A 72089-nucleotide genomic window follows, 5' to 3' on the forward strand; every position below is an offset into this window, starting at 1 on the left:
TTTCATTCATTAATTTATAATTTCTAACCTGACTGTCGCCAAGGGCCCTTAACACTGTCGAATTTAGAAGTTTAAACACTAAAGGAAACTCCCGATTTAAACAAGCAAACAGACTCCTCGCTGTCAACTTCTGGTTTCTAGAATAGTCTATTTCAACAAACACAGTCGTCGGCTTCCATTCCAACATGTGCATGAATTCCAGTTTTATTATTTCTAAAACCAATAGAACAAATAAATAAGAGAAACTTTTGTATAGACGTACTCAAAGAGGTGCAAATTACGGAATGATTGAGATTTTCAAAGACGGTGGGCTATATCACGTCTGTTGCTTGAAAATAGACTGGCCCAAGCAAATATGGCGAAGGTGCTGCTTAAGAAAATGCCCGTTTAATTAGAAGCGCAAGTTAACAGAGTTTGTTTTGGACCCTCTGGTGACAATCAGGTTAGAACTTATAAATCAATGGAAAAAAATGACTAAATTTTATGAACTTTTTTCTTCTTTTATTAATTCTGTTTTTAAATCAACATGGGTTACAAACAAACGGGATGGGAAAATACTACATAGTAAATGCAGTTTTGTTTGTTTGTTTTTAAATCGACATCGTTGGTCTAAATACTGCGCTCTGAATCGCAGTACTATAATGTATAATGATGTTTGTTAACATCATGTCAATCTGATTAAAATCGGATCTCCCCTTGAGATATAATCTTGATGAGACTGACATTCAATTCGAAATGTTGACCGAAATAACGGACAACTTATTTTGTTATGTGACCATTTATTTCATTGACTGGCCAGATACAGTTGTCTCGATAGAGATTTTATTTATAGAAAATATGTGGTCCTTATTGAATAGGACAACTGAAACCATATATATATATATATATATATATATATATATATATATATATATATATATATATTTATCCAGACAAATTAATCGGCACATCAGCATAGCTACATGTTCATAAGCAGTTCGTTTACACAGGCACTTAGGGACAGAAAGTGAACTCATTTGAATTGAACGGTACAAGTTCTTTCCCTTTACTGCTCACTCGGAAAGCAATGGGTGGGTGACCTGCGCACCGAAGAATGTGGCCTGGTTTTCACTGTTAATTTACATCACAGAGTGTGGCTTTAAAAATCTTTTATTCGGCCAGCGCTTTGCAGCCAGTTGCCCATGCTTGCTATAAGCTGTACAAGGTTTAAGAAAAAACTTTACAGCCAATAGAAGCGTCGCAAGCAAGGTTATCGTATTTATTCCTCCAGCGTAATCCCTTAACAGGCATTCCCCAGCGGGAAAACTAAAACAACAAACAAATAAATAACAACAACAAAACCGACTAAAGACCAGTCTGAGAACTGCACATCTGTTGACTGTAAGTGTGTCGACTAGATGTAAACTGTAAACTTTCGAATTACGAACTAGTTTATTCCAGTCAGTTTCAATGATCATTGAACCCGGTGAATTCCCTTGAGGTGTCAGTGAGTCAGTTATGTCTACGTAGTACACATAACTTACAGTGTTGCTGTAAGGTCAACAAATAGGACAGTTCGCTAGAGCACGGTACTCCTACTCAGGCGTGCGCCGACACACGTAAATATATATATGCGTGTATAATCAAACCTTGTGTATTACGCTATTTACAACTTATGGAATATACAACAAAAAATGGAAGATATGTGGGATAATCTGGTAGCGTTGCCCACTTCGTGGCATCAACCGGACATCCGTGTTAGAATGCAGAACAACGGGTCTGGTCGTAAATGAGTAAATGATAACAAAGCCGATACCGGTAGAGTTCCATAAAGTAGGACACCTGGATTTCGACCGTGTTTAACCTAGCGACAACCTTACCTGTACGTCAGTGTATATTGAAATCTGTCTGACTAATACTTAGACCTACAAACCTCTGATAATACTCATTATGTCATGTACATACTTTACCACAATGAGGAAGGAGTACGGTCTAACAGTTTAGTGTTGTTCATGAACGAAATGTGAGATATACTTAAATAATATCTTGCTGATTTTGTTAACTCGAAAAGAACAAAAGTTAGCTTTTGAAATGGAGGAGGATAGTGAGATGACCTTACCCAAGTCGTGTGGACCTTCAGTCCCATCGGATTGCGAAAAAAGTGCGGATCGTTCCACGGGACTACCCCCCATGCTACCTCCATGTCGGGTATGTGGGGACAAGGCATCGGGGTTGCACTATGGAGCCAATACGTGTGAAGCATGCAAGGTACTAATGTAATCTATCTATCTATCTATCTATCTATCTGTCTGCCAGTCTGTCTAATTTCCTCGGCATGAAATAGTCAATAATGTGTTAAAAGTACGGTTTAAACCAACTAAATAAAACTATCTCTCCATTTGCTTCTCAGGTTTTTCCTTTAGTCAGTTTCGTTGTTATGTACACCCCAAGTTCTCACATTGCATATACTAGTTACCTCCTTCATTTCATCGCTTCATGGATTAACAGTGAAATCATGCATATATGACATACAAATAACGAAGCAGATAATATTCTCTCCACATTCTCTAGTTTTCTTTGAAATAACGTTTGCCATAAATTTACTTTATCTGTTCATCTGTGTGCGTGTTTGTGTGTGAGGCAAACTTATTGACAACACACAGCTATCTGTTCATCTGTGCGCGTGTTTGTGTGTGAGTCAAACTTATTGACAACACACAGCTATCTGTTCATCTGTGTCAGGCAAACTTTTTGACAACACACAGCATGTACGGCTGTGTATTTTCATTTCTATACTTATGATTTTAATTGTTTGTTTGTTTTGTGGATACCTTTGAAGTAGGGGTCAAAAGGTCCCAAACATCCTTAAGGTACTTTAAAACTTGTTTTCTACTGCACTCTAATTGTGCCTATGACAAACATGATGTGTGTGTGTGTGTGTGTGTGTGTGTGTATATATATATATATATATATATATATATATATATACACACACACACACACGAGTCCAATGCTCGGCTAGCGTGGGTACGTGCGAAAGCCTGCGATATATATATATATATATATATATATATATATATATATATATATATATATATATATTCTTTCCAATGTATAACATACGCATGAAGTTTTCTGCGTAAGATGAACGTTAAATGGATAGAGCTATCACTGGTACGTATCTCTCTCTCTCTCTCTCTCTCTCTCTCTGTTCCTGTCGCCATTTATTTTGTTTGGCAAAGACATTTTTCATGTATTGATATTTTTTGTTGTTGCTAATTGAATATATAATTCCAGTATCCCCAGACATGTAATCCCTCAGTAGTGGATTAATTTAGACTTTTACAAAACTAGTAATAAATTTAAAAAATCATGGTATTCATTTCAGATCTACTTGTTTCTTTTGTTCCAGAAACTGTGTTAACGTTCTGTATGATTTATTTGCTCCAAACAATTTTGTAAATATATTTATCATAAAAATATTTTATGTCCGGTTTATACAGATACGTCAGGTCTCCTAAATATTTCAAAATGGACATAGTTTCAAGCTCGACAGTAATGATGTGCATGTAACAGAAATTTCGCACAAAGAAAGAAAGTAAAGAACATGTATGTGGAGTCCGATTGGTGGAGTCCGATCTGACATTTAAAAAACAAATGTGAGACTCAACACATTCATCTTTTTCCGTTACCAAAACCGATGCTAATACAAATCATTTTCGTTGGCGAAATCAGTTATCTCATATTAAGGCCCGCGGTATCATTTAATGTGTATTCGTTTTGAAAGTACGTTAATCCTTTACTGAATTATTTCTTTCTTTAACTTCCCATTTCATATACTTCGTACAAAATTCGTTCTGATAAAAAGTATCTTTTAACAACAGATTCGTGTACCAATTTTCGATAGCGTGTCAATGAATAATGACGGTTTATATTCCTAATTGTATTATCATCCCTATTAGTTTATATATTGTTAATTGACATGGCTTTCACGATCATAATTTTCTTCACGCACGAGCTGGGGGGTGGGGGTGGGATATTCTCATAAGCACCTCTTTGGGAGGGGGCCCAAAAGTTTATTTTCTGAAATGACATGACTGCGGCATTATGCCCCAGTGCCAGACATCACTATAAACTGCCACAATGCATACATCTTAGCGATATGACTGTTAAAGCTAAGTTAAAAATCCAAATCTCTCTCTCTCTCTCTCTGTCTCTCTCTTTTCTCTTAGCAAAACTTGCATATTTAGTATGAATTGATGCCTATAATTACGTAAAGCTATGTCGCAAAACATCTATATTTAGTATGAATTGATGCCTATAATTACATAAAGCTATGTAGCAAAACATGCATATTTAGTATGAATTGATGCCTATAATTACGTAAAGCTATGTCGTAAAACATGCATATTTAGTATGAATTGATGCCTATAATTACGTGAAGCTATGTCGCAAAACATGCATATTTAGTATGAATTGATGCCTATATTCACGTAAAGCTATGTAGCAAAAACATGCTTATTTAGTATGAATTGATGCCTATAATTACTTAAAGCTATGTCGCAAAACATGCATATTTAGTATGAATTGATGCCTATAATTACGTAAAGCTATGTAGCAAAACATGTATATTTAGTATGAATTGATGCCTATAATTACGTTAAGCTATGTCGCAAAACATGCATATTTAGTATGAATTGATGCCTATAATTACGTAAAGCTATGTCGCAAAACATGCATATTTAGTATGAATTGATGCCTATAATTACGTAAAGCTCTGTCGCAAAACATGCATATTTAGTATGAATTGATGCCTATAATTACGTAAAGCTATGCAGCAAAACATGTATATTTAGTATGAATTGAGAAAGCAAGTTATGTTATTTGACCTCATTCTAAATTAGAAGTTTTAATAATAATTTGTGTTAATCTTTTTTTCAACACTGAACATTTGTTTACATATTTACGTTCACGATATATTTTTTGTTGTAGGCGATAAGCATTAAATGCTTAGGTGTAAATAAATAAACCGATTTTGAATGAAAATTATTATCATATCCTTATAAACAGTGTAATCATCATGTACATCAGTGGACTATTATCGAATACAGTAAGAGGACTAGTATGCAATTCGGTAAGGGGCCATCCATTTAGTACGTACGCACAAATCTATCAAAGCTTGACCTCTCCTCCCCCCATACACGTTCGTACTTTTTTTTTACAACTCCCACCTGCGTACGTACGCTTGACGCCCCCCCCCCCTTCATAGAACAGCCTTTATTTAACCCATGCAGAAACGATAAAGGATTAATATATAAAAGTGTTTAATAAAACAGTCCACCGACGTTGAATGCCTGGCTGCATCAAAGAAATAAGCTGCGTAACTTTAAAAAGTTTGTCTAGTGTCCGCTAAAATTCAAACGCCGACTGCAGTCGAACAGGTTACGTATAAAACAAATTATTATCGAATTTCTGAAGAGTCCGTTTTAAAAGTCAATATAGTCTGGAAGGATGAATAGCGGTTTTGAGTCTTTTACGTATTTTAATGCTATTCGGGAAATATGGATTGCGTCTAACTTTTGGGAACGGATTTAATATTTATTCTTTAATATTTTCCTTTCCTACCAAGTTGGAATGCAGGATTAAGTTTTATTACAAAAATGTTTGTGTAACCTCCCTCCCCCATCTGCATCTGTCCGCTTGGGTTATTTTATTCTCATATCTCCCACGCATTAGAAAAATGTCAACCCGGCTATTAAGCAATATTACTCACAGCCTTCATCCTTGTGTGCGAGAGAATTTTTATTTGAAATTCCAAGTAGTTGGATTATCACAGAAACGTAAACTTGTTTCGTTTGCAGACAGGTTGTTTGCACTTTAAAATCCTCAAGGTGGATATAATCAAAAAATTAACCGATTTAGTCAGTGCACCAGTGTGGATGCAAAATATGACTCATTTTTGTGCCAAATTAAATAGGACAGTCCAAAGGTAGGACTGAGTTTCATGCTGCATTCTTAACATGGCATTTTCAGTGTTGGAACTGAACTATCCGATTCCATTTGAGCAATATTAAACATAAAGTTTAGAGGGTCATTTTAGAGACCGGTGCGTGAATGTATTCATTTCTGCAGCAAATATTCACATTTGTAGCACTGTCGTTGTTGAGTCAGCGATATTTTTTTCTTTAAGTTTCTTGTCCACGACAAACCGACCCCACTTTCATTTGTAAAAAAAAAGTAGACTGTCTCCATGGATTTATGTTTAATTTTGTTTGGGTTAGGGGGTCAACAGACATCCATGCAACTGACCACCATTACTTCTAGTATATTTAGTACCACAATATAGCACGGTACATACAGAGAAACGTACCACGGTATACCACAGTCATATTAGAAACCAACAATTTCATTTCTTTGTATGGACTTGTTTTTTTTTTTATATCCGTCTAATATAGCTGGAAGATATCTTTCTCTGATTTATAGCAAAATGACACCGTATTAGATCCATTATATTACTTGAGAAAAAAAAGTATCTTGAGATAAACGAATAAAAAATATCTCAGCTCGGAAGAAAATCTCATCTCCCTAAATATACGTATTCACTATGGTAGATTACCTTGCGGTGTTTATGTTAATTGTTATGGAAGTTGTCTAAAGTGGGATAGTGAAGCTTTCACTATACCTGTCACCTTGTAAAAAATGTTGTATTGACATACAGAGATCGTTAATACATTTAGTAAGTGTTGACACTGAAGCATGCAGTTTAATCTTGACACTACTGTTATAATAGGCTGGGAAACTTCGAGTGGGAAGGCAAAAAACACATGGGGAAGACTTTGAGCATAAAACAAAGTGACTCGGGAAGCGAGGGAATATTTAGTGGAATAGAGGCATTACGTAAAATTCAAACAGGAAACAAACTGCTGTAGTTAAAATGATTATCTGTCTTCTAAAGGAATAAATATCCATAACACATTAACATACACAAGTAAATAACTAAAGAATGGAAGTTTTACTTATTTTTTTAAGCGGAAACTTGTACAAATGTTCGTTTTTGGCCTGATTACATGTCTGATCTTCATATTCGGGCGCCATATTGACATACATGACACGTGTCAAATATGTATTTAAAGGTTCAGAAATATAATTATATTTGTAATATTCAAACAAGTTTACTTTTGGAAATTTTTATATTATGAAACATTAAAACATGTTATTAATATCATTGATGGAACTTAGACTTCTTTCAATTCTGTTGTTACAAAATCTCTCTCTCTCTCTCTCTCTCTCTGCACCAAGTCATAGTTTTTGTCACATGAGAATACGCTTTCATTTTTGCTTCATTTACACCATTGGCTATATTATGTTACCAGATCTTATTTTAACAGATTTTCTTTTATGTGTAACCTAATTTAATTTTTATGACCCTTGAAAACGGCAATTATTTTGTCTGTTATATTTAAAGGAAAGTATGAATGCGTACCGCATTGTTCAGTCATCAAATCATGGAATATAAAACATTATCCAATTTTCTTTACGGTGAATGCGTACCGCTGTGTTGAATCATTACATCACGGATTATAAATATTACCGTCTTCGTTTTCTTCTTAGATTGCATGTGAAGTCTTTCACAGAACTGTGTACATTTGTTTACTGTACTTCTGTGTCGTCAGCACTAAATTTAGTCTACGCTGTAACCAACCGTATGTACTCACTTATAACAGGCTACAAACGGCAAACTGCAAAGATCCAGTTCTGCCGTCGCTTAATACGCCGGCAGATCTGGTTATGTGCAGTTTGTTAGGAGCACGCAGTAGAACAAAGAGGACAGATCATGATCTGCAGGCGCGTTATGCTACGTGAAGTCTGGATCTTTGGTGTTTGCATTTTGACTACACGTATTAACGAGTGCAGAGGGCACTTTCACTTTTGTTATTCTTTCGCAATAACTTCATGTTAAGCGAGTCATATTCTATATATTGTATAATATAAATGTCTCGCTCACCTAAATCACACATTTTAAAAAAAAACACCACCTTATAGTAATACTATCTTTTTGCATGCGAGTATAACAACGATGGGAACCATAAGGGGTCTTACACCTCGAGACGGTGTTTATGATTATCTTGTGTCATTTGTATAAACGCTTTTTGTGTGTGTGATCACTATCGTCTTCCCTATGTCACGTGTGAAACGGCTCTTTTGTGTTTGGGCAGAATATTTCATTACGTACGTCCACGTGTCTGTACATCGACCATCTGTCAGTTCTTCCATGTAAGTTGGACTTTGTTTTGACCCGTAGTCTCTCAGTCATATATACCGGGCCAAGATATCTGTATTTTTTGGTACGATGTTTCACGAGGGCGAGTCGAAGACAACGTACGTAGGTTTCAGATTATGATAGAAGGGATGAGGGTGGAGCGGTAAGACGTGACCTTCACCCGTTGATTAATATATTGACTTGCTTTGTTCTCAAACACGAGATGATGATGTTTTCGGATTCAGGACGCACTCCCAGCATAGTTGGATGGTTGGAGGTCAGTAGGTCACGTACATGTATATTAAAGTGCCAAAAATATTTGCTTCCATCATATTTTTATTTTTGTAATGCCTTTTATTGTTATATGTTTCTGCATGTGCACCATCCTTTCCTGGGTATCGTCTGCAACCATGGAGGTTGTTTGAATAAAAAATAAAGTGCTTGTGGATTTTGTTTCCTTGTGTTATTAGGAAGTGGTGGCGGTGCGAATTTATTGAGCGTTTGTACAGTGGCATTATCCACAATGATTCATCTGAGAGAAATGGTGTGGAAAATGATTTGAACGCCGTAGCACTCTGTCCATCGCAAATTAATGTGATCTGCAAAGAACTTGTACTATATTATCTTCGGACTGTTTCAAGTTAGTACTCCATGATAATGGCACAGTGGTAATTTTTAAGTACTCACTGATAACAGCTTAATGCAGAGGTGGGCAAACTACGGCCCGCGGGCCGCATGCGGCCCGCCAAGGGTTTTTATGCGGCCTAGGAACAAGTCATCATTCGCACTGACTCTGTTTATCAAATACATGTGCTTCTTTTGAAGTTTAAATTTAAGTTTTCAAATATTAACAACTGAAAATTAATTAGATGTTATTTAGAAAAACCTTTTGTTTTTGCTATTTCAAATATTAATTATTTTACTTAATGAACTATGCGGCACGCGACAAGGTGTAAATTTGTGTAAGATGCACTTGCACTGGAAAGTTTGCCCACCTCTGGCTTAGTGGTAATTTTTCAGTACTCCATGATAATGGCTCAGTGGTAATTTTTCAGGACTCCGTGATAATGGATCAGTGGTAATTTTTCAGGACTCCATGATAATGGCACAGTGGACACTTTTCAGTACTCCATGATAATGGCACAGTGGTAAATTTAAGTACTCCATGATCATGGCTTAATGGTAATTTTTCAGTACTTCATGATAATGGCTCAGTGGTGTTTTTTTTAATACTCCATGATAATGGCTCATTGGTAATTTTTCAGTACTCCATGATAATGGCTCAGTGGTGATTTTTCAGTACTCCATGATAATGGCTTAGTGGTAATTTTTCAGTACTCAACGATAATGGCTCAATGGTAATTGTTCAGTACTCCATGCTAATGGTTCATTGGTGATTTTTCAGTACTCCGTGATAATGGTTCATTTGTGATTTTTCACTACTCCTTGATAATGGCACAGTGGTAATTTTTAAGCACTCCATGATAATGGCTTAGTGCTAATTTTTCAGTACTCAATGATAATGGCTCAATGATAATTGTTCAGTACTCCATGATAATGGTTCATTGGTGATTTTTCAGTACTCCATGATAATGGCTGAATGGTAATTTTTAAGTACTCCATGATAATGGCTTAGTGCTAATTTTCAGTAATCAATGATAATGGCTCAATGATAATTGTTCAGTACTGTATGATAATGGTTCATTGGTAATTTTCAGTACTCCGTGATAATGGCACAGTGGTAATTTTTAAGTACTCCATGATAATGGCATAGTGCTAATTTTTCAGTACTCCGTGATAATGGTTCATTGGTAAATGTTCAGTACTCCGTGATAATGGTTCATTGGTGATCTTTCAGTACTCCATGATAATGGCTGAGTGGTATTTTTAAGTACTCAATGATAATGGCTGAGTGGCAATTTTTCAGTACTCCATGATAATGGTTGAGTGGTAATTTTTCAGTACTCCATGATAATGGCTGAGTGGTGATTTTTCAGTACTCCATGATAATGGCTGAGTGGTGATTTTTCAGTACTCCATGATAATAGCACAGTGGTAATTTTTAAGTACTTCATGATAATGGCTTAGTGGTAAGTTTAAGTACTCCATGATAATGGTTCATTGGTGATTGTTCAGTACTCCATGATAATGGCTAATTGGTGATTGTTCAGTACTCCGTGATAATGGTTAATTGGTGATTTTTCAGTACTCCATGATAATGGTTAATTGGTGATTTTTCAGTACTCCATGATAATGGCTTAGTGGTACTATTTCAGTACTCAATGATAATGGCTCAATGATAATTGTTCAGTACTCCATGATAATGGTTCATTTGTGATTTTCAGTACTCCATGATAATGGCTGAGTGGTAACGTTTTAAGTACTCCATGATAATGGCTTAGTGCTAATTTTTCAGTAGTCAATGATAATTGTTCAGTACTCCATGATAATGGCTTAGTGCTAATTTTTCAGTACTCCGTGATAATGGTTCATTGGTAATTGTTCAGTACTCCATGATAATGGTTCATTGGTGATTTTTCAGTACTCCATGATAATGGCTGAGTGGTAATTTTTAAGTACTCAATGATAATGGCTGAGTGGTAATTTTTCAGTACTCCATGATAATGGCTGAGTGGTGATTTTTGAGTACTCCATGATAATGGCACAGTGGTAATTGCTAAGTACTCCTTGATAATTGTTCATTGGTGATTGTTCAGTACTCCATGATAATGGTTAATTGGTGATTGTTCAGTACTCCGTGATAATGGTTTATTGGTCATTTTTCAGTACTCCATGATAATGGTTAATTGGTGATTTTTCAGTACTCCGTGATAATGGTTCATTGGTGATTTTTCAGTACTCCATGATAATGGTTCATTGGTGACTTTTCAGTACTTCATGCTAATGGTTCATTGGTGATTTTTCAGTACTTCATGCTAATGGTTCATTGGTGATTTTTCAGTACTCCATGATAATGGTTCATTGGTGATTTTTCAGTACTCCATGATAATGGCATAGTGGTACTTTTTCAGTACTCCGTTATAATGGCTCAGTGGTAATTGTTCAGTACTCCATGATAATAGCTTAGTGGTATTTTTTCAGTACTCCATGATAATGGCATAGTGGTACTTTTTAGTACTCAATGATAATGGCTCAGTGGTAATTGTTCAGTACTCCATGATAATGGTACAGTGGTAATTTTTCAGTACTCCGTGATAATGGCTGAGTGGTAATTTTTAAGAAATTTTTTATCACTCTGAAGTGTAAACTTAGAATGTAAAACAACACCACGGCATGACAGTTGAGCTTGAATCTCTCTCTCTCTCTCCATAAAACTGGACTGTATATTCATTCCATCTGGTCTGCATGGTTTCATGTATGTATTGGAAGGGGAAAAGTTGGTAAACTTGTATCCAGTATTCTGATCTTGTACGCTAGTTCTATTAAATTCTATTATTGATTTGTATAATGATACTGTTATTGATTTATATATTATTACTGTGTTTTCTTTATTTGTCTGTATGTATTAACACCACTGACAGCAATAAATTATGTTAATCGGAGGAATTAAAAACTTGCAGCCTCAAAATTCGGATTTAAGGTCTACGTCTTGGACATTTAGTTTGCATTTCTTCGTCTAGGAGCCCCCCTCCCCCCCCCATAAATAAACGTGAATGAACCGGAACTTTTCATGGAGTAAGTTTTTAAAAAGAAAATGTATGAAGTTAAATGTTTAAAATTATGCTCTGGAAACGCTTAAAATGTAGACATCCTTGCCCCCACGATATTTTGGGATCCGTTATTTAGTCGTGTTTAGTATGAGGAGTAACAAATTATCACACTGGATAAGCATTAACAAATTATCACACTAGATAAGCATTAACAATTTATACACAGGTATATAAAGTGCTCTTGGCCTTTATTTGTTATTTTCTTTTTCTTAAATGTAGAAAAATAGGATTATTGCATTACATTAACTTTCTGTTTTGTTTAACAAGCCTTGCAGACATAGACATATTCGAATCTTAAAGCTAAAATAATAAATAGCACTTTCAGATGTACATAATTAGAGGAGATGACTCCTGTCCTGTCTTTTTCATGGCACTTGGCGTTCTGTTGCAGTCTGTCTCTAGTGGCTTCTAAATCTAAATCTAGGGTAGCATGATAGGACTGACGTTGACTGGTCAATCAGTCTGACGAAAATCAGGTCTCCACTGTCCTACGTGAAAATCTTATAGCGACCGCTTAAGGACTCACGGTTACTAATTCAGTTCCCATAGTAAACCAATGCAAACACCATGATATTAAAACTTCAATAACTTAAAATTTTTAACTGCTCGTGATCAAACCTATATTTATCAGTATAGATGAAACCTGGATGTCAGCTTCTGTGTTGAGGAAAGGGTATATGCCACATCATTTTCTGGACCTGCATGTGTTTGAAATATGTGCTTTCAATTACGCACCAGAGAGTCAGGTGCTAATTTTAGTAATGAGTGTTCCAAACTCAAGACTGTTAAGGGACCGAAATTCCTTCAATAAAACAATATCTCTATAAAAAAGTTCACTTACAACTAGGATAAGCTCTCTAAAGATTCTTTTTCCTACACCATAACTTACATTATTTACCAATCCTGGTCAGCCTAACCCATATATAATCTATTTTATGTTCACCATTTCCAGGCTGGTTCCCATTTTTCATACCATTAGTACCGTGTGTACTTAGGAGTCATGCTTTGGTTAGCCATGCTATTACCATAATAGCCAATTGTATCCGTCAGTCGGACCAAGTATTATATATTCGCTCATAAATGGTTTAGGTTTTGGTCTGAGCGTCATTCAGTCTTCATACAGTTAACTTCATTCAACCCATTGGTCGAACTTTAGACCAATAGATTCCGCTGATCAAATTACACACCCACTCCCTCCCTCCTCTCTCTCTCTCTCTCTGCGACATATATATATATATATATATATATGAAAAAATTATACGAGTGGTATTTATATCATTGATATATACTGTACATATATTTTAGTTATATTACATACAAATACATATATTTGCCCTTTGAACGTAGTTAATATTTACTACATGCAGCTGTTTATTGACCAAGTGTATATGTGTGTGATTTGGATTTTCAGCGTAGCTTTAAAAAAATTTCAGTCCTATCGCTATGATGTCTGCAGTGTGACAGTTAATAGTGATGTCTAGCACTGGGGCATCATGACGCAGACATGTAGCATGATGTCCCACCTAGTCACATTATTCTGACACCAGACCGACCAGTCCTAACACTAACCTCTTAATGATATAAGCGAGGAAGATGTTAGTACCATTTTTGTAAGTCTTTGGTATGACTCGGCCGGGGATCGAACCCACCACCCCCGTATCCAAGGCGGATGCTCAAACCACTAGGCCACCGGAGTGGTGTATTGACCAAGTGAATAAACTCCTCATATCCCTGAGTGTGTCCGCAACAAAATGTAGTTCTATGCCTTTTGTGGCTATTCACAATCACCTTTGCATATTGATAAGTTTATTGTTTTCTTTTAGTTTCTATTTTTCTTCACATCGATTAAATCAATATAATACACACTTATAATTTAAACATGAAAGATGGTTTTAATAATAAAAGTAGCGCACTACGAACACTTTGTTAGCAGCGCACTACAAACACTTTGTTAGATACGACATTCATTGGAACGCAAAGCCATTCCACATACTGGCTCGTGGAAATGAATGTGGAATAGAAACTAAGCGAAATGACGAACCAACAAGAGGTAATTAAAATAGTTTAACATATTTACAGTTGATCTAAGTCATTATTCTGCTTTAGTAACAGTACCACCGACCATAAACTCTCTCTCTCTCTCTCTCTCTCTCTCTCTCTCTCTCTCATCCTTTGGTTGGTTTGACTTAACTTTTTACCATCATTCACAAGTCCAGAGATATCATGGGATAATACAAACGAAGATCCTGTACGTTCGTCATTTCATAGATTTTAACCCCTATGTTGCCACGACGTGTGTGTGTGTGTGTGTGTGTGAGAGAGAGAGAGAGAGAGAGAGAGAGAGATTTTCATATTTAATTAGTGATAATGGATTTTTAGAACATTATAGTTTGTAACTGTATGTTTAAGAAAAAACAACAAAAACAAAGCATCTAATACATCACAGTATGTGTACCATGTAACCGAGGAATTTATTGTATAATGCCGACATGATTGCAACTTTGTATCATTGATAAACACTATATTTGAAGCATGTAATACCCTTTATTGAAACAGCTTTCGTAACGCTCGTCAATCTGTAAACGTTTTGGGACGCATTGTGTCTATATACTGTAGACTTGTATAATTTGTATATGATTAATTCATGTATATTACAAGAAGCTAATTTTTTTTAAAAACTCATTTTACTGTCGCTTGTAATAAAAGACTGTGAACTCATGTGCTGTGTAAAAGCTCTTAGTGATTTATAGAAAGAAAACATGGCATGTTGATAAACATTGTAATATCCTTTCGAAGACTAAAATAGCTTACCATATGTACTCCTTACAAGTCAAGTCCATCTGCTGACTACAACACAGACCTATATCTGCCGTTGCATAGTGCGCGAGATCCCAGTCAATGCAGTTTTCAAGGAGTAATCAGCAGAACGAACGACATAGACCATAATCTGCCAGCGCATTACGCGACGGTAGATTGGGGCCTCAGTTATTTGCAGTGGGACTTGGCTTAAAATGCGAGTATATACGGTGTTTATGTGGACGGTGTGCATATGGAGCTTTTTGTGATATAGAACGGAACACATTTATTGTTGCCTTGTCAGCAAGTATGCAGCGTAGTTTAATAAGAGATTTAATACAGTCTGGCTTGTGTCTTAAAAAGATTGTCAGCTGGTTTAGGACTTTTTATGGCTTCATCTTTGTTGTTATATATCTTTTTTCAGGCATTCTTTCGACGTACTTTGAAGAAAGAGACAGTCAATCTACCTTGCACGTGCACAGGCGAACCCTCTAGTGTCGACGAAAATGCACCTGCTCGAAAAATAACTTGTCCACAGTGTCGATATAAAAGATGCCTTATTGTGGGGATGAGCAAAGATGGTATTTACTGCACACACATATGTCTATGTAGTCTTTGCTTACTTTTCTGTAAAAGAAGTTACTCTTTGTATAGTTTTCTCTATTTGCCCCTTTGTTTTGGAAGAAAATTTGAAATAGCTAGTGGAATTTGAAATAACTAGTGGCATTATAATTGTATGTAAAGGTACTGGATGATTTATTAGCAGAGATTTCTTAGCGATCACAAATAGAAATGAATAGTCCATTTCATACAGGCGATTTTTCCTGGTATTATTTACGTAGATAATTCTGCTTACAATAGTTGAACTGCAGAGTGCGCAGACGCAGATATACCGTCACATAATGCGTTGACAGATTTGAGTATTTGCAGTTCGTTGGATTAGTCAAACACAGACCCAGATATACCGTCGCATAATGCGTTGACAGACTTGAGTCTTTGCAGTTCGTTGGAGTAGTCAGTTGAACAAGCAACATAGCCCATGATCTGCTATAGCTTGATGCGAAATCGAAACAACTGCGGGGGATAAAGGCAGCTAATTGCATCCGTTGCACCTTGCAGCTCAATCATTACCTTGAACAACTGAATACAGAATTAATAGCCATTAACATGGACGCCCGCAGCATATCCGAAATCATTATATATATATATATATATATATATATATATATATATATATATATATATATATATATATATATATATATATATATATATATATTTCGACAAGTTTAATCATGAAAATGAAGTTGAAACTATGTCATATGATTCTGTTCAAAACGCTTAGTAAATATTAGCTTTAGTTTCAGCCTGCTTGCTATACTAATTGCAAAAAAATCCTGACACCGTCGCCCCCACCCTCTGCAGAAAAATCATGCGGGCGCCCATGGCCATTAACGTTGATAGCGAAGACAGTTTCAGAATGAAATTACTCTCCTTTTGGATGTTAATGACATATTGTTCAATCGTGAAAATGTCTTTCGTTTTATACTTTCAAAATGTTTAAGATTCAAATACAGTAAACCTCAGAATACCATTATACATGTATTAACGTCATTCAAATACCGTATATACTCTCATATAAATACAGTCCATCTGCGAACTGCACATAATTAGATCTGTTGTCGCATAATGCACCGGCAGAGCTGGGTCTGTGCAGATTGTTAGGAATAATCAGTAGAACAAACAACATATACCCTGATCTACAGGCGTAATATGCAACGGCAGATGAAGATCTTTGTTGTTTGCAGTTTGACTCAATTTATAAGCGAGTACATACTCTATGTAAAAAACCACGCTTATAAGGCAAGAAATTGGCCCTCCCGTTGGCTATTCAACAGCAGAAAATTATTATCATTTTATGAGGCTGAACACGCGTATTACACCAAGGCAAAACTTGTTTGAAAATTTATGACAGGATATTTTATTTAATATTTTGTGTTTTATTGGTTAGCAAACTTTTTCTACTAAACAAATCCTGTTATGGGCCATACTAAATTTGCAAATTGGATGTAGGAAATAACACGAATAAACATGCACCTCACTAGCTTATATTCTCGTATATTTTGTTGTTGATATTGTTGTTGTTACTTTTACAACCCTCACATGGATATGTATCTTATTAAATGGAAAAATTCAAAAGTGGGACCATATTTGTTTCCTTGAAAAGACTCAACAAGAAATCAAAATACCTGTCTCATTCATGTATGAATGCATAGAGAATCGTCTGTCATGTCTTGGCGTTCTTACTTGTTTATCTGTTAAAAATCTACCTTTTGTCATTCATAACTTTCCTGCATTTAAAATTTTATTATGTTTTAAATGTGTTTGTTGTTGTTGTAGGATTTAACGCCATTTTTGAGCACACGATAGGCTATACATAGCAGCCAGTATTAATGGTGGAGGAAGAACCCGGGAAAACCCCGGAAAGAACCACCGACCCACGAGAAGCTACTGGCAAGCTTTCTAGCATACCTACATTTCCTGAATCCGAGACTCGAACCCACGCAGACATAGGTGAGATGGCAATGATCCGTAACGGAGAACGCTTTAGACCACTCGGCCACTCGGGGCCCCTTTTAAATGTGGAGATAAAATTCTTAACGTCTTGTAACAAGTGCGATCAGAATCAAACGTATTATTTTGCACCTTTGAATTACTGTCAAGGGAACGAAATCGAAACATTTTTCATACTCTGGAGCAAAATTGTTTGAAAATGATGAATTCCTGTTCATTTCTAAAGTATATATGAAAAGTGTATCATTCTATAACTATGATATATACAGGGTATGTTTTAACCATAAAGTGTTTTATACTTTTTTGATTGATTTCCTCTTCTGTGTCCAATGACATCAATGTATGGTATAAAACCATTTTGTAAACGAGTAGTTGATAGGCGAGAGTTTGCGATTTGTATTAGTTATCCGGGTTCGTGCCTACTACTACGTCCATTTAGATGTGTTTTACATGCGAGTGCATTGTCCGGCGCAACTTCTTCGCCCGAGAGCGTCCTAGTGACTATTTCGTGAGAGCCCCACTGCTTACTAGATATTCGGTGCATGTTTTGGTTCTGCCTAGAGGGTGCAAGCGCTCAGGTTACGTAAGTGTATACCCCAGGGGTGTAAAACTGAGGGTTAAAAAAAAAAAACATTGGTGTCAGAACTGGGGGTCAAACAAAACATGTAGGGGTCAAAAATGTACTGACAAAATCTTCATCTGACTCGTACTTTTTAAACCTGAAATAGGATACTGCAACTTGCACAACATAATCTCGCTCTCTCTCTCTCTTTCTCTCTCTAAACATACCAATAAACTAACAAACAAATGCATTGTCCATTCAAAGAATAATTTTATTAGTTCATTTGTCTTTTAAAATCATACTTTTAACAGTCTCCTTATAATCTTTTTGAAGCAATATTATAGACCAACATATTTCATAAAAGCCAATACAGAAAGCCTACTAAATCTTTTAACCAAATGGCAGTCAATTTACTGCCTGTCATAAAATGTATACTATCATCGATTAAATTGTACTTCGTCCTAGAACAAATTTATCTAAAACTCAAGGAGGCTAATGATTCATCATGTTTCTAATAAGTTACACTTATATTTTAAGATCTTTCGTTTACTGCAGCAAGTTAAAAACCTACAAAATCTGCAATGATCCCCTGACTGTGTAATCAAAATAAACGCATTTGCCTTGGCAAGTTTGCTGATTTCTTTGTTGTGAAAGAATGTCTTGGGTTATAATGTGTTCTCCAGATATCTTGTGGCGAACGAGGGCAGATTTTTTAAAATTCTTAAGCCCTGTCACGAAAGGATTATTCACTTTTGCAGTCTTCGCAATCACGCGATCCGAATTCACACCGGTAATAATAATAATAATAATGAGGACTTTGTATAGCGCCTAATCTTTAGAAGCTCTAAACGATTTACAACATTGGACAACACCTATAAGATAAGAAACATAATAATGTTATTACAAAAACAAACAACATGAAATTAGAAAAACTGTAAAAAATTAAAAAAACATGCTGAGAATATTTCAGGTAGGAAACATTATTAGGTCTTTAAGTTTGTTCTTGCAGTCGAAATAGGTGAGTTTTAAGAGCCCTCTTGAATGTGATCACTGTGTCTAAGTTCAGTGGGCAAGTCATTCCACGTCGCTGGGCCCTGGTATGCAAAAGGACGCTGTCCGTATGACTTTGTTTTCATAGTGGGAATAATGAGTATACGATTGTCAGAAGAAGAGCGTAAGTATCTTGCTGGTGTGTACACATGGGTGAGGTCAGATAGGTATGTTGGACTAGAGTCCGACAGTGAAATGTAGCACAGAGAACACATTTTGTGTTTGATTCTGGATCGAATGGATAGCCAGTGTAGGGTACAGAGCAGCGGGGAGGTGTGCTCTGATCGTGGTACTCTAAGTATGATCCGAGCAGCTGTGTTTTGAACTTTTTGAAGTTTCTGGAGTAGATATTGAGATGAACCAGACAGAATCGAGTTACAATAGTCCAGTCTTGAAAGTACGAATGGACACACAAGTGTTTTTGTGGCATCAGCTGAAAGATATTTGCGAATTGAGCTGGTGCGTCTCAGCTCAAGATATGCAGCCTTGCATATGTTCATGTCATGTTGGTGCAATGTGAGAGTACCGTCCAGATTAACACCTCGGTTTCGTACTGATTGTTTGAATTTAATGTTGGCGTTGCTGATATTTATTGTTAGAAGTAAAGGATGTGAATGAGAGAGTCTTTGTGTTGTGATTAGAATGGCCTCAGTTTTATCGTCATTCATCTGCAGCTTGTTATAAGTCATCCATGATTTCACATCAGAAATGCACCTCTCTACACCTTGGACGGTAGCATCAACTTCAGTTGGGTGGCTAGATTTGTATATTTGGGATATGCCGTATTCTAGTCAAGGGAATTATTTTCTCAATTTTTTATTAAAGTTAGATCCACAGTTACTCTTTTGTGTTCTGCTTCTTTCACTTTCTTTGCTAATGATTCTTAGTGCACGGCGTTTTAATCTGGAGATTACTTTCTAATGCAACAAGCATTGAGGTTAAACATCGAGATGACAGCTTGCTGAGCTCGATGGAAATCACGTGAGAGCTCGCGAGATTAGGGGAAGCTACTCCGTCATAACATTGCCTATGTTAGGCTGGTTCCTTATTTCGTACGTTCCTGCGTTGCACTCCGCTATGCGAATAGAGGAGCGCAACACAGGGAGTAAACAAAGCGGGGAACCAGTCAATGCCTATGCGCGAAGTATGCACGGTGCCACCCCTCGTCCAATGCATTGGATATTAAATAAATCCTGATCACATTATGCGAATCCTTTGCGTCAAAAAAAAAAAAAAAAAAAAAAAAAAAACGCACGGCAACAAAATGTGTGCGTCAATTTTCTGCAATGTGCGTCTCTGACGCACAAATGTGCGTAAAGGGAAACACTGGGTTACGTATCTGTACACGAAGTCTTCATAAGTTTTCCACTTCTGCCAATATGATCTTGAACTCGGCCGCGATATTGGTTATATCTTCTATGACCACCGATTTCAGCTTAGTAACTGTACTGGCACTGGTGTGTGCCGCTGCCAGAATATCTGAATAAAAACGTACGCGTTGATGTAGTGGTAGCAAAATTATTTTTTCAACGCCACCCGCAAGACCGGATGCTATTTATATAGTTCCGATAGCAAATCCGATTGGCGTACCCATGGTTATAATTCCTGCCACAACAAAAACAACGGCTGTTGCTGCGGAGAGTCCGCAAATAGAATCCGCGACCACATATACGCATTTGTATTTCGAGAGCATAACGGTCTTCTTGGCGATTTTGTCTTGCAGTTGTGGTTCCGCGTCGATTATTATTTTTGCATCGGTAACGCTGAGGTGTCCATGTCAATTTCTCTATTAATAAACATAATCGCGAGGTATCATTGCTCGAAAGGCTAACCTTATCAAGAAGCATGGCGATCGTGTGCAAGATTCACACAAACTTCCAACCAACTTAATTTTCTTCCTGGTACTACTGCCATGCTGCGATCGAAAATAGTTTCATGGGGGAATATTGATGTCTCTCAGAAGATTGTTTGTTGCACAGTTTCTTCTTCACATAGAACTACATTGATTACGCCCTACACCATTGGTGTCCTTAACGATCGTTCTCATTTTCATGCAAGGACTGTTATATGTGCGTCGTCATTGCATATTTGTATTGCATATTTGTAGTAATTTTTCATTTCTTGGTTGAGTCAGGGTTAGTTCAGTATAACTGACGGAAAATTTATCGCGGTGGGTTTGTCGGTGAATTCAACTTCATCTTTGTAGAAACAGTCCCTAGGCCTGTTGATGGTTTAGCTTCCATCGACTGTGTGTGTGATTTGTAATTTTAACGTAGCTGTAACAATTTTGTCAGTCATATCGCTACGATGTATGCAGTGTGACAGTTTATAGTGATGCCTAGCACTGGGGAGTCATGCCGCAGACATGTAGGATGATGTCCCACCCAGTCACATTATCCTGACACCAGGCCGACCAGTCCTAACACTAACCTCTTAATGCTGAGCGCCAAGCGAGGCAGCTGTTAGTACCATTTTTATAAGTCTTTGTTATGAATCGACAGGGGATCGAACCCACGACCTCCCGCATCGTAGTAATTGGACTGAAAAATTGTTAACGCTACGTTAAAAAATCCAAATCACACACACCAAAGATGGTTAATAACGCTCCATTCCAAACATACCTTTTTTAGAGCAGTGACGCTTTGTCTTATTGGCTCTTTCTGACGCTTATATTGTGCATGTCTCGGTTGTAAGTGTTTAAAGGTCGCTTACATGGTAGTACATACTTTCTCAACCATTATCGTATCTGGTATGACAATCTTTGTACCTCAGAATTTATTATATTAGCAGGTACACGAACAATAAGTTGAGCCATCGTATTGGCGATGGTCGTTCGACTGTTGTGAATATTTATGTCATTCTCTGAAAATTATAGGCACGCAGGATCAAAAATGTCTCAGACTAATTCTTCCCCCACAACATGTATCAAGCTTGTGGTACTGTCCTGGGAATTCTACAGCAAATCATTACTGCATCGGGGCTCTCGCGGATGAGTCTCAAGGCGCTCTCTGGGAGGGCAGTCGCTCCAGGCAATGCACTCGCGTATGAGAAAAACAGTGGAATTCTGTGTGTGTGTGTGTGTGTGTGTGTGTGTGTGATAGAAGGCGCGAACCCGGATAAGTACTAAAAATCTCAGACTTCCACCTAAAGTGTCCTTTGTATGAAGGTTGATTCAATAATTGTATCTTAAGACAAACGTTAATTTTTTACCTAAAAAAGGAGCCCGCATCGATTCATGAACAGTTGTCAACGATATTAATCCAATATATTATTGTAGCTATATATGGAAAATTCCTTAGATGCATCCAGTGATGTTTATTATAATTATGGCAGACAAAATACCACAACGAGAGTTAATTCATTTTTGTGACAGGAAAAAAAAAGCATGACCCATATCAGAGAAATGCATTGTATCATTTAATTTTAGTGACTAAAAATATTAAAGATTAAATTTTGCAAGTTCATTATAACTTCATAAATACATTTTGCTAGATGCTGGCCGTGGTATAAAAGACAGTTGCTGACGTAATGAAACCGCGACGACATCATTATGTGTCAGTTTTCAGCATTGCTTAATTTTTGAGGGCAGTTTTATTTACCGGTGCGCTTTTTGACATCTTTTCATAATTCATATAAAAGTTTAAATATTGGTGTAGAACATCAGTAAATAGTTCTGACACTGTTGTTAAGCCACATTTAAATTTTGACCCAAAAGTGACTCAGATACCAGCATAACAACAAATATGATGCCATTCAAACTTTTCCTTTTAGAAAGCAAAAAGACTGATTACGAATGTATTAAAATCGACAGGCTGTTGTAGCAGGGGGGGGGTCATTTTTTTTTTAATGATTTGGTGCGACATGTAATAATTGAAATTGCTACATTTTCCCGGGAATAATTCAGTGAATGACTATCTTTACTGTAGTTTTTTTGTTTAACGCCATTTTCTGCACATGACGGCCAGTATATATGGCGGAGGTAGATCCCGGAAAAATCCCGGGAGAAACCACACCGAAACACGGGAAGTTACTGGCAAACTATCTCATACTCCAACGCTGACCAAGCCTGGGACTTGAACCCACACGGTTAGGGTTGAGATGTCTGCTATCTGTGAAGGCGAGTGCCTTAAACCATTTGGCCATCTGGGGCCCTCAGATATCTTTGTTTCAGTCCAATAACTGGTAAGCTATGATCAAGTGACGGAACTCACACTATTTTCACTTTCATCAGATCTGATTTTTAATCATTATAACTTGTTAAGATTTCGAGTAGTTTAGCTTACGTGTTGGATAAAGCTACTGCTTGGAGCTTTATCATATACACGTGATTTTTTCTCTCTCGAGTATATTGGTCTTTAACAAAGATAATTATTTATCATGAATAAATTAATTTATGAATAAACAGTTTATCTCAAAATGTGTTGCAGTGTACGATGTAGAAATAGACAACGAATTAGCTCTTTTTCGTCGGGTACAAGTTTGTTTGGATTTCATTATGATAAACTGCGAATTTAGACTCGAGAAATGACGAGCCTTCTGTGAAAAGAAGATTCCTTTCCCAGTCCATGAGTTTAAATGCCGACAAAAATGTATATTTTTCCTTCAACCACGAAAATTGGTGGCTCCGAAAATAGAACGAATTCACCGTAGCAGGTTAGCAGTCTTTTATGCTCTCATTAATTTAGGGGGCGCTCACCAGTTGTTGTGTACTTTTGAGAGTGTGACATATGTAAGGTGAAGTTGTTTGCATTTAAAACATGCGTAGTGGAGATAATGTTGGCATACCTCTGTGCTACTTTGATGTAATATGGTGACATTTCTTTGGATATTGTACTTATGGAAATCGTACATGATCTAAGATCACTGCTAACTTAAATGGCTGCTCCTTTGTGCTAAAAGAATCAGCCTGAATTAGTCTCAAGTACACTATCTGTAGCACCTTTTAAAATAGGGAAAATTAATTTTGCACAACTAGACAATACCATCTTCTGAAAGTGCAATGGATGAATTACTACATATATAAAATGTATGAAAAAAATTTATCGGCCCTTTTTTAAAATACAATTTACTTCTGAAGTCAAGGAAGTGAAAATGACCAAACGGAGCTAGCATTGTTTGAAAGATGCACATCTGGAGTAAGGCCAAGCTGTATACTCTATAACCGATATTACACCCATCAGTCATACACCCAAGTAAAGGGAATTAAAGGTTCTTTGAACAGTACCTAAGATATACGAGGTCTTTTTTAAATAGTCAGTACAACCAGTGAGGAAACCTGGGAAAATTCTTTCTCTGTAAAATTATAACCCTATGCTACCTTAAAAATATACTAAAATGAAAGTTTCTTCTGGTTTTGCTACACTAATTGGTATTTTTAACAGGTTGTTTTTGCTTTGTATGATTACTGCTGGTTTTGAGGTGCCATACTTTTAGCATTTATAACACTCATTCTATGACATTATCATGCTTAGAAACCTCATATTTACATTTACAGCAATCAAAATTGGAAGATACACGTTAGCAAGAAAGTCAGACAATATAAGGGAAGTTAAGAAACTCAAGACCAAGGATTCTCAAGACGTTTTTAGATCCGATGAAAACGAAATTTCTTCCCTCCATTCGGGATCCGACCTTGCGCCAGAGAAATCAGGCTCCAGAACCCCAAGAAATTTACTCATGAGCTGCGACTGTGAGTCGGAGTATCCTAGTTTCATGGAGAATTACAGTGATAACGGCAAACGAGAATTCTCAGATGGAAGCAGTGATGCCATCCCTTCAGCGAAGAGAGCTAAAAGTAACAGTTCTTATAATTTATCAGAGGAGGAAATGAATAAAATGATTTTGACTTTGGTGCGGGCACAGAAGGTGTTGCAATCACAAGATATAGACTTCTATAATGCAGAAGTTCTTGGTGCACGACAAAGGGCTTATTCTGTAAGCACCTATACTTATTTCTTTACTTTTTTGAGCTATTTCATTTGTTTTGTGAACACCTCTTCTCTCTACCCGATCTGCAGAGTTCTTATTTCTGTTAATGTCCCTAATGAAGAACTCAAATGAAAAAGTTTCTTTTTTTTATTGCTTGAAGAGGTTTTTTCCATTATTCACCTGAAAATACAAAAGGGTATAAAAACGTTTTTGAAATTACTTCTGTGATTAATTTTAAGGTTTGTGTTACTTGCAGAATTGTTCAGTGAATGTAATACGTCATGTCATTAATAATAAGTTTTGTCATGACTCCTATTTTTGCAAAAGGGCAAAGACTACACAAGCAACAGCAAAAACATTTTAACATTTGCTGAATCTTTTATGATCAAGCTGATCTTAACAAAAGGCAGAAATGAATCTAATCCGCCATTTCCTTGAAAATGAAGCACGTTCATGGGTTTCGCTAATTAAACCCAGCCCTTGAGATTTAACAAAGGCAGATCCAGCAGTATCATTTATGGCGAGTGTAAACAAGCAGGTGAGGAGTCTGTGAGACATAATCTCTGGTGGGGGCTCTGGGGGCAAAGCCACCAAAGGTCTTACTTTTTATGCATTTCTGGGGGATAATTTTAACCTTCCAACCATAAAGAAAACTTTATAGTTCTTTTGCATTCAGTTTTTGCTTTTTTTGGAGTGGTGTATGCCTGTCTATCCCCTGTCCACCCTCCCCCTCGGGATCCACCGCTGTCGACATCCATAAGATTTTGTTAGTCCAGTGAAGAAATTAGCTGACAAGAGTGGGCAAGGCATCATATGACCAAAGGGACATAACTTCATCACTATATCTTATTCAAGTCTGAGAATTTATTAAGAAGTCAACCAAATGGATTTAAATTGGCAACAGAACAAAATTTATTGTAAATATAATTCCAAAACTTTTCATTCCAAACCTGATACAGGATTAAAAATATGAACACTTTTTGAGACATTGGTATTATTTTTTATTCTCTCTTTTGATGAACTATCAACATGATATGGACATTTTCAATCAAAGGGGAAAAAGGGGCTCAGACAAGCACTTTTTCTTTCAAAGTCCTTAAAGACTTGTTTTCAGCCAATAGTCCCTTTGACAGGGGACCATCCCCAATTTGTCCATCTTTTTGTAGGAGCAGTACAAGTTAAAAAAGGAGCTTTTTGGCGATATAACCACTCTGACAGACCAGGAGTATGAAGACTTCTACAGGAACACTGGCATCAACATTGATAACAGAAATGAAGTCATCCAGTGTTTCGTGGCATATCTGGACAGCAAGATTACCCGCATTGTCAGCTTTGCCAAGTCTGTGCCAGGCTTTTCCACTTTTCCAGTTGAGGACCAATCCAATTTGCTAAAAGGTAAATTTAATGAAGACTTTAAAAAGTTGAATGTTGCCTTGTCTTATTGTCACAGCAATGTTAAATTACTGCCTCAATAACTATATTCTTTCAAAAAAAATTCTTCAATAGAAAACAGTATGATAAATTGTTGTTAAAACTAATGCATATTGCAACACAGAAATATACTTATGACTTGTTATCAAATCCATTTTCCACAATTATCTGATATCCTGAGCAGTTTTGGAGAACATATGTTGCAGTGTACAAAGGATTGCAGTTCTTAGGCCATCAAGACCACCACTATTGCTTTAAACACTGATCCAGGATTTGGAATCTCAGCAGAGCCTCATTTACAACCTACATCACCTGAGAGCAAGATGTTAACTTGTAATAATCCCACCTAACAACAATTGTATTTTCAGTACAGTATTCCTGCTACATTCCTGTAAACAGTGTACATATTTCTAAATTCAGTGTACATATTTCTAAATTCATTGTACATATTTCTAAATTCAGTGTATGGTCACAATCACTCCACTCCTATAGCACTGCAACCAGTCTCCATTATGATTAGCAGTAGATAAACAGTCTAATCTATAATTAGATTACTCTGATATACTCTGAAGTCATTTATATATTGTTCCTTAGGTGGAAAATATATATATATATATATATATATATTCTGGAATAAAAATCTGGTGTTTTCCAATAAAATAGAACAACAGCAATATGGCTATGACAACAGCTGTCTTATGAATCATGTTGTCACTATTGATTGGATGATAATCATTATGACATTATGTTCTCACCAAACAACTTCGGGGGCCCCGAGTGGCCAAATGGTCTAAAGCGCTCTCCGTTACGTATCACTGCCATCTCACCTCTGTCTGCGTGGGTTCGAGTCTCAGATTCAGCCAATGTGGGTATGTGAGAAAGCTTGCCAGTAGCTTCTCGTGGGTCGGTGGTTCTTTCTGGGGTTTTCCCGGGTTCTTCCTCCACCACTAATACTGGCTACCATGTATAGCCTATCATGTGCTGAAAAATGGCATTAAACCCTACAACAACAGCAACAACAACAACAACAACCAAACAACTTCTAATTATGTCAGAGACTGACCTAAATGAAAATGATGCCAAGCTGACCTGCAATATTTGTACAACAACAGACAATTTGAAAATCTTGTTCTCACTGAAGAATATCAGAGATGGTTTCAATGCTTGACAGCTAAAAGGAATAAATGATCTTACCTTGAATTCCTGACCTATCTTTTTACCCAGTAAAAATCAGTCCCTTCATGGGACTCCTGTTTTTTTTTTAGAAGATAAAGTTGTCCTGTTGAATAATTCTATTTAAAATATTTGACACACATTTCAAATTTAGTTTTCATTACTGGTATACCTATGTTTAGTACATTTTTGAATAGTTTATCTAACTTTGATCAATTATGCCTTTAATATTTATCACAGTTGAAGTTGAAGCTCAACATTATGAAAAATTATTCCAAGGTCATGCTTCCATTAGAATTATCAATCAAGTAAAAATAGACAATAACTTAACTTTAGTGCCACCTGCCTTGTCATAGAAAGAGGCGGACATAGTATCTCTTTTTATGTACTTCCTTGCATCATGCATTTGCTTGTGCTCTATAACTTTAAATTCATTAGAGATTAAGGAATGAAACTTGGTAATTTTATGCATCATCAGTAGTTGTTGTTGTTGTTGTTGTTCTTGTAGGGCTTAACGCTATTTTTCAGCACAAGATAGGCTATACATGGTGGCCAGTATTTAATGGTGGAGGAAGAACCCGGGAAAACCCCGGAAAGAACCACCGACCCACGAGAAGCTACTGGCAAGCTTTCTCACATACCCACATATTCCGAACCCGAGACTCGAACCCACGCAGACAGAGGTGAGATGGCAGTGATCCGTAATGGTGAGCGCTTTAGACCACTCAGCCATTTGGGGCCCCGCATCATCAATAGATGGTGCATTGGGGGTCCCATCTTCAAGGTGAAAGTCATGGCTCAATATTTTAAGTTTTCCTTCATACTGTCCTTTCTGCTCCACAACCTTCAAGCTGTTTGAGGAATGAAACTTTATATACTTGTTTATCATGTATTTTATATTGAGATAATGAAATGAATCAGTGGGAACAAATTGATATTACCACAGTTTTAATGCCATTTTTATCACCACAACACAATATCATGTTCGGAACTACTTTCTTTTCCTGTTTATGAAATATATCTGCCCTTCTATATGTTATTCAGATTTGTGTTTCCATATTTAGGGCTATTTCATTTTCTTCCTTGTATGCTCACTCTCTCAGTCCATCAGGATGAATGGATCTTAAAATGTGTAGAGAACTGCACTATACATAAAAAGTACCCAAAGACTAAATGCAAATGACAAAAAGTAGGTGTCAGTGACTTGTTTTAGCCTGACCTGTTTCTGTTCAATATTCAGTCACACCCATGCAGTCTCATATATCTGTTACACTCTGCAACAAATTGTAAATGTTTTAAGGAAAAAACGCACGATTAAATGTAGTAATAAAATGTAACTCTCATCACAGATATAATTATATCTGAAATGATATTTGAAAACAATGGAGCAATGAGGAATAGATGAGTTTTGATTGCAAACTAACATTAAATGACAATTCGGGTGCATTGTCTGTTACCAAGCTAGATACCAAGCTTTAATCATTAAAGTCTCTTTAAATAATTTACCTTCTGAACTTGTCAAGTACAACAGCACTTTGATGTTTGCTATAGTAACCCCACCCCAACAAGGTTCACCCCATACCCTTCTACTGTATGACTTGTGAGCCATTTAAGGTAAATGAACAAAGTGTTGCATTTCAGCTTTGGGGTCCTATCTCCAAGATCACACATGCGCACACATGCACACACACGCACACACACACACATGCTTTAGCGTTCATAGAACTGAAAACTAAGTGAAGTTTTCTGTATTTTAGCTGCTCGGTTTGAGTGTGGGATGTTATCCTGGTACCGAGGAGTGAATACAGACCTGAATATTGCTGCCACAATGTGGGGGAAGGAGTACCACTTTGATGAAATCAAACATATCGTGGGCGAAGATTACCTTGCCATGAAATTCCAGTATGCCAGAAAATTGCAAAATCTTAAACTGTCCTTTGAGGAAGAGGCTGTGCTCAGAGGAATTGTTCTTACTTTTACAGGTATTGTTCTTACATTTACAGGTATTGTTCTTACATTAACAGGTATTGTTCTTATATTTACAAGTATTGTGGGAAAAATTTCTTACATTTACAGGTATTGTGGAAAAACATTTTCTTACATTTACAGGTATTGTGGATAAAAAAATGTTCTTAATTTACAGGCCATGTTCTTAAATTTACAGGTATTGTTCTTACATTTACAAGTATTGTGGAAAAACATTTTCTTACATTTGCAGGTATTGTGGAAAAACATTTTCTTACATTTACAGGTATTGTGGGAAAAAATTTTCTTACATTTGCAGGTATTGTGGGAAAACATTTTCTTTACAAACAAATTATTGGTCCTATTCTCCTGTTGTGGGACACATTTTTGAACAATATTTATTTACAAATTTTAACATCTTCTATAAACCCTCTCTTTGTGTCTCTTTCACTCTATGTATCTATCTATGTATCTATCTATCTATCTATCTATATATATATATATATATATATATATATATATATATATATATATATATATATATACATACATACATATAATAGAATAAAATAGAGACAGACAGTCATACATATAATTATATTGTTGTAAAGAATATACAAAAACATAATTAAAAAAATAATTATACGATTTTAAATTGTGCATTGGCATTAAGGCCATTAGGATACAAAGTATCTAACTTATGAATCCAATAAGTTTCTTTTATCAGTCTATTCATGTCACCATGCACAATATATATTGGCATGAAAGAAAAGTCAAGTAGAGAGTGATTATTGGTGTTAAAGTGTTTTGAAATATTAGAGGAAAACTGAGGATTTCTATAATTTTTTTATATGAAAGCAATGATTATTCATTCTCTTAGAAACTTGTTGAAGTGTTTGTCCAGCCTATTGCATGCTACATTTTTTACAGGTTATCAAATAAATCACATCAGTTGATATGCAGTTTGTGTTATCACGTAGAGAAAATACCTCTTTTGTATTAGCACTACTGAAAGAAGTACTTTCTCTTATGTTTGCACATTGAGAGCACCGGTGTCTGTTACATTTAGATGATGAAAAGTGTCTTTTTTATTTTCTGTCTGTTTGGTTCTAATTAGAAAATCCTGCAAATTCTTGGGCCTTCTATAAGCGAGAATTGGTTTATTTTTTGTAAAGTGATTTTATGCTGGTTTTATTTGATCAATTTAGGAGACTATAATATTTATTAATTATGCGACCTATATTAGGTAATGAAGGATTATATTGTATTGTGAAAGGAACTATATTTTTCTCTATTTTACATTCTGCTGTGTTTAAAGCCTCATGTTGAGTAATATTACAGGCTTTGTTCAGCACAGAATCAATTATGTGTGTTGGAAATATGTATGTAATTTATTCAACGAATTTTGTAACTGACAATCATCTGAAATAATGCATCATCGTCTTTTGGCCTGGCTATATGGTATACCATTTTTACATGACATGGGATGACATGAAGAATATTCCACATATTGGTGGATATTAGTTTCCTTGATATGAATATTTGTAGAGACAGTTATCAATATTTTTTAATACATTTACATTTAAAAATGAAACATGTGCACTAGATGTAGTATAAGTAAATTTAGTCATTGGGTGAAAATGATTTAGGCGATTAATGAATTTTGTTCATTTCTTCTGATGAGTGGTTCCAAATCATCGATATGTCATTTAAAAATCTAAACCAAACAAATAGATTTGACTTTTTGTTTTGAAGACAATCATTTTCTAATTTACCCATGAAAAGGGAAGCGTATGAAGGAGCCATAGGACTACCCATTGCCATACCCATTATTTGGATGTAATTTATATTATTAAATTGAAAATAATTATTTTCCAAGATATGTATTATTATTTTACAAATATCTATACTAGATAGTGTGATATTATTAGCATTGTTATCTAGAAAATATTTACACACTTCAATACCATCTGCATGTGGAATGTTGGTATATAGTGATATTACATCTAATGATACCAGGATTGAGCTATCAGATAGCTGTGGAATAGACTTCAACTTTTTTTTCGTGCCTAAAGAAGCATAAATGCGAAACTAGTTGCACAGAATTTTTGGCGTTTGTGTTGTTTTTTTAAATCCCAATTGTGTGTGTGTCTATATATATGTATGTATGTATGTATGTATGTATGTATGTATGTATGTATATATATATATATACACACACACACACATGTCTTCATTTCTCTATTACAAGGCATATTTAGCAATAAAATGTGAATTAGAATTCAGACAGAATGTTATTGAATGTGACTATATTAACATTATTGTTGAAGTAATTAGTTTTTAGTGGTAATTAATTAGACTGTTAATGACATTTACCGCATCCATAATTGAAAACAGTCATATAATACATTTCCTTGAAAAGCTTTATCTTGTATGAAACACAGCATCTAAAATTTGTCTCACAACACCATGATCATGCTGTTGATGTTGATGATGTTGTTAATGTTGATGATGTTGTTGATGTTGAGCAGCAACATCAAATGATCACCATTGTTAAATTTAGGTCATAAACCCATGATGTATCACTGAAATTGCAAGTGTAATTTTCCTCATTTTCAGACCGGTGTGAGCTCCAGTGTCCAGAGAAAGTGTCCAAAGTTCAGTGGAACTTAATTGAGTGCCTTATGTACATATTAGAAAAGAAGGGTGAGAAAAATTCTGGAAGACTTGCCAAAATGCTTGATGTTTTCATAAACATCCGGGAACTCACGGATATGGATGATGAAGTTGCTAAGAACACGATCTCAGGATGGTCTGAACTGCATAAATATCCACTGGTTAGGGAACTGCTTTCTGTCTAAATTCAAGTCAATCAGTTGGCATCAGTGCACTTTTAGTGGCCAGTCTGAACGAATGTGGAAATAACTTCATCAGTGTTATCAGGCTTTAAATATCTTATGGTAATGAGCACATAAATTTAAAATGGAACCTATTTGCAATAATTGTACTTCGCTGGATAGTTTAGTCTTGTAGTATTGTGGTTGATCAGTCTGATCATTGATTCTCATACATGTTGGCATACCCCTTATTTGCATAAGAGAAATCATTTAAATCTTTCCATAAGATTCACCCGATGAAAAATGCAATTTTGAGGACTTAGCTTGAGATTTTCAAGTTCATGTTGTTGAAAATGAGAATAAAATGTGAATTTTACATATGAATTATGAATTTAAAATGATTTAAATAATGTAGCTATATTTGGCATGTTCATTATGTTATAAATCAATAACATAATTAGTTTCAATTCCTGATAATTGCCACAAGATTGTGCCTCTTGCCATGGCATATTGGCCCTGAATATTTATCCCACTCATTCTTGGTGGAAAAATGAGGGATGTTCAGTTGGACTTTGCATGTATACATCTGTACAGCTTTTGGTTCATCTGTCTGTACCACTTTTCTTTCTGCAGAATAACTTAGTTATTATTGGATTTCCACCAGATGTATGAAGTTTTATATTTGATGAGATATCGGATGAGTTCAGATGTTTCTGCATTCTATATATAATCATTTGGTAGAGTTTTGAAGCATGGTTGTCTGGCCTGCCTTCATTCTGCACAGTATCTGATTGTTAAAGTATTTCAACTTTATGTGTAGCTTTGTACTGATCATATTTTGAATGACCTCAGCTCCAGGATCCTGCATTATTGTTTCATGAATTTTGGTTACTGATTGTTTGTTGTACCAACTTTCATTGTTTTACTTTGATGCTATTTATTTTCATTTAATTTCATCCACAATTGACAACTTTTAGCGTTCTACATTGTCATTTGCAGGTGTCATGGTCCCTAATTGTCAGAGGAACCTGTTTCTTTGCCATACAATAACTCATGTATTCATATTGAAATTGAATCAAATGGAAGTTTTGTATTAGTTGGATTTCTGATGAATTTGATGACATTACAGACACTGATTTTCACATTTACTCTTGCACAATAACTCTGTTTTTATTCTGTTAGGATTTTAAATCATATTTGGTGTGTTGGATGAAGATATTGGATGACATGGATTGTTAGCATCATCAAATAATTATATTAAAAGCATGTACATACCATACATACTCGCTTCTGAGATGAGTGAAACTGAAAACTGCACAGATCCAGATCTGCCATCGCATAATGCACTGGCAGATCTGGGTCTGTGCAGTTTGTTAGGAGTTATCAGAAGAACAAACAAGATAGACCCTGAGTTGCAGGTACATTATGTTAAGGCAGATTGGGATGTTTGTTTGCAGTTTGATTCAACTTATAAGCAAGTACATACGGTACCTGTGTACATGTTAGATCCAACTGTAGTTCAAGATATGCCATTGCATCAGATGCCAGATGATCTAGATCAGTGAGTTTGTTTGAATTAACAACATAGACCCTGATCTGCCAGTCAGTCTATGCTGTTTGGACCTGACATATAGGTGAGTATATATAGTATGCTTTGAACCAAATTTGCTGCACAAGTGAAAATTGATCAAATATGGTATGAGTTTGAACATCAAAATAAATTGTATTTTAAAGTTTTGTAGAATCACCTTTTTCCATTTTTTCTTTACAATTACATCTGTATTTTACAATGGATTTAAATGAATTGTACAACTTTATAATGACAAGATTTTGACTAATCTTATTTCAAGTATTCTTTGCATCATTTGATCATCTGGTGACTTCTTCTTTGACTCTAAAATATGCAAGATTTCAACTAGTTTCAACATATTACTTTGTTTTGAGTCACATTCTCCTGTTCTGTGGTGTCTATAATACATTATATGCATAACTTGAACAGACTATAGAGAAACCCTTCCTTTTGCATATAGAATCTTTAATATTCATCGGTGCAGGATATGAAAATCTACCCAATAGTCAGAATTTTGCATCAGGCACAAGACACTTGTATCCTTAAGATCAAACAAGGCAGACAAACAATACACTTGAAGACCTTGATTCCACTTTGATCTCAAATTTATCTTCCTCTCAGCAATAATGAAGAGAATAATTACAACAATGACTTTTCAGCTTGAAACCAGACTATAGAAAATCTCTACCTGTAGCTAAGTCGATCAGTGAAAAATGCAGGACACTTGCTTCAGCTGCTGCAAGTTTTAGGATGCGAACGTGTTGCAGTCAGTGGGTATCTTTATTATTGTGCAAGAATATTCAAGTTATGATGTAAAGTGTTGTCTGCTCAATGATTGCAGTAGAAGGACATGTGATGAAAGACAGCAGACATGTGATGAAAGACAGCAGACATGGGATGAAGGACAGCAGACATGTGATGAAAGAGAGCAGACATGGGATGAAGGACAGCAGACATGCGATGAAAGACAGCAGACGTGATGAAAGACAGCAGACATGGGATGAAAGACAGCAGACATGGGATTAAAGATAGTAGACATGGGATGAAAGAAAACAGATATGATTAAAGACAGCAGACATGTGATTAAAGACATCAGACATTTGATTAAAGATAGTAGACATGGGATGAAAGAAAGCAGACATGTGGTTAAAGACAGCAGACATGGGATGAAAGACAGCAGACATGTGATTAAAGACAGCAGACACGGGATGAAAGACAGCAGACATGTGATTAAAGACAGCAGACATGGGATGAAAGACAGCAGACATGTGATTAAAGACAGCAGACACGGGATGAAAGACAGCAGACATGTGATTAAAGACAGCAGACATGGGATGAAAGACAGCAGACATGGGATTAAAGATAGTAGACATGGGATGAAAGAAAACAGATATGATTAAAGACAGCAGACATGTAATTAAAGACATCAGACATTTGATTAAAGATAGTAGACATGGGATGAAAGAAAGCAGACATGTGGTTAAAGACAGCAGACATGGGATGAAAGACAGCAGACATGTGATTAAAGACAGCAGACACGGGATGAAAGACAGCAGACGTGATTAAAGACAGCAGACATGGGATGAAAGACAGCAGACATTTGATTCAAGATAGCAGACATGGGATAAAAGAAAGCAGACATGTGATTAAAGACAGCAGACATGGGATGAAAGACAGCAGACATGGGATGAAATACAGCTGACATGATTACAAACAGCAGACTTGGGATGAAAGACAGCAGACATGGGTGAAAAACAGCTGACACATCATTAAAGACAGCAGATATCGAATAAAAGATGTCAGACATGAGATTAATGACAGCAGATATGTGATTAAAGACAGCAGATGTGGGATGAAAGACAGCAGAAATGTGATTAAAAAGACAGCTGGCATGTGATTAAAGACAGCAGACATGGGATGAGAGACAGCAGACCTGTGATTTAAGACAGAATACATGTGGCTAAAGACAGCAAACACAGAATGGAAGATATATATATTTCCCTCATTTTTTTACACTCAAAACTGTGACCTTTCACATGGGAATGTGAGAATATCAAGTCCTCAATTGGCATGTTCTTGGCATTGTTATTTTATCTTTTGCATTTTAAACCCGATAAATTAGTGTTTGTTACTTTAAATTAGAGGAAAGGTATTGTGCCAAAGAAATATGGATACGGCTGATTCTTGCTTTGAGTCTAGTGACCCTTGATTACAGAAATGATTGTTAGAGTTTGTTTCTGTGGCTGAAATTGGGTACAGAAGAGCAAGGATACCATTCTTTTGCTGCATTGTAGTAGCATTTTAATCTTTTGTCATTTAATTTTGTATGGAGCATCCTTCCAGTTATCTTTCCATGATGAGATGGTCAGCCATATATATTTTAACTACTGGTAAGTGGGAATCCTTCTAAATAGACTAAAGCCAGAAAGTACAGTTGTTGCTAATAATGGTGAACATTGTATTGTGAAATAGAAGCAGTTGTCCGATTATGCACTACTTGCCATCTTATTGTATTATATAAGGATGGAGCTTTCAATCAGCTCGGATCCCATTCTTGTAAGAAATATATTAGTCTTTGTGGAAATAAAATATGTTCAAGCTTACTAACTGCAAAATCTACAGATATATAAAGTCTATTTCATGGATACTGATTTAAGAACACATTTCTTTCTTTTATCAAGTATAATTTAACCGTCCTTCATGTTAATTTTAATCAATGAATCTACCTCAAGTTATGATCGTACAATTTTTAAATAATAATAATGACCTAAGGGCTTCCAGTTTGACATTGACCATGCAAGAGTGCATCCTTTCAGCAGGTGAAAACATATTCCAACCATTGCCTTTAAAGAAAAAGTAATGAAAATTTTCATGTGTGCAGTTGTTTTTGTACGCTGATATAGTGGAGACCATAAAATTAGTCAGTTTAACTGTTATCATAAGATATTTTGTTGTGATGATTATCTACCATAGTGATATACATGTATATGAACTAAATGAGCATGAGGTCATTCATTGAATAACTGAGAAAGAATATATCTTTCTCAAATAAATCTACTACCAAAGATTCCAGTACTCTTTCAGGTGTAAGGTAGAATCCCTCAACAGCCAATTTTCCCTGCCATACAAGAGGTGAGCCCATACTTTTTATCAAATTTAAAGTGAGGAGGATCAAATTGGAACTGTGATCATCAAAGAGTTGCTTACAAATATTGAAAAAAATCTTGACAATACAAGTGAAGTATTACTTTCTAAGTTACTTTAATAAGTTAGTTCAAGATCTTTGAGTTTGATGCTGTTAGATTGCTGTGCAGGGGGAGGTAGAATAAGTAAAGGAGAGATTGAATTAAAGACCAATATGACTAGGTTGAGGAGTTTGAGATGGAAAAACTTAAGAGAATAGAAGTTGCAGTAAAGGAAATTGTGTCCAAGTAGATAATGATGTGAAGATGTGTAAGTAGATAATGATGTGAAGGAGCCAGGAAAGAGGCTTCTTAGCTTTGAAAAACACTCAAGAAAGTTTTATACTGCTGTGTACTGTGTGCTCGTGAAGAAAATTAAGAAAATATTTACCAGGTTGTTAGAAGCTTCCTTAAAGAGATAGTCAGACTGGGTCCATAATATTTAGAAAACATGTGGTTGTCTAATGCACACAGGCTCCCCAGTGATGATCTGGACCCAAATCGATCATCACATGATTATTTTTTCGGAAGATAGAGAGACTGAGTATGAGTTACCCAAGTGTCTGAGGATTGCATCAGTTTTTCCACCAGTCATGGAAAACAAGAGGGATGAGGTAGCAAATGGATAAGGAAAGTAAAACAATTTTTTAAAATAAGGTGGAGTTTGTTCTTCCATGGAATAGTACTAATCTACTAAAGCATAAAATTACTGAGTGTAAATATAAGCTTTTCCATGTCAATATTTGTCTTACATAATGCCTTTACCTTTCTTTTCTAAATAGATGACCTTTGTAATACATGCTCCAATTTAGTTACAGGTAATGATCATTGCCCTGCTTTCTGCAAATAAAAATAAATATTATTTCAATTTGGCAATTCTTTTCCCCCAAATCTTGTCTAGTTCCGCTTTGCTTCTATACCTTTATCCCCTAATGGGCCTCCATTTTCTGTTGCTATTTTTTACCTCTTTCCATCACATTATATTGAAATCATGTTGTATGTAACAGGCTTTTTTTAAATATAAATTTGGTATTTTTTATTGTTAGTCAGGAGCGGTTAGGTGTGAGTGGTTAGGCAGGAGTGGTTAGCTCAGATATCTCAGATTTATTTGGCATAGTTTTAACTAAATACATGTATTATATGAAATTGATTATGATATACAGAACACATCACAGTCAATATCTGGATTAGCTCCCTTTGTCCATACACTGTTAGTCAGTATTAGGCGGTGATGCTGTTGAGCTTTCAGAAGATTTATTAATGGTTTTATCCTGTTTCTGTTATCCAGTTGGTATGATTGTTATTATTTAATTAATTGTGTTGTTGTTTTAATGTTATTTCTTGCCATTTTGGACTCGTGTAATACACTTTTGTAGATTATATTTAGCTGTTAATACCTCCTCATCTCTGCAATATTATTATGAAAAAATAGTTTTTTTTCCCCATGAAGACATTTCCTCATAACATACCTTAGATAATGATAATGTACTAATATCAGTAAATTGTCAAGGCTTTGGGGATTACCAAAATAGTATGATTTTCTCAATTTTCTTAAGGCAAAAACACAGTAAATGTAATTTTTTACAAGATGCACATTTTCAAACTTTACAAGGAATTATTTTTTTCATATGTGGATATGAATGTTTCTTAAACTCCATTTACTGGCAGTCCTTGTGTGTTGTGATCTTATTCAGCAATAATTTGAGTATAAATTAAACAAATTAGTAAGAGGTAGAAATGAAAATAAGTTAAGTTTAGATGTAATAAGAGAATAAAAACAGTTTATATTGGTTAAACTGTATAGTCCTAATTGATTCACCATAATTTTATGTCAAGAGATTTCAGGAAGTGAGTACATTTTCAAACATACATCAAAATGCTTATGTAATTATATCTGGCAATTAAAACCTAGTTAAAAACGCTGATAATGAAAACCTTGTTCATATAAATAATCCTAAAGCTAGAAAAGAAGTCGTAGGAATGACATGAATTTGATTTAAGTGATATCTGGAGAGGGTTAAATAGGGAAAAGAAAAGATTTAATTGAAGACACAAAAATCCACTTAAGCTGGCAAGATTAGAATTCTTCATGACGACATGTGAACTGACGTGAACAATTTGGTATTGAGGTAAGATCAATCTTTTGATATGACTTGATTGAAGGACAAAATTGTGGGTCAAAATAAAGCATAGACATGTCAAGAATTTAATGTGATGTCCCTCGATCAGAAATACAGTTAACCACTTGTAACAAACTCTTACATAATTTTATTGATGGAAATTAGAGGCATTATCATTTCTTATGTTCCCTACATATAGAAAGAACTGATAGAAGGGAAAATATTAATGGATGAATTAAATACATTGGAGGAAGACCAGAGATATTCTAAAGAATATTTAGACCAATATAAATATGAGGAATTAAAAAGATAAAAAGTTGGGGTGTGGGACAGGATTAGATTCAAAGCGATTTGGATTGAGAAAGGAGAAGTGTAATACAGTACTTCTCTAATTTGGAAAATAGGAAATGTTTTAAAACTTGGGCTTCATTAGAAGAAAAATATTGGTATTAATTATGAAATATTAAGTGAAACTAAATCTTATTATACAAATTTTTATAAATTTAGATTTGTAGAAGAGGCAAGTTTTAATACTATATACTTTTGCTTATAAATCGAGTCCAACTGCAAACTGCACATACCCAGACCTGCCAGTGCATTATGCACCAGCAGACCTGGGTCTGTGTAGTTTGTTATGAATAATCAGTAGAACAAACAACATATACAGTGGTCTGCAGGTTCATTATGCTATGGCAGATCAGGATCTTTATTGTTTTTAATTTGACTTATAAGCGGGTAGCAACAGGAATCTTTTTTACTGCAATTTTAATTACCTAAACTTAATTCAATAAAATGTAATTTATGGGTTAAATTGCTTATTATGAATTACTGTGTCTTCTTAAAAAATGAAAACCTATACAAATCCAGGCTCAGATGGCTTTGACGTACAATTTGTAAGGTTATTTTTGGAAAGATTTAAGTTTATTTCTTCCTAGATATATAAAGTGTTGTTTTCATAAGGGCGAATTATCAACTCATCAGAAAGAATGAATTATAACTTGTATTCCAAAAGGCAATAAGGATAAATTATTAAGAAAGAATTGGAGACCAATATATTTGTTGTAACTTGTATTCCAAAAGGCAGTAAGGGTAAATTATTAAGAAAGAATTGGATACCTATATATTTGTTAATCACTTCCAATAAACTTGCATCTGGAAACTATTGTGAACAGAATTAAGAGATTTTTTATCAAAATTGATAAACCATAATCAAACGGGCTTCATTTCTGGTCAGTATGCAGGGGGAAATGTAAGCATTATGATATTTATAATATGATGCAATATGCAGGGGGAAACGTAAGCATTATGATATTGATAATATGAATCAATATGCAGAAGAGAATGATATTCCTGATCTTTTTGTCAAGTCTGAAAAAAATTTAAATTTGATTTAATGGATATTTACATATAAAGTTCTTCAGTTTTAAAATTTTGTCCCCGTGGTTAGAAAATATTTTACAAGGATATCAAATCATTCGTCAATGTGAATAATCAAGTTTCACAATGATTTCCTATTGAACGTGGTTGCTGTCAAGGTGATCCCTTATTGCCATATAACTTCATTTTATGTGCTGAGATTCCAGGACATATATGTAAGCTAAATCCCAATATGAAAGGTATACAAGTTTATAATGTAGAATATTTATTCCAATATGCGGATGATAACTCAGTTGTTTTAGATGTTACTGAAATGTCTTTGATAGCTACCTTAGATTCATTGAAGTACTATGCAAATATCTTAGCATTGAAATGACTAGAGCTGTTTGGTTTGGAGGGAAAAAAATGACAGAGATGAGTTCTGTCAGAGAAATTCATGAAATTGGCAAATGGGCATTTTCACACTGCTTCGCATTTGATTCACGACAAATTGAGGAGAAATAGAATTTAACTATCAAGACAAATTGAAGAAATTAAACTTTTGTTCTTACAGTGGTCCAGGAGAATTTTTGATACCTTTTGGAAAAAGTTACTGTTATAAAGAGTCTTGCTGTGTCCATTTCTTATGTTGTGAATAAAATGATCAGATACAAGACTAGTTCGTACTCAAGAATATCCCAAAGAACGATTGAAAAAGATTAATATTAAAATATATTGGCAGTATTAAAAGCAACATGGATGTGTAGACTTTGTTATACCTAAGCGGACATAAAATGTTAATTCAAACATATCCAAAATTAGTGGATACTTTGGTTTTTCGAATTTAATGTACTAATGATTTCTAGAAATTTGAGCAACAGTATTTGGCAGAATGTTTTATTTAGTTGGTTAAAAGTTCAAGAACAAAACAAGCCCCAATCATGGCAAGTAGTTTTAGCCGAGCCGGTTTGATTCAGTGGTAATATTAAAGGCGGAGATCACAGCCCATTTGGTTTAGTGCTAATATCAAAGTTTGAGATCACATCCATTTTAATTCAATGCTAATATTAAAGTCAGAGGTCACATCCAGTGTAATTCAGTGCTTATATTAAAGTTGGAGATCACAACATTGTCTATAAACATTGGTGGAATTTTGAAGTAAATATGGTCGGGGATTTCATGTGCAACAATGTTTATTAGTTTTAATTCTTTTTGTATCAATGTGTACATTTTATACAGTATGGAGGTAAATAGGTGCTATAAAAATATTAAAATATAGAAGCTTCAGATAATAATGTATTACTCACTCAATAAAAGAGACATTCAGTATTTATCGGTTTTTAGCAAAAATAATTCGTAATCAAAGGCACAAGATAAATTGATGCGTGATCTTAACTCAGACAAGTGTTTTAACTGTAAAAAAACCCACCCCAAAACAAATATATACAGGTACGTAAGTGTACAAACTATATCTTAAATGGTTTCAGTTGAAAATTTTCCATAGAATTCTATATACAGACTGTTCTATTTTGGCAAAATGAGAATTAGATGGGTTATTTTTCCTTTTTTTATTTATTGTATGATTACGATATTGCTAAAATGTTTAGGATACAATTGTTCAGGTGGTTGAATGGTGTATACACATTGTGCATTTTAATTTCACAGAAGCAGATATAATATTAGGAAAAAATAAACTAAACAAATTTGATTAAAGTTTAAATTTGATTTTACTTTTTAAGAAAATAACTACGCATTCAAATTACATGTTCACAATAAAGTACAAAACATATAAACATTAATGAAAGAAATATCATATCAGTACATATTAGAAAAGTACACAGCCTACAAAAACTGTCTGGTTAAATGTTTGGTCAAAAATGGAAGTATATGATGGGATGATTGATGTATCATTTGCTATGAATCATTTGTAATCTACTTGAATGTGTAAAACAATGCATGTAGATGTATTATCATATAAAAGAACTGAGAGATTATCTTCAGTTTTGACCGATATCTTTCAGACTTGTACTTGACATGAATAAGTGAATAAAGATTTTAACAGTGATATAGAAGACCACAAGGAATGTATAAATTATATCATATGAATCTCTCTCTCTCTCTCTCTCTCATAAATTTCATTCTTCCTTTATTATTGTGATGTTGTTGATTTTTTTTATAGAAACTTCTAGACATTGATCATAATAATCCAAACATACATTCAATTTATCATTTAAATATGTGACAGCACAAGATCCTCCTTAAGGTAGTCTGTGGGATAGTACACGCACCCAAAACTTAATATCTACGGGTTTATTAAGGTAGTCTGTGGGATGGTACACAGACCCAAAACTTCATATGTACGGGTTTATTAAGGTAGTCTGTGGGATGGTACATGGACCCAAAACTTCATATGTACGGGTTTATTAAGTTACTCTGTGGGATGGTACACACACCCAAAACTTCATATGTACGGGTTTATTAAGGTAGTCTGTGGGATGGTACATGCACCCGAAACTTCATATGTACGGGTTTATTAAGGTAGTCTGTGGGATTGAACACGGACCCAACACTTCATATGTACGGGTTTATTAAGGTAGTCTGTGGGATGGTACACAGACCCAAAACTTCATATGTACGGGTTTAATAAGGTAGTCTGTGGGATGGTACATGGAATCAACACTTCATATGTACGGGTTTATTAAGGTAGTCTGTGGGATGGTACACGGACCCAAAACTTCATATGTATGGGTTTATTAAGGTAGTCTGTGGGATGTGCATGGACCCAAAATTTTATATGTACAGGATTTTTTTAAGGTAGTCTGTGGGATGGTACATGCACCCAATGTTTGATATGTACGGGTTTATTAAGGTAGTCTGTGGGATGGTACATGGACCCAAAGCTTCATATGTACGGGTTTATTAAGTTACTCTGTGGGATGGTACACGGACCCAAAACTTCATATGTACGGGTTTGTTAAATGGCATACAAAGACGCTATATAGTGGTGTTTTTTTATTGTTATTGATTCTGCTGCGCTTCTTGTGTACGAAGTGTAGAGTCTCAAATCCATCGAAAATTTATATCTTTGGTATCATTTCCGGTCTTAGAGATGAATGTTCCATCATTTTAACAAGGCTACTTTAAGGATGTTTAAATTCAGCAACTCAGTAAAACATTAGTTTATAAACAAATTGAGAGAATTTTATTTTCGCTCTTAAATGCATATGTTAGACTTAGATATGTGACTAAATTTGTCAGTTTTCTTTATGTTAGTAGCTTTGAAAAATATCCTCAGAACTATCTTGCACACGTAACAACTATCGAAACTTTCGGTAACTGATGTACATTTTCTTTGGAGCGTAAACTACGTGTTGAATGCCGGCCTATAAGAAATGCATCAATAAATTTTATGAAACATAAGGTATCGCTTGGTTCCAAAATTAAATGTCAAAGATAATTGTATCTATTTTGGTCTTGAATGACTGCCTGTTAATTAATTTCGACATTGAATAACGGTTTGTAAAGATGATCATTATGAAATCGAGACATTGTTTAAGTCGATACATGTGAAAAATAGGAATATTAGTAATAGAGAACAATGTGTAGGCCTGTATGTGGTGTTTTGTCTTCGATATGTACTAAAATATTTCATAACATCTAGTCATTCCAAGCAGTATGCATGGTGATAAATACACAAAACTAGAACGTGATTTTTTTGCAGTCGAACCCGTGATTCCAAGACCTATTCATAAGTCATTTCAAAATTTCAAACGCGATGGAATTCCCGCAACTCGCATCAAAACACAAATGCATATCACATCCATTATGCTTTCTAAATACCTTAAACTTTTAATTGTGAATGAAATTCAAAACGAATTGTGGTTTATACAACTTCAGGCCTGGCGTATTCCACATCACACGAGTTCTCCCCCACCCACCCGCCAGAAGAGGAAAACAGGAATGGGGTTTGTATTTATCACATACCCTATCGTTTGCTCTTAGAAATATTTTAGCTTTACGGTCTGAATGATTTGGGATTTATTAAAGTTGGATTCATTGTTCTAAAAATATGCGCGGGCGTCAATGGATGTGTGTTCTTAGTTCAAAACGTCTATCGAACGCCAGATAAATCGAGTAAGATTCAATGGGCATGTGGTAAATGAGTTTATGAGATAAATCACAAAATTCTTGATTTTATGCTTTCTGTTTCCAAGACTTAAATGTAACATGTATTCAAGAAATAAAATTCAGTAAATCTTTCAATCTGATATCTATTTACATATGTATTTAAAACTGGTTCTATGGCTCATATAAACAAAAATGTCAGTTCAAGAAAGGTACAGCTATGGACAATATGTTTCCTCCCAGATAGATACGATGCAGCAGTACTAGAGAAAAAATACTTCCTGAAACGTACAGATACTGTTTACCCATACTGATGTATAAATTTATAGACATTTTCTTCCTTTTTCACTCTTTTTTTAGGCTTATTAAACAAATCAGAAGAATAAAGTTAAAAGACTTTGTGAAATCACATTTGATGATAAAACGTGCATTACTCCGTACAAATAATACAAATTAGCAGTCAATGTTTAAAGTCTTAAATGTGACCAGCTTTAACTGAAAAAGGAGGTAATCTCGAGAGTGTTTCAAGGAAACGAACACGCATCCATTGCTTCATAAAAAATAGTTTTCTTACACGACTATTGTCAATTTTCAAATACGCAGGTTCCTCCAGATTTACAACTCTGAAGGAAAAAGGCTGATGTTTGGCAATTTTTATTTTTTTGCGTGAGAGAGATTACATAATCAGAGAATCAAAGAAAGTGAGAGTTAAGAGTTAAAACATTGTCGAGAAATGAATACAATGGTGTGGCATAGTATGCTACTTGCAACGAATCGCAAGAAACAATGCTTTTCATTGGTCACTTTTAACAGAAGTTGAGTTCTTGCTTAAGCACAGTTCAAATAATATTTTATTAAGTTTCAAAGATATTTCCTTGGAGCTTTTGGCTCGAGTAATACCAACATACAAACTTGTCTAGTGTGGTTCAAACATTCCGATTGGTTTAAGTGTTCACTACGTGGTTGTAAAATCGTGTTTTTAACAAACTGATTCAGAGACTGTGCCTTTGTGTTAACAGTTCTACACTTTAAAGCAAGTAAACGTATTTCATACGAAGCAAAATATCTGACTGAACTTGTTATCGTTCTATATGCCATGTATCTGATTGTCTGAGCTTGTTACCATAATAAAGGCCTCACATCTGACTGAGCTTGCTACCGTACTATAGGCCTCACATCTGACTGCTTGTTACCGTACTAAAGGCCTCACATCTGACTGACTGAGCGTGCTATCGTACTAAAGGCCTCACATTTGACTGAGCTTGCTACCGTACTATAGGCCTCACATCTGACTGACTGTGCTTGTTACCGTACTAAAGGCCTCGCATCTGACTGACAGTTGGTTACCATGCTATAGGCCTCAAATCTGACATGACAGCTTGTTACCATACTATAGGCCTCACATCTGACTGACTGAGCTTGTTCCCATATTATAGACCTCACATCTGACATGACAGTTGGTTACCATACTATAGGCCTCACATTTGACTGAGTTAGTTACCATACTATAGGCCTCACATCTGACTGACTGAGCTTGTTCCCATACTATAGGCCTCACATCTGACATGACAGTTGGTTACCATACTATAGGCCTCAAATCTGACATGACAGTTTGTTACCATACTATAGGCCTCACATCTGACGTGACGCCTTGTTACCATACTATAGGCCTCACATCTAACATGACACCTTGTTACCGTACTATAGGCCTCACATCTGACATAACAGCTTGTTATCATACTATAGGCCTCACATCTGATTGACCGAGCTTGTTACCATACTGTAGGCCTCACATCTGACATGACAGCTTGTTACCATAATATAGGCCTCACATCTGATTGACTGAGCTTGTTATCATTCTATAGGACTTACACATGACTGACTGCTTGTAATCATTATATGGGCCTTATGTCTGACTTACTGAGTTTATTACCATTATACCTATACTTATGACTGACTGAGACAGTTATCATTCTGTAGGCCTTATATTTGACATGACTGAGATTGTTATCATTATATAGACATTATACATAATATGACTGAGACTGTTATCATTCTATAGGCCTTCTATCTGACACGACTGAACTTATTACCATTCTATAGGTCTTGTATCTGACATGACTGAACTTGTTACCACTTTATAGGCCTTATATCTGACATGACTGATCTTGTTACCATTCTATACGCCTTATATCTGATTTAGCTTATTACCGTTATATAGGCCTTATATCCGACATGACTGAACTTGTTACCATTTTATAGGCCTTATATCTGACATGATTGAACGTGTTACTATTCTTTACGCCTTATATTTGACACGAATGAACTTGTTACCATTCTATAGGCCTTTTATCTAATAAGATTTTATCAGGTTTGGTATATTAGATAGTTTTCGTGACTTGTGGAATGTCAAGAGATTTAGTGTTAGTAATTTCATACTGAAACCGTGTGTATACATACCATGGTGCATGCAATTACTTGGCACTTTGATTTTAGAAAGCAATGAAGTAACCTACGATAATGTCTATTGCTACTCACATGCATGGGTTTATGCAGTTTACCTCATGTAGTGAATGAAGAGGCGAGGCGCTAGCAGTGGCTTGTGTGCCGAGCTCCTATGCATTGGTACCAGGTTCCTGTCGGTTCATCTTTCGTGCTAGCCTTTAGAGAATGCACTTTCCTCTCATTGCACAACAAAACTTACCAAAGCCACTAGGCGTAATACCTTAGAAAGAGCCTGGTCCAACCAAAGCAGATATGTTGTGCGTCTCTGACGAACACCATTAAGTTTTACTAAGGAGGAAAGCTGCGTGGGAATTGACTAAATAATGCAATAAAGCCTCGATTATGGGTAATTAAAAGTGTTTTTGATACCCACCCGTAAAATTCTCTAAGAGTAATAATTTCTTTACATATTTAATTATGCGCATGAAAAAAGTATTTCTTGTGCAAGCCGTGTCGAATTTTACAAATTTATTTGCAGAGAACTATTGTTAAAAACTTTATCACATCTTAAACATTTAAAGCAAATTGCATGTTTAGTCAGAGTTTGATAGTTGTCAATATTGCCATATTAATATGCCAAAAATAGTGTGATGAATATGTTTTACAGGTGTTTGGCATTAATTCATTTAATATTTTTGGTATCATTAATCAGAAATAATTTTAAAACTATTTATATTTTTAGACTTAAAATAAAACATAACCAATACACACTTTCCTCCTGAAACATTCCCAATTTTAATTAGAAGGAAACTTATGACCTTAACAATTCTTGGGAAATTTGGTTGGAAGTTCGGGCTGAATAGATGGTGAGAACCATCCGAGTTCTGACAATAAGCTCAACGCCTTAAATTTTGTACCATTGCAACTTCTTTGGATAGGTATCCAAAGTTCTGAGGTAAGGAAAGATTCCGAAATGAATGCTGAATCTCGAGATCAACTCCTTTTAATGTTTGTAAAGGCTATACACACGTGCATATGTCAGGTTGGGCTACTGCTGATACCGTAAGTAAAATTAGACGGTAGTAACTGTAAATGTTGACCCAGAGTGAACAGATACACTGGCTTCCTCTGGAAAGCCCTCAACTTGTGGATCATGCGACTGAGCAGATATACTCATCTTCTCGGTTGTTAAGGCAGATGGCAAGAACTGTGTGGACAGCGTAAGACATCAGTTACAGTTCTGCAAGACCTGATGGCCATTCACTGCAGCCAGACTCGTCTCGACATCTCGACATTGTCGTACCAGTGGATTCATTCAGGTCTGGACGAGACAGTGAAGGTGATTTGGCACAACCATTCCCTCACTTAAATCCAACTCACGCGCAAGTCATGACATTATTACCCTCCATCCAACACCAGATACCTTTAAGCCCTGTGCCGAAGGACGATCGGCAAAGGAGTAGGTATGGATACACTGGGAGCTGTTGATGTAGACTGCACACACGCGGTCGTATTTCACTGGACTGAAGCGTAAGATGAGCACTGCAGCCCCGGATGACACTGTTCACCTCCATAATACGAGGAAGGGTCTAGAAAAGGTGAACTAAATAGTGCTTGCTTCATCTTAACCCTGGTCAGAATACCATTGCTGATAAGAATCCCACCTTAGCGGTCGAAAATCTAACAAGAAGACAAAACTGACGCAACTCACCATTCGTGACTGGAATGTACTGTCACTAATGGACTCTCACTAATCGACTGTACTCTCACTAGTAGTGAATGGGGTGAGATTAGCGACAATGGGAATTAGCATTAAAAACACCCCCCGGGTAAGATTAGCGACAATGGAAATTTAACATTAACCACCCTGGGTAAGATTAGCGACAATGGAAATTTAACATGGGCAAAAAACCCTGGGTAAGATTAGCGACAATGGAATTTAACATTGGAGAAAGGAAAAAAAGGAAATATTGATTTTAGCGATAAAGGCATTCGAACAATGGAAAAAAAATATCGATTCTAGGGACAAAGGCAATTGAACATGGGGAATAGAGTTTGGGTCTGTCTAGGGACAAGGGGAATTGAACATGGGAATAGAGTTTGGGTTTGTCTAGGGACAAAGGGGAATTGAACATGTTAGAAAAAAAAAACTACTTTAGGGACAAGGGGAATTGAACATGGGATATTTTTTTTTTAAAAAAAAAATTAAAAAAGGGGTAGGCAATCGAAAGGCTATCTCTTTTCGAGAAATGTGGGTGGCCCTGAAAAGGGCCTTTGGGTTTCTTCTTCTTCTTCTAACTCCTCCACTTCTTCCACCAAGTCCTCACTTTTTCCATTATTCCTTTCTTCTTCTTTTTCTCCTCTGGCATCCAGTCTGGATGGCCCAAGGCTCTAAACTTTTCCTGGACTTTGATCCAATTCTGATTTAGCCTTTCAAAATCAGCCTGTTTCTTTTTGTTTTCCTGATCTTTTCTTTCTTTATTCCATCTTTCTTTAATCTTCTTTACCTCTACCTCCATCACTTTTCTCATCAACTCCTCTCCTTTCCTCAGTCTTTCCTGACTTCTCTCCACAAAAGAGCACTCTGTCCCATGTGACATATTTACAAGAAAGCACCTGACTTTGCTTGCATTGTCAAGTACTTCCTTTAGGCTTTCCACTCTGACATAGGTGTATAATTTTAAAATTTCTACTGAGTGCGGCCACCACCAACACCAATTAATATAGAAAAAAGGAACAGGACAACTTGTGCAAAGAAATAATGCTAAGAAGAGGAAACGATTAGCAACCCGGCAAGCCGTGAACAAAGGAATTGCACAGATCTAAGGAACTCTCACAAAGGAACGATAGGAACACCCAGTAAGATAGTAATATATCAGACAAAGGAAATCCAGCCAAGCAGCCCGCCACGCAGCCATTTTGGATCATACCACCTCGTATAAAAGCTAAGTACTTTAGTACAAGGTAGGAAAATTACTAAGCCTGCGGGCAATTAAAATTCTATGCTGTTTACATATCACTATAATATATTTTACCTTACTTGTACTAAATTCCGTATCTACTCAATTTGCCGCCTATTCTCTTAAACAGTCTCTAAGAAACATACTAGAACCGACTGGATTGAACCCACACATGATACAAGCACCAAATATCATTGTGTGATTTTCAATCATAGAGAATAAATTCGACAAATTACACAACTAACCACTACCTTTTTCTTATAATAACAACTCTAGCTGTTAGCACTGTTACCGAAAACAGGCACTAGGAAACACACTGATACCACGCCTGGTCAGAATCTCACAAATTACAAGCACAAGCTAACCGCTGTGAGATTTTCCGATTCACGGAACGTAACAGAATCTCATCTCTCATTGTTTCTTCATAACCACAACCACTATTAACAACAATAAGTAACCTAAACCTTATTCAAAACCAAAGTAGGAATGTCTCAATCAATCACAAACAAACTTAACTTTAACACTAGAAAACAAATTCTGAGAAACAATAGGCTTGAAAAGGAAATGAAATCACATAAACCTCCCACCCCTATGACACCAAACCCGCAAATAATCACGGGGAAATTGGATCTCAGTGAAAACTCCAAGCACCTTGAACTTTGCGAGAAGAATCTCAACTTCTCATCCACTCCTGAAAGGAAAGATTTAACAACACGGCGTCTAACCACCCCTGAGAGAAATGAACTAATTCAAATATCAGCAGCCGACTTAAGTATCAACTCAACTGTAAGTTTCAAAAACTTACTAGATCCATCGGCAAACAAGGACCTGGATGATACAATACCTATAGAAACACCAATATCGCCACTCCAAAAACAAGACCAGCCACCCACCCCCAAATACATGGTCATTGCACAATCCCCGGAAAAAAAACATATAGCCATGATAATAAGAAACCCACCGAAAATAGGGCCAACTCATGTAACAAAGGAAAAACTACACCCAAAATGGGGCCCATGGTAACGATAACTCCACCCATTCATATCAGTAACAACAAACCGAAATATCATAACAGTCAGACCCCTGGACCATCAAAACCCTTAACTGAAGAACAATTACTCAGCAGCCGAAACAAAACACAAGCTAACCCAACCACTAAATCAAAACCTAACAGTCAGACCCCTGGACCATCAAAACCCTTAACTGAAGAACAATTACTCAGCAGCCGAAACAAAACACAAGCTAACCCAACCACTAAATCAAAACCTAACGTGTGGGATGGCAAGGGTAAAGGGAAGGGACCCATGTTTACCAAGAACAAACCTGCCCCCCCAAAATAATTCAAACTCACACCCCCACAAAGAACCAAAGAAACAGGCCAAATTTTCATACCACCCCATAGAACACACACTTTATATCAGTAGCAACTCCAATAAACTGATAAACTTAACTGTTAACAGTCTCACACATGCCCTCCTTAGGGTTCATCAAGGACAATTCAAAATATTTAGGCCAAACACAAGATACATAATAGTACACTGCAGCACTCGCAGTCAAATGGCCAAATTCCTAGAAATTGAAATTATTAACAACATTAGGGTTAACGTCGAAAGACACAAACAAATAGGGACAAAGAACATAATAACCAAAACACACAATAGCAACCAGACCCTCATGGCAATAAACAATAACACACGAACAAATGACTTAGCCACATACTCCCGCACGAACACCCCCACATTTAAAGCAGTTCTAAAACTCACAGGACAAAATAAAGGGATAAACAATGAAACCCTCACTGCCAAACTCAAAGATAGTGGTACCCCCATAAATAGGGCGTATAAACTCAAAAATCATTTAGGACAGGAAACCAATACAGCGATACTAGAATCAAATTCTCCACTCTCAACCATGATAAGACTAGATCACTCTGGGGCACGCCACCGCCTTGAGACATACATAAACAAACCCAGGTTCTGCAGCAACTGCCAACACTGGGGACATTTCTCTAACAGATGTAGATATACCCAACTATGCTACAAATGTGGAGGAAACCACAAAGATGTATGTTGTAGAACCACACCCAAATGTACCAACTGCAGGGGCCCGCACCTACCTAAATCCCACGAATGCCCCAACACTATCAAGGAATATCAAACCATAGATATCATGAACAACAAGCAAATCCCGTATCATGCGGCGAAAAAACTAACCCCCAGTAATAAAAATTACCACATCATGACCCCAAACAAACCAGCAACTGAAGCAACCACAGCCCAAACACCCAACCTACCAAGGTCAAACAAGGTCAAACAAGATCAAACAAGATTAAATAAACAAGATACATTCTTAATCAAATCCCACAAAGACTCACAACTCCACCCCGAAGAATCAGATAACACTAACACCAAAAACAAATCACTGTCAAACCCGACAATAGAAAAGTTACTCACAGAGATCAAAGCCGAACTTATCAACAACCACCACTACATCGTGGATAAAATAACACAGATAATAAGCATAATAAGCAAAATCGAATCAAATTTGAAGTTAACATAATAACCCTCAACACAAAAGAATCAATAAATGACCACCCCAATAATGGATTATACAACAAACCGGAACATTATAATATGGCAATGGAATGCTAGAGGCTTAATAAGTAATATCAGTGAACTCAAAGCCAAATTACAAAGCTTAGAACACAAACCAGATATTATATGCATTCAAGAAACAAAAATAACAAGTAGAACCAAACAAATACCCAAACTCCCAGGATATGCCCCAGGTCACTTCAAAAATCGAACCACGGGACAAGGAGGTGGGGGTTTAGCCATCTATATAGCAGATAACATCCCGAATGTAACAACAATAACCATAACACCAACCCCAGGTAGCAACGAAGCATTCGAAATTCAGTCCCTCATAATTCATACAGGCAAGGGTCAAATACAAATATTCAATATTTATGACCCAGGGGGAACATCAGGCACAGCTAACTTAATTACTTACAAACAAATAAATGATCACAAACGAGTAAATCAGATCGTCATCTGTGGAGATTTCAATGCCCATAACGAGCTATGGGGGGGGCGGTGTGACGGACAAAAGAGGCAAATTGATTGAAGAATGGACCGCAGAATCTAACTTAGCCATTTTAAATGACGGTACAAAAACACGCCTTAACCCAGAAAACGGTCTCATGTCCGCCATCGACCTCACCATTTGCTCGCCATCAATAACCCAGGTGGCGGACTGGAGAGTGGATCAAACTGACCCCTTGGGCAGTGACCACTTTCCAGTAATAGTCACCCTGCAGATGACGGTCCAATACAACTCGCTAAAAAGAACCCCTAGATGGATATATTCAAAAGCAGATTGGACCTCATTTAATGAAACACTAAGCAAAATAGACACCAAAAACATAGAAAATGATAATATTAATAAATATTACGAAGACCTGATTGATACCATACTAAAGGCAGCCACCACTAACATACCCAAAACCAGTGGTAACCCACATAAACAAGGAGTCCCATGGTGGAATGATGAATGCAAACAAGCCATCACTGATAAGAAAAAAGCCCTCAATAAATTCAAACGCACTAAAAACTCTATTGATTTCACTATATATAAACAAAAGGAGAAAAACCTTAAAAACATAATTAAACAGGCAAAGGAATCAACTTGGCATAATTACTGCACGAATATCAATATCACAACTAGTACCAAACAAGTCTGGGATAAGATTAGATCAATTAGAGGAAAGACAACTAACACCACTCCAAAAATAGCTGGAGCCATTACTAATAAAGAAAAGGCTGACCGACTAGCTCAGCATTTCTCAGATATGAGTAGCAACACCAACCACACCCCAGCATTTCAATTACATAGGGACAAAGTAGAAAGAACCCATAGTAATCTCTTTAAAGACCTCGGTCCCAAAGTCTCGAACCTAAATAAAGACATTACAACTTACGAATGGGACCTAGCATTGAAAACCAAAAACGAAACTAGCCCAGGGGAAGATCAAATAGGATACACAATATACAAAAATATCCCAAATAACATTAAACAAACAATTATTAAATTACTAAACCAAATATGGACCTCAGGCAAACTACCCGATAAATGGAAACACGCAATAGTAATTCCAATACCCAAGCAAGGAAAAGACCCTAACGATATTAGCTCCTACAGACCCATTTCCCTAACAAACAACATTTGTAAGATCATGGAAACCATAGTCACCAACCGACTCAAACACCACCTAGAGAGCAATAATTTAATCTCCGATAATCAATGCGGATTTAGAAACAAAAGATCCACCACGGATCAACTAATACGATTAGAAACCGCAATTAAATTGGCGTTCAACTCCAAACGCAAAGCTGATAGGAATTTAATTGCAGTATTTATTGACCTCGAAAAGGCATTCGACCTTGTATGGACCAAAGGCTTATTAGCCAAACTCAACCACTACGCCATCACAGGTCGAATGTTTAAATTCATTGAAAACTTCCTCGCTGACCGTAAAATATCAACCAGAGTCGGCGACACCTACTCTGAACCACACACACTTGAAAACGGTACACCACAAGGGAGCGTACTCAGCCCAACCCTTTTCAACATCATGATTAATGACTTGGACACCAACTTAACATCAAAACTAATTGAACTCTCACAATTTGCTGATGATAGTGGATTATGGAGAGCAGGAAACCCTTCCAACCACAAAGTAATCAGCGATATTCAAACAATTTTAAACAAAATAGGGAAATGGGCTGATAAATGGGGTTTCAAAATATCCCATGAAAAAACCATAGCAGTATTATTCACCACCAAACGTAAATTACAAAATCAGTTTCCCAAACTCACCATCCAAAATCAAGAAATTAAATTCGTAAATGTAGCACGATTTTTAGGAATGCATTATGACTCCAAGCTAAACTGGGGACACCACATAAACGAACTAGTCAAAAGGTGTAATAAAGACCTTAACCTCCTTACAACCCTTAAAGGAACCACCTGGGGATCCAATCAAGAAACCTTACTAGCTTTATATAAATCGTTAATTAGATCTAAACTAGATTACGGATGCCAAATTTACAACTCGGCACCGCAAAATAACCTCAAAAAACTAGATAGCATACAAAGAAAGGCCCTAATTATTTGCACTGGTGCACTACCATCCACATCACTAGTGGAACTTCAAATCTTAACTGGAGAACTGCCGCTCCACCTTAGAAGACAAGAACTCACCCTCAGATATGCAGCCAGGCTAACAACACACCCCGACACACACCCCACCCGGCTAGCTATAAATAAATGCAACATACCTTTTAGAACTAAATTATCACAAAACATACCAGCAGGGAAATTAGTCCATCAATTAGTTGAACAACTTCCTATAGACAAACTCCAAGCAGAAATTGCAAATCACTATGACAAAGAACCATGGATAAATATCAACCCCACAGTTAACACCCTCATTACGAAATATGGCAATAAAAACGAACAGGAACTCAAACTAAACACAATCTGTACAGAAGAAATCAACTCAAAATATTGCAACTACATTAAGATTTACACTGATGGATCCAAAATTACAGAACCACCCAGAACAGCAGCAGCTTACGTAATCCCCGAACTTAACATTAAAGTAGGAAGAAGACTACCTAACCTCTGCTCTATATACACAGCTGAATTCTGGGCCATACTTGAAGCACTCAAATGGATCAAAGAGAACAAAATACCCCAAGCGGTAATAATAAGTGACTCGCTAAGCGTCATAAACTCAATACTTAATAACAACACCAAATCAAGAGAAAACTATCTTAGGCAAACCAATTTATTGTTAAAAATACTGAACAATAATAACTTACAAGTAGAATTTATGTGGATACCATCCCATATTAACATACCAGGTAACGATATGGCAGATATAACAGCTAAACAAAAACTAAACGAAACCACTCACATCAACCTAGATTATAGCATATGCGAACTCAATAGTATATCTAAAACCCTCATTGATAATAAATGGCAGGAATTATGGAACACAAGCACTCAAGGCAGGAAACTAAAAACCATCATTAAAGAAGTATGTAGAAATAGGAAACCACCCAAAACAAAAGGCAGTGAACAAAAATTCATAAATAGAATACTCACGGGCAAAACCAAGCTGGCTAACAGCTTCGGACAGTACATAGGACCACAACCACATAACCCTAACTGCTACCACTGCAGGGTCCCAGAAGACATAGAGCATATTTTTAACAACTGCCATACACTTGAAAAAGAAAGGGCTAAGTTTAAAGTTAAACAGCATAAAATTGGATCCCCTACAACATACCCAGAATTCTTGATGAACACAAACCCCAATATTAATCTAACATTCAAAAATATCATAAGTTTTATACACGAATCCAATCTACTCAAAAAAATCTAAGAAAGTAAATCAAAGACCAGTTAAAAATATAACAAATCACTGTTTGGGAATTATGACGGCCGGCTCGGTCTCGTGGGTTCACAGACTTACACAGCCGTTCATAGCCCGAATAATAAAAACCAGTTAAGGACGAATATTACAAAATCACTGTTTGGGAATTATGACGGCCTGCTAGGTCTCGTAGGTTCACAAACTGACACAGCCGTTCATACCCCGAATAATAAAAACCAATTAAGGCCACAAAAAATTAAAATAGGAAAATAGGAATTAATTAAAACAGGACTCCATAATAACATACAAACAACCATAAAAACAAGTTTTCATTCCAAACCAATAAGATAGAAAATCAAAATAAATAAGGAATTGATGAATAAAAAAAAAAAAAAAAAAAAAAAAAAAAAAAAAAAAAAAAAAAATACTCCAAACCGTCTCCTTGTCTCTTAAACAACATCTGGCTGAACTTTTAAATCAAGCTTCCACAGCTATTTCTACTAACATACTCAGCCAAATCCAGGCAATGTTGGCAGACGACACTGAAGAATTTGAAACTTCCACGCTGGCAGCGGCCCTGGAAGTATCATCATCCAGCGGCGATGAAGCTGATGAACCTGCACCACCTAAACAGAGTGGAAAAAAGGAAGGCTCTGTCTACCGGAATATCGGACTGGGAAAGGCAATTGATGATATCAAAAAAGCGGGCCACTTCGTCAATGCCACAAGACCGGGTGTCCTAATGTGACCTCATCGCTGCCGACCAATCCTGGCGGGAGTCACATACTGCTTGGTTTGACACCTGGGGCATTTCAATCCAACTAAGAAACACGAGTGTGTGGTGTGACTATTCCCACTCATGTCTATTAGCCTTTCAGTCAGGTTGTTAAGGACTAGTTAGTCCTACACCTGAGTGGCTAAATTAAAAAGTACTCTTTGAGTACATAAAAGCCTGGGGGATGAGGCTCCTTTTCCTTCCCCCAGGAGTAATTAAAAATCACGCAGTGCGTGAATAAAAAAGTGGTACATGTTCAAAAGAACGAAAACCACTATAATCCAACTAACTAACTAACTAACACCAACGTACGTGAGATGTTACAAAGACAAACACACAAACACATACACTCGCACTATTAAAAAAAAGAGTCAGTGTTTATATTCACACTACTCTACCTACACACATTGGCAAATTGATGGTTATTTCTTTTCTAGAGTATTGGGGTAGCCCTGAAAAGGGCTCTTTTTTTTTGGTTTTTTTTGTTTGTTTGCTATGGCAATCCTTTAGTTTCTAAGAATGCGATGTCCTCTGAGGATAGACTTTCTGGCGATAGGTCTGCTTCTTCGGAAAGAGAAGAAGAACTCTTTGGTGTCGATACGACAATCGACAAAGCCTCTGTCAGGTTCAGGTTGCTGCTGCTGCTGTTGTTGTTGTTGTTGCTGTTGCTGCTGCTGTCTCTGAAGTCTGTACTTCTCTGTCCATTCTTCTTTCTCCCTGTTCACTTCTTCTCTGAAGAGCTCTTCTATCAGGTCTTCAGTAACTTTTAACATTCTCACATTCTCTATCTCTTCTGGCTTCGGTATCAGACTGTGTCTGACCCTATGCAAATTCACGTAGGCTTCGTTTAGCTTAGCTAGTTTGGAGCACATCTTCGTAGGAGGATGAGTCGACAATGGATGGTTAGACTGGAAACAACCCGGTTCTTAAAGTCAAAGCGCGGACGTGAAGGAAAACATCCCTCCACGGTTTTCGAGCCGCAACGTTCAATGAGTGTCATGAGAGGGATAGTAAGAAGTCAAAGAGCATGAATCAACATTCTTATAGCCAAACATAAGACAAAGGCATTTTTTTTCAAAACACAACATTTTTTATTCAAAATCACTTAACATTAACCAAGAACTCTAACATTTTTTAACGATAATCCAACAATATAACATCAAACATTTTTTTCAAATGACAAACATTTTTTTCAATTTACACTCTACTTTGAACAGGGTTGGCAACGTTGTGAATGAAATTGTGATTTCTACTGTTGCAAGTCATTGAGTCATGGATGGACACTACGTTTCCTAGCTGAAGACAACAAAATAAGCATACTAGTCACAAAATCAACGATTTACTTTCTCATCGTTTCTAGAAAAATCACGATCAAAATAAGTCACTAAATGTTCTTTTGCTGATAATAAGTGATCAATTTCGATCTCGACTTTCTCTTTGAATTTGTCAAAAAGGGCATTGATATAATGGATGTCTCGAGTCGTTAATGGAGGACATAAATGTTCACGCAAGTCTTTATACCACCAACGTAACACGTCTTTTTTAAACAGACTCCAAGCTTCGTCCAGATATTCGTTGAATTTTTCTTCTTGCTTGATGTTTTGACATCCATAGTAATCATGCTTCATCCATATCGTAATTGTGTCTGCCAGGTATGTAGCACAGTAGGAGACCAATTGGTCTTCTTGTTCTGGACATCTCGACTTGATCACGATGTCCTTTTCGTCTTTGTGTTGGGATTCTCCTTCCACGGTCTCCTCACATTCCATCTTCAAAGCTTCTCCACTAGGTAAAGAGGGAGAACAGTCTTCCATAGCTTCTAATAGTCTAGAATGACTTCTCTCAAACTGTTGATTTCTATGGTATTATCGAATTCTGCATACAGGATGACGTTAACTGTCTCTTTCAGTGGTTCTGTAAACTGAAGTTCCACACGAATCTGGCCGGATTTTATAGGGTGGAAATGTCCCTCGTCGCTGCCCTGGTCTGGAGTGAAATCGAAAGCCCACAAAGCATAGCCTTCTGCGTAATCTTCGTACGTAATGCCGTGACTGGTGTTGGTTCCTAACTGTCCGGTGGCTTCGTACAGGGACAAGTACGACCTCAAGTAATTCTTCTTGTCAAAGTTAGGTTCGAAAGGTCGGGTACACAAGGTCTTGCCATCGCGACTGACTTCGATTTTCTTCACGTCGAAGTGTTGAAAGTTGAAAGGATATTGAGTGAAGGCTCCGTTGAAGGCTGAATTCAGGACCATACCAAGGATTAAACGTTTGGGTAACTGTCCTTGAAGCAGATGATCTTCGATCATGGATTGTTGGTTAGCGGGAATGGTGAACGTTTTCACTTCCACACGTCGTATGGGATACTTGGCGGTCGTTCTGCTCAACGTCTGACTGATGTCGTTTCCCACTTTAGGTAACACTTCCACGCGTCGTACGTAGAGCTTGGCCTCCTCGATTTTGCTTTTGGGATTGCCACCAGTAGTAGCATCACCATCAGCCAACAAATGGAAAGCGGCACTGCTGCGATTCAGTCTCAAGCGGACATTTACACCGTTCAGCAAATATTTCTCTTGCAACCACATGTCCAAATGCAAACGATCCATCAGTTCTAAACTCTTTCCATTTAATATTTTGTTTCTTCGTTCTACAAATCCCTCACTGGTGTCTGCTTTTTTTTTTTGGGTCTTCACTAATACCTGTTTTATCAAAATCGCCCGCTTCGTCAGGTTCCCATAGCACGCAAGCATTGAGATGGGTGTTCTTGGCATCTATTCCGTACGTCAAAAGATTTTCCAGGTAGGCACGGTAAGGGTAAGTATCCATGCTGCTGCTGACCAGTTTGTTATTCAAGTACAAGTCCACTGAGCTGAACAAGGAATGCATGAAATTGTTGACGGGAGCTACTTTCTCTTCGCCGCTTATAGAATCTCCTCCCTTATCTAGAACTTTGACTTTCAAGTACAAGTAACTACTATTCAGATCGATGTAATCTTCGGGCTGTCCCTTGATTTCAAACTCGATGGGAGCGGAATCCGTCAATGAGGAGACGGGATGAAATTCCACCCACTGGGATTCTTGCATCGTCATCATGGTGGGGGGCATGGCAAACAGATCCAGTTCCGACTTGGAACAGGCGCATGACTCTCGGTGCATCATTTTTTTTTGTTGCTGTGTCTCAATAATCGAAAACGTCTAAGTCTCGAACGGTTCTTCTTTTTTTTTGATCTTTCTCGCTTTAGACGTGTGAAGTCTGGTGAAAGGATGTTTTCTTCGTCGTCTCTTTCTGCCTTGTCCTTGCTGAATGCCTGACTCGGTAGCGTGCAGGGCATTTATAGGTGTGTCTCGTTGGCCCAAAAGGTCTTTACCCGTTTGCAGCAAGACATTTTTGCCTGCCCTCATGAAAGCTTCTTTAGGGTTTTGTTTGTCGATGATGACATTTTGGAGAAATTCTTTGCCTTGCGTCAGTGCCGCATCTTTTAAGGCGTGCAATCCGCGTGTCACCATCGGTTTCAACACCGGAGCCACCGAACGAAAGGCCGATTTTAACATATCTCCTAAACCGTGTCCTCGCTGTCGAGCAACCCCTCGGTACACTGGATACGTGACTTACGAGTCGTGAGAGAACCGTTTTCGAAAATGGAGTTTCACCGTGACTTTTCCTTTGGTGAATGGAATATTTTGTCCCAAATTTCCTTTTATAGCAATGTTGACCGTGTCCAAATACGACTTGCTGACAGGCAAATAGTGAGGATGGACAAATTCGCGGTGGACGTGATAAGTGTTTCCACCTTCCTCGTCAGTGGCCGTGGCAGAATTTACTTTGAAAGGAATGACACGAAGTAACGGCACGGAGGTGTGTCCCACCACGTTGTACTCCACCACATTGGAGTACACGAAGATCAAATTCAGTCCCTGGTTCAGTTCTACCGGGAAACGAAAATACCTCGCAAAATGCCCGTTGTTGTCAATGTCTGCTATGTGAATCTTTTTGGTCTGCTTATCCGTGACCATATTGAGGTCTCCACCCAAAATGTCATACAATTCACGGCAAAATTTAATACGTATACTTTTTTCCTCACTTTCAAATTTGATGAGTAGACGGTGAGACAGTTTGTGGTACTCAATGGTGACACGTTTTTTTAGTCCGGTCAGAACTTTGTCAAAGGCTGCATAGAATTTGTCAGCGATGGCCTCCACCAGATGTTGACCACTAAAATGATGGCCTGAATTAATTTTAAAGTGATAAATGTAAAAAGGAGGAGAAGTGTCACTGCTGCTGCGGGGTATTTGGGTCTTGGGAAGTGATTTATGTTGAGAAGTGGTCGTCATGGTTTGCTGCACTGTTGGGTCCAGAATTTCGACGTCAAAAGTGTTTTGAGTTTCAGTGATGTTTTTGATTTGTGTTGGGTGAATCATTTCTACCAAAGCCACTTCCCAATGGGCTTCGTGATCTAAGGGGATGGCCTGAGGTAATTTGGCCGTGTAACAGCACAACGTGTTGTGGGGAAACACCTCCATGGAACTGTCACTGGGTAAGGTTAAGTAAAATTGGTTTTCGTGACTCATAATTCCAGAGTTCTGTGGCTGTCCAAGGGGTTACTGGACGTCAGAGGCGTGTCTCCGGTCAAAATGGGGTTCTGGTTGTGGTTGGAGTGGTGACTGGCACTGGCACTGGACACAAAGTTCACGTTGTTTCCGTTCGAGGAGAATTTCAGGGAGAGATTGGGAAGCAGGTAACCGATGCAACTGCTCAATAAAATGGTCCACAATTGTTTGTCTCCTTGTTGCAAACTCAAATTGGCAATGGCTGCCCCGATGACACAATACACCACAAAGATTTGGCAGAAAAAGACGATTTGCGTTTAAGGCACACCTTCTCCGCACCACACCCACATGGGTTGTTTTTGTAAATCTTGCACAGAAGAACTAGGTGAAGGAGTGGTCGACGTAGCTGCGTCTGTGTGAAAGGGCATGATGGTCACTTCTTTTTATAGTCGATGACTTGCGAAGCGTCGATCCAAGAATCAAAACTGGGTGGATATCCTTTCCAACGTACTTTGACTTCTTTGACACGTCGTTTGCCCACTTTACGGGTTCTGCGTTCGAGAATGCTTTCGATGTCGTACACGTCGTCTTCTTTTTTGGTGACACGTTGTAACTCGGGCAAATAAAACGTTCCTTTGAGCACTTCTCCGTTCATGTCTTCCAATTTATAGACGGCAGGATGACGGCCATACACTCGTCCAGTAACGCGAAACAATTCGGTCGTCCAGTTAGGTAAGTAACCTTTGTCGAAAGTGCGTTTGGTTTTGCCAATGCGCACCCAATCTCCTACGGCCAACTCTCCACTTTTCTTGGGGACAGCCCTTGTCGGGGACGTACCAAACAGACGCTCAAACACCAGCACTTCGTTGTCGGGAGTCACTTCTTGCGGGGCACGTCCGATGCTTCGATGGTAAGATTGGTTGTACGCTTGCACCAGGTGCGGTAAGATGTCGATGTACTTCAGAGTGTGGTGATGCGTAAAATATTTCCACATGCGTTCTTTCAAAGTGCGTTGAAAACGTTCCACGATGCTGGCTTTGGTTTCAGGATTCTCGGTGGTAAAAAAATGAATGTCACGTTTCTTTAATTCTTTTTGGAAAGCTTGGTTCAGAAATTCGGTGCCTTTGTCCGTTTGCTATCGAAGAGGGTGACGGCCACTTTGTTTCAACACTCGTTGCAGGGCTCGCACTAACTCGCTGCTCGATTTGGAAGTCAAGGGCACGACCCAGGCAAATTTGGAAAAGACGTCGATGACACAAAACAAATATTTGTAGCCACGATTGTAGCTGACCAAATGAGAGACATCGGCTAAATCGGCTTGCCATTGATGATCGATGCCTTCCACTCGGGTGCGACTTCTGGCAAACTTGCGTCGAATGGGTTTGTGTAAAGTGTAGGTAGCTTCTTCTTGTAATCATCGTTGCACTTGAGGTAAACGGAGACTTTTCAATCGACTTTTGGCAGCACGATACAATTTTTGAACTCCTGTGTAACCTGCAGGATTAGAGGGATCGTAGTAAATGCTGGCTAAGACTTTTTCCATTTTTTTTTGTGTTTGTGTGTTAATAAGACACCCACTCTTGGAGGATGCTACTCTTTTTCTCTTGGGGTACTTTCTTGGATTGCAATGCTTTGCGTGTGCGACCGGCAATAGGTGTTGAAGAGGAGGATGTCTGAGCGGGGGATATCGGTTCTTGTTTCACTTCAGTCTTCACTTCTGTCTTCACTCTCTTTTTCTCTTGTGATGAAGAAGGGGTGGCCATCATCTTTTTAATCCATCCAATTCTGGAGGTAGGTGGTGTTGTTAACTTGCGTACTTTTTCTGGTGGAGTTTGAAACCCTTCTTCTTCTTCTTCTTCTTCTTCTCCTTTTTCTGTCTTGGTCACTGGTAGTGGTGGTACTGGTACTGGTACTGGTGATGGTGCTGGACCTTTCATCAAGGTCTTAAAATCTTTCAGAGTGGGTAGAGCTGTTTCGTCTAAAGCTTTCTGGTGAAAGAGTTGCAGTCGTTGCAAGAGTTGACCGTACTTTTGCGATTTTTCTGTTTCGGACAAATCTTGGCGATCAATCAAGGACTGCAATTCGTGTTGTAACTTGGACATCTCGCTCAAATGGGGATTGGGAGGTAAATACGGGGTGGGTTGTTCTTGCCACCGATGGTATTCCATCCATCGTTTGTAAGGCACTAAAGCTAGTTTTCGTCCTTCCATGGGGTTGTCAGGGGTCGATTCTGAGATCTTGGGACTTCCGAGGGCCTTTTTATCTTGCTCCCACCAGTCCTCCCAACATGGTTCCCAGGACTCCTTTCAGCAAGGGACCTAACAAGAGGGGTAAAATGCCTCCACGTTGGACCAACATCTTCTTCTTTTGACGAATGGGAATTTTCTTTTGAACCATTTGGCGAAGAACGTGACGATGTTTAGCTAAGCATTGTTTCTGGTGTTTGGACAAAGGGATCGTGCCTTTCAAGACGTTCAAACAGCATTCGCACACGGTATCGATGACCTCTTTGGAGGCCGATTGAATGAGTTTTTTTTCGTAGGGGTGGAGAAGCTTTGGACAGGACAGATAACATGTCCCCATGTTTAACTAAACGAGGAGGCAGACCTTTTCTTTTCTTTCCTTGGGGCTGTTTAGAAGAGGGATGTTTTCTGGAGGGTGAGATCTTTGAGTCTTCAGCACCAAAAACACTGATACCCCTACTTGGTCACAGACCTTTTTTATACTGGGACGCGTCGATACTGATTGTCTTTACGTCGTATCAGTTTGAGGACAGGCATGACACGTCGTGCAGAGGTACGTAACGGACGAAATCGAGCCAGTTCTTGCTTGGACAAATCCAGTAAACTTTGTAACATGTCCGATCTTTCTTGGACTTTGATTTTGGGAGAAGGTACTTTGTGAGCAGCAGCCACTGCCACTAAATTGGAGGGTCCTGCCACTGGGGAAGTTCTTTTTGGGGTCATCAAAGGAGATGTTCTTGGTGTGATCAACGTCTCCAAGTACTCTTCAGTTCTTGGTGTCATCAATGGAGAAGTGGATGAACGTGAGGCTGCCGGAGACGCAGTCACCGCCGTGGCAGGTCGTGGTTTGCGAGTGCAAAGTTGCGTCCTGGCCGAAGAAGTGCCTCTCTTGCGACTAGGTTTCTTCTGTGGACTTTTCTTTTTCTGGGGGCTTCTTTTCTTTTTCCGGGGTGGTGGTGTCTGGTAAGAGGAGGGTCCCGCCACTGGAGAAGTTCTCCTTGGGGACCTGGCCTTTTTCTTCGTCTTGGAGCTTCGTTTGACTTTTTTCTTGGGGAGAAGTTTGGGGGCATTAGGATCCCATCTTAAGAGAGAGCGAATGATGACCCCTCCTAGAGTACCGCTTCCTCCAGGTTTCAAAATGATTTGTTTTTTGGTTTGAGTGTCGATGCGGGGATCGGTCAGGTGGACCAAAGCGACTTTGTTTCGATCAAAAAAGCGTTTGGTTTGATGAGGAATCTGAATGATCCCTTGGAGTAATTGACGTGCATTCACCGTGAACCATCGTAAGACTTCTTTGAGACTAGCTTCTAAGACAGGAGCTCGTATTTGTGGATTTTTTTCTCGACTGATGCCATACAAGGCACGAATCAATTTGACGGGAAGATGCGACTGAAGGGACGTCATGTTCAAAATGTGTGTGAGACAGACGAAAAAGGTCTGAGGTTTTTATAGATTTTTTTTGTGGAGTGAAATTAAGTCGAGGACGGAGACGTGTACAGGACAGGCCCTCCGTCTTGGCCCCAGTAGTGAAACAAGTGGGTACGAAATCGCAAATCCTCGGGGGTCGTAGGTTTCAAATCGACGAGTAAATAGGCGTGTGGAGTTTGAGTGGCATCGTCGTACGCCTGAGTCAACCAAGGCGTTCCTAACTGTTTGGCTAAGACTTGCACTTGCGATTTATCTCGAGGGCTTTTAAACAAGACCACGTAATGCGCATTGAGACTGATGGTGCGATGGGCTTTACTTTGTTGAAACAAATTTTGGGTGATGTAAACGACACTGGCATTACGGTGATGCCCTTTGCGCGTGAACCACAGTTTAATTTCTTCTTCGTCTTCTTCTAACATGTCGTCAAAAATGACCAAATGGGTTTGACGGGAGTCAGAGACGATGCCGTCGTCTTCTTTAGGAATGCCTTCCACAAACACGATAGAATCGCCTTGACTTTCTCGCAAGAGGCTGTACGCCGATTGCCACTCTTTGTAACACCACACGATCCGCTGAGGAGGTCGATCGATCAAATGATGTTTATGTTCGATCAAACGTTTGACGAATTCGGTTTTGCCTGAACCGCTAGGTCCAGCAATGAGCATGTTAAAGGGATGGCGAAGATACAAAGCCTCCCAACTGGCACGATCTAAGTGTTCGTCGATGACTTTGACAGTGGAGGAAGAGGGAGCAGAGACAGCAGAGGTAGCCAGAGTGTCTGGAATGTCACTTGTGACACGAAAACAAACAAGACGAGAGTTTATATACTTTTTTCAGAACACGTTTATTGAATGTTTCAAACATGAATACGAAAGACAAAAAAAATACATAAAAGCCAAAGGCTTAAGTACAAGGATAAAAGGCACATGATAACCATCAACGTGGAATAAACACAAGTGTCTGTACAACATGTTTTGGGTAATGTTCTGACCAGTTCTATAAGGGGGTAAGGTCACACAAGTGTCCTCCCGAAAGGGTCTTTCAGGCCTGTCCACGACAGTCCTGTCCTGGGTGACGGGTTCTTCTGGCACCGTCACTAACACAGGTTGAAAAGTCGCAAGGCTCACAATCGCATTCCACTTCAGAAGCCCCACACTTGAATTGTGCCTGTCTAAACTGTTTTGTGTTTCTCTGAAAGTATTCATCTTGTTCGCTCGGTCTTGGTAGTCACAATGAACTATCGATCTTGCCTAGGGTTCCTTTTTATATACAGACCAATACCGACGTGTCCATACGGTAAGGTGAAATGATTGGGAAGTGTCACTCGCTTCTGGTACACGATTTGATAGACTTCTTCCAAGGGTCGACTGACGATGTGGTGAGTGGGTAAACGTACAATTTTGTTCGGTTGATAGGAGGTGACTTTAAAGTTTGCATCCTCTCCCGATTGCAAGGCTTCTTTTAATACCCCAAAGTTCACCACACGACTGGTACGATAATTCAGAGTCAATCCTTTCACTTTACACGTCGTGTGCAATTCTCCTTGTGGGTCCCGGTATTCGTAGCCGTAATTTTTGGGACCGCCACTGACGAAACTTAGAATCTTGTCGTCGGGATGTTCGTCTGTCCAGGCTCCTAAACGGTCTCCTTCAATGTCAGGGTGCTGTTGACTCGGGTGATGGATGTAAATGCAACTGTCCGTGTCAAAGTACAGGACACGTTCCCGTAACAGTTCTAAAGCTTCGTACAATTTTAAGCGAGCATGAGCTGTCACGTAAGCCGCAATGATGACATTTCCAAAGGGGTCGTCTTGTACAAAGTCCAGATCTTCTTCGTAATTGACCAAGATCAAATCCTCGCGAACGACGTCCACGTGTTTCATGTATTTGGTTTTGTCGTGAATCATCTGAAAGTAGCGGGAAGGTTCTGTCAAATATTCCGTCTTGGGTAAACACGGTCGTTGTGCCATTTTACCCCACAAGCAATTTAACATCACTTTGGCAAACGACCGCCTGCCTTCGTTTTTCTCGATGTGGTCTAAAGAGATGCCTTCTTGTTCATAGTATTTCTCTTTGAATGTCTTTTCGTCTTCGGAAGTGTGACACCAGGAAGGATAGCCGCTGGCTTCTTGTTTCAGTTTCAAAAAGGCATCCACGTAGTCGGCGAAAATGCCTTTCTGAGTAGGGTCACCCTTGTGGTATTGTTGTGTCTTGGGAAAGTGGCAAATTTCGTACACTTCTAACAGTTGGTATCCCATGTCCAGAGCTTTGAACAATTCTACGCTGACCCAGGTTCCCGTCAAGGCCCGTTCTTCCTGGGTGTGCTGACAAGGTTGGTCTTGGCTGCACGTTTCGGCACAAGTACGGCACAACGGAAACATCAGTTTGCCTTGACAATGGTGAGGTAAGACGGGATGGTATAGGTTCGTGGGAGGCAAAACTTTACACTTGATCAAGCCTTCGTATTGTCGAATGTTTTTCAGGTCGATGTGTTCGGTGAACAATTGTGGTTGCCCTGCAGGAAAGGGACAATATTTGCACACGTAAGGATACAGCGAACACACGTCCAAGTATTTGATTTCTTCTCCTTTCTCTTCGTCGGCTTGGTACAGCAAACAGGTGGCAATGGTCCTTCCTCCGTACAAACTATCCCTCGGGTTTAGGGGGTCCATCAGCTTGTAACTTTCCACGGCACGTTTAAACTCGGGATCGGTTTTCATACGGTGATCGTACTCGTGTTCCCACATTTCCACCACTTGGTATCCTTGCTGTTCTAACTATAGGCGTCGCTGACAAGTGTCCTGGTACAAGTCTTCCATGGTTCGTTGTAAAAACTGATTTTTAGTGCTACGATCAGGGTAACAGACGGGACATCCGTGAAATAAGCAACCGTTAAACTCGTACACGATCTTGGGGTTTTCTAAGTCCCAGCCATCGACCGAATACGTTCCGATGGTCTTTTCGCCTCCTCCGTTGCGGTCATGCTGAATCCATTTGTCTTCCTTGTTGTACAAGTAATGTAACCAACGTAGGGCTTTGACCGAGTATTGACGTTTGACATAGTGGGTCGTTTGAGGACTGATGACAGCCACGGTGTTTTCAGGCATGAATCTTTGTCGATACACTAAGGAACACGCTTTGGCAATGGTGCAAGCTTCTTTCAAAGGATCGACCCCTCCGTGTTCCATGAACAGTTCTCGAAATTTTCCACAGCAACGCCGTAAAATGTCCACGTCGGAACGACAATACTTTAGCTTTTCTTCCTGAAAGTCGAAAGGGTCGGAGGCGTGAGTCTGGTACCAAGCGTAGAAAGCTTCTCGTTGTTCGGTACGCATGTTGTCGGGGTCGTAATAGTGAGCCTCAGGTAAATGGGGTAGAACGGCGTGTTGATTGGCTTCCGTATTGAAAAAGTGTGGAAAGTACCCTTTAGCCATTTCTGTCATTCCAAACGTTTTAGGCATTCGACTCAAAGGCATGGCCAAATAGCTCATCGAATCTTTAAACTGTACTTGTCCCACTTGCATGAAAATGATTTTGGCTCCGTTCAAAGTCACTTTAGGACGCTCGGTGCCTTGTTCCGTATAGTATCTCAAAAGAAACTGTCCATCGTATCTGGAGAAACTGTGAGCCATCACCGTGGCATTACGATGACAATCTCCGTAACGTTCGATGTCCTCTTGGCTCCACGTCTTGTCGATGGGATCTAAGACCCATTGGGCAAAATCGGCTAACGTTTTCGGTCCTCGAAAGATTTTTTCACGCCCTCCGGGAATCTTACTGCAGTGAGGGCAATGACTGAAGATAGGTTCTTGAATGCACTTCTCTCACGCTCGATGAGCCACGCAGAAATTAAGAATGTGAATGCCAGTCTCTTGCATGCATTCGAAATCGAAAAAGATGAAATTGCCTTTCTTCTTGTGACCGTCCTCTTTCTCTGGTGGGGGCTAGTATTTTTGCACGTAGCATTCGTGTTGCAGGTCCACGATGTGGTGACAAATGTGACATTTTTTTTTCCTGAACATACGTGTGTCTTGGTACTGTTGGTACGTAGGCCTTGTCGACACGTAGGGCACAATCTCAGCAGTTGACAAGCACATTTCTGCTGTGAACCTTGCGTCTTCAGATGTTGTTGGTAACAGGTAGGGCTGACAAACGTGCGCAAACAAGCAGGACAATGTACTCTTTCTTGTCCTTCGCTCAGACAGGGTGGAGAGGCCAAACATTCTGGGCATTTTCATCCGCAATGTTTGTGTTGCTCTCGATTGTTATAGCCATAGTCACATTTCTCACAGTAATAACTGTATCCCAGGAATCCAGTGATAGTGGTAATGGTATAAAAATGGTCATCGTGATAATAGATATGAATGGATTTTCCGTCCTTAAAGTCTTTCCCTCGAAACAACAGAGTTCCGCGCATTTCTTGAGGGTGCACTTTCAAGGTGTATCGTGGAGCTAGGACATCTTGCAATTTCTGCATCTCAGGAATGCCACAGGGTGTGTCTTTGGACAGTCCGGCTTGTTGTAACAGGAGTTCTGCTTCGTTTCGTTGTTTGGCTCGGTCGGATCGTTGAATAGTTTTCCAGGCTCTTTTCCATTCTACCGTGTCGTTCTTGTTGGCATAGGTTCGTCCCACAACGATGGCTCGGGCTAAACACATCTGGTCTTGAGAATTGTGAATTTGGACGAGACTCTTTGGTGTTGCGAAGGTCGTTCACCAATAACACCTTATTGCGTTGTCCGGTCCCTTGAGGAGGAGAGACGTGGGCCATTTTCAGTGTGGCTTTACCATCGGTGATGTCAAACTGGTCATTAGATTGTTGTACGTGTTGAATCTTGTCCATGACTTTGGAAGGGGTTAGTTCTGCGGGTCTGCTAAACTCGATCCAAACAGGAGATTTCAAGCTGTCGTGATCTATGGATAGTGTCAAGCGATCGTCTTCTTTGGGTTGACATTGTCGCTTTAGTGCGGTGAGCAAAGAATCCCACATCTCGGTGATAAACCCTTCTGCTTTCTCCAATGGTACGTCGGACTTGAAATCTTTAAACTTCACTGTGTAGGTGTAAGCCGTGGTTCTAAATTTCCTAGAGGAGCGCTTTTCCGTCTCTCGAATGGAATAGTACTTTTCAGGGTTGACTAAGGGTGGTGAACTTTGTTTAGAGGGTTCGGATTCTGGTTCACTCATGTCCTCTTCAAAATCACTGGCATGAATTTGTGCCAAGACTTCAGCTCTGGTACGAGGCGATAGATCACGTTTCTGCCTCTTACTTTCTTCTTCTTCTTTCTTCTCGAATGAATAGGATCGTTTCATCTTGAGTGCAAAACGTCAAATGACTCAAGTTTAAACACCATAGACTAATATATAGTCATGGCAAACCAGCGTATATAAAAATGGGTGTGTGTCTTGTCCTTTCACTATTCATTTCACTCTCAAACCGAGCACAACTATGGAAGAGACTGCCCAGATGGAACGTTTCATCAGAGCTTTGCGAGGGGTCATTAGAAAATTCTCTTCAGACCAGCCGACGGACTACTCTCCTTCCTTTCGAGATAAAAGTCAAGATACTTGCTATATCTGTCAGAAGAAAGGGCATTGGTCTTCAGAGTGTCCAGACCATCAAAAAAGAACAAAAACAGGGGCTAGAAAAGACAAAAGTCAAGATACCTGTTATTATTGTCATGAAAAAGGACATTGGTCTCCAGATTGCCCAAAAATGAAACAAGAGGAGTCGGAAGAAAAGAGGGATTCTTCAGAAGAAGAGAGAGATTCTTCAGAGGAAGAAAGCAGCCAGGTGAAGAAAAAGAAACAGGAGAAGAAAGGAAGAAGGGAAGAAAGTGAGGAGGAAGAGGAGGAAAAGACTGTGACGGTGAAGAAATTGAAAAAAAAGAGAGAGCAAAAAAAAAAACAGAAGAAGTGAATGTAATTTATAAAGCGTTCTGTTGTGAATTGGATTGTAACTATGGAGAAAAGTATACATTAATTATATAAGGTAAGTGTCTTTGAGTTTTGATTTTAAATAAGAAGCTACACTCACGCACTCATACACAGATATATACTATAAAGGTAAAATGGTTTTTTTTTTGTGTAGATTTTTGAGTTATTGGCAAATTGAAAGGCTATCTCTTTTCGAGAGAAGTGGGTGGCCCTGAAAAGGGCCTTTTTTGGTGTAGGGGTGAGTTTGAGCAATCAACTTTAACTGTCTTAAGCCTTTGCCACGGCCGAGGCCTACTTCTGATGATGATTGGGTTGAAATCACTAAGGGTGGTACGATAGGCTTAGTCACAGGGTTGGCGTGTTTAGCTCGGGAAGGTCGTATTCTCTTCGGTCGTGATAAAGAAGTCTGATACATTTGTTTCAGACTTCTTAACTCTGCTAAAATGTCCAACAGTACCGTGGCCGTTTGATTTTCACCCTCTTGTTTCTTTGCTGCTACTTCTTCTTGTTGTTGTTTTTTTCTTACCTCTTCTTGTTGCTGTTGCTGTTGCTGTAGGAGAAAAGCTTGTTCCGCTTCCTTTTGTCGTTGCATAAATTTCTCCAATTCTTCTTTCTGTCTCTGTCTAAAATTCTCCACTTGCGGTAATGAAGAATGAGACGAAGGTTCCGGAACAAATT

At 37.7% G+C, this 72089-nt stretch overlaps 1 protein-coding gene across 3 annotated transcripts; it reads left to right on the forward strand.

The window, feature by feature from the left end:
- The first annotated feature begins 1483 nt into the window (after window positions 1-1483).
- Window positions 1484-42527, forward strand: LOC149806315 (nuclear receptor subfamily 1 group D member 2-like). 3 transcript variants are annotated; one of them, XM_089951500.1, is made up of 6 exons: window positions 1484-2247; window positions 15191-15347; window positions 24447-24886; window positions 26047-26275; window positions 29242-29466; window positions 32069-42527. In XM_089951500.1, exons 1-6 carry the CDS (start codon window positions 2071-2073, stop codon window positions 32308-32310), a joined length of 1470 nt encoding a protein of 489 aa, XP_089807626.1. In that variant the 5' UTR covers window positions 1484-2070; the 3' UTR covers window positions 32311-42527. The 3 variants fall into 3 exon arrangements, with proteins under 3 accessions (XP_089807626.1, XP_089807633.1, XP_089807636.1); XM_089951507.1 differs by lacking the exon at window positions 1484-2247 and adding an exon at window positions 8278-8516; XM_089951510.1 differs by lacking the exon at window positions 1484-2247 and adding an exon at window positions 13944-14020.
- Window positions 42528-72089: the final 29562 nt, after the last annotated feature.

Source organism: Sinohyriopsis cumingii, chromosome 1 (assembly GCF_028554795.1).
Source record: "Sinohyriopsis cumingii isolate HCF-2022 chromosome 1, ASM2855479v2, whole genome shotgun sequence".
NCBI classification, from domain to species: domain Eukaryota; kingdom Metazoa; phylum Mollusca; class Bivalvia; order Unionida; family Unionidae; genus Sinohyriopsis; species Sinohyriopsis cumingii.

Bases quoted from the DNA above. Each gene is read 5' to 3' on its own strand.
- LOC149806315 (XM_089951500.1), top strand. From the start codon at position 2,071: ATGGAGGAGGATAGTGAGATGACCTTACCCAAGTCGTGTGGACCTTCA. The intron at 2,248-15,190 runs GTACTAATGTAA...ATCTTTTTTCAG, and splicing joins ATACGTGTGAAGCATGCAAG to GCATTCTTTCGACGTACTTT. The intron at 29,467-32,068 runs GTATTGTTCTTA...CCTCATTTTCAG, and splicing joins AATTGTTCTTACTTTTACAG to ACCGGTGTGAGCTCCAGTGT.